Source organism: Pristiophorus japonicus, chromosome 1 (assembly GCF_044704955.1).
Source record: "Pristiophorus japonicus isolate sPriJap1 chromosome 1, sPriJap1.hap1, whole genome shotgun sequence".
Classification (NCBI taxonomy): Eukaryota; Metazoa; Chordata; class Chondrichthyes; family Pristiophoridae; genus Pristiophorus; species Pristiophorus japonicus.
Window position 1 is genome coordinate 199,144,658 of NC_091977.1, and position 72,089 is coordinate 199,216,746.

The following is a 72,089-nucleotide window of genomic DNA, read 5'->3' on the forward strand; positions in this document are numbered from 1 at the left end:
GTCTACAGGGCTGTAGTGATACCGGCCATCCTATATGGCTCAGAGACATGGACCATATACAGTAGATACCTCAAAACGCTGGAGAAATACCACCAACACTGCCTCCGCAAGATCCTGAAAATCCAATGGGAGGATAGACGTACCAATGTCCATGTTCGCAATCAGGCCAACATCCCCAGTATCAAAGCACTGACCACACTCGACCAGCTCCATTGGGCGGGTCACATCGTCCGCATGTCCGACACAAGATTTCCAAAACAAGCACTCTATTCGGAACTCCTACAAGGCAAGCGAGCCCCAGGTGGGCAGAGGAAACGTTTCAAGGACACCCTCAAAGCCTCCTTAATAAAGTGCAACATCACCACCGGCACCTGGGAATCTCTAGCCCAAGACCGCCCTAAGTGCAGGAAGAGCATCCGGGAGGGTGCTGAGCACCTCGAGTCTCACCGCCGAGAGCATGCAGCAAACGAGCAGGCAGCGGAAGAAGCGCGCGGCAAACCAGACTCCCCACCCACCCTTTCCTTCAACGACTATCTGTCCCACCTGTGACAGAGACTGTCATTCCTGTATTGGACTGTACAATTTTAGAGTGGAAGCAAATCTTCCTCGATTTTGAGGGACTGCTATGATGATAATGATGTATAAACCAGCTGTTAATCTATGATTATTCTTAGAAAAATCTATATTGGTTTATGTTCGAAAAAAGACAGGTTGAACCTCTCTTATCTGGGACTCCCTTATCCAGCACCACCCCTCATCCGGCACCATTGCTGGCCACCAGGTGGGGCATGCGCAGAACGCGGCCGGTCAAAATCCTTCCTCGGTCTCAGAACATACATTGAAAAAAATTCGTACATCTTTCACCTCGATGCCGGGGTTATCGGCTGCCTCCTCCTCGTCGCCCTGCTGGAACTCCTGCAGCCACAGTCCTCGGGCCGGCCGCTCCTCCCCACAGCGCTCCCTCCGGGGAGTCAACCTGGCGGGCCGTGTCCTCGGGCCGTCTGCTCCTCCGCTCAGTGCTTCCTCCGGGGGGTTGGGCCGTGCCGACTCTTCGGGCCCGCTGACACTTCTGGGCCCACTCGGGCCGTGTCGACTCTTCGGGCCCGCTCGGGGCACCGACCTCCTCCCCTACCGCCCCCCCCCTCGGGCCGATGACCTCCCTTCATCCGGCGAAATCCCACATTTGGCACAGGCCAGGTGCCAAGGGTGCCGGATAAGGGAGGTTCAACTTGTAGTAACTCATGATTTCTTACCAAATCGCATAATTTTTAATGCAAGTTGTTGTTTTAACAGTTTGTCGCATGAATTATAAAACGGTGAGGTTGGCATTACTGAGCCATACACAAGAATTTTGAGATTTGATATGGGGTAGGGGTATACAAGTACCCCCATTCTATCAATGAATACAAAATGTGACGAGGTGGAGCGATATCACTGAATGTTTAGCTTGTGTGACATCACTTAATTATTCAGACGCATTGCTGCTTATGATAATATATTCAGACAGGTTGCAAGTTCTTTTGCGTCTGTCTGTGTTAGGCCAATCAGGACAAGCGCCGACCCAAACCTGCGGTCCTATTGGTGCGCTTGGCCTCGCAAGATCCCGAATATGAGCCGAACTTCCAATACGGAGGAACGTGACGTCGACGTTCGGCTCTCTCGGCCAATCAGACGGAAGGAAAGATCGGGCGATGGTCGCTCGCCATTTTAGCCACTTGGAGCACAGTCAGACTGCTTCTGTCGAGGGGAGACAGCGAAGGGGTGGGAGTTGGGGAGTTAAGACGTTTTTAAACTGTTTTCTGTGATTTTTTTAAACGCCCAGGTGAGTAAATCGTTGATTTTTGTTTTGGAAATGTAGTTTTAACGGATCTGTTTTGTTTTAAGGCAGCGCTGCAGGCAGCAGGCCCGGTGTAGGTCCTGATGAAAGACTTGAGCCGGTTACTGTGATGTAATCGGCAGCAGTTTGTTTCCAGTGAATTAACCCCCGGGTCCCGGGAATATCTCCCACCCCCCGGGTCCCGGGAATATCTCCCACCCCCCGGGTCCCGGGAATATCTCCCACCCCCACCTCGGTGCCGCGATCACCCGCCGCCCATGGCAACCGCGCAAGTGCATCTCTTCCCTGCACGATCCGCATCCCCGGCCAGGAAGGGGCGGCGGCTTCACTCTGTACGCCTAGTGCTTTGATGCTGATCCCGTTTGCGAGTTGTCGTCCTGTATCATCTTTGTATTTAAATTCAAATCGAGTTTATTCCCATTTTTTCTATTAAATATTAAAACGTGTTTTCAAAACCCGTATTGCTGAATACTGTATCTTTTTCACCGTAGCTACGTTGCACAAATATGTTGGCTGCTGCTCTGTTGCCTGTTTATTTTTAACACCCGCAAAATGCAATTACATTTGTTTTAATGATTTTAAACCTGGTGTGAATCCGCCATCCAAGCTAGATATTATTTCTTGGGTGTCTAAATGGTCATTTGCTTTCTTGGTTTGCTTTGCGCCCTTGAATTTTTTTTTAAAGAATTGTTTCGAGTGGGCAAAACAAGGTTATTACCAAACAAAACCAAATAATTCTGGGTATTGTAGCTTTCAATAAAATGCCACTTTAAAAATGATTTTTATTTTAGAAAAGCTGCCATTTGAAACTAGTTCAAAGATATAAGGATACATCAGATTTCATTAAATCACGTTTCTTGGCGCACCCCTGCTCCAACCAACATAGAGTAGGCAATTGAGTCTCCCTCAGGCCTCTTTCAACACCATTCTGTAACTGACGTGCTTTGCTACACCCTGAGAAAAGAACTTAATCTGTATCTCTATTTGCATCATAACTTGGAGCTTGCAGTGTAAAGAATAAAGGACTTGATCTATACCTGTATAAGCTTTACTGATCAATATAGGAACATATTGACCCCATTAATGATTGGAATAACTTGCATGACTTTCATTAAATTCTCATGTCATGTATTAATGCTGGCCTGTGATTAGCAAAAATGTTTCTTTATAATTTCCTTCAATACAGTTCTCTCATTCTATGTGATGCTGCATCAAGTGTATGGTTGGCGCTAGGATTTCAGCAGAATATTACCCAGAATATCAAGTAACCCTGCTCTGGTTTCACTTTCCTTCTAATTTTTGTTTTCTTTATCTGTCCCTGCCTTTATTGCCACATACATATGGATAAATGGCCCAATCAGGGATTCAGTGCTATACTGTTTAATTACTGCAGTTGTAAATAAAATTTGGATTATTTTCACTTGCATTCATACTACTTTCTCCAAATATTTGTGTGAGTGAGGTATCAAACATGTCTCTTGGGGGATTCCTGAAATGGAAGATTGGAATTTCTACTTTTGCTGTTGGCTGGTGCATAAAGAGTGCCTATGTTTTCCCTGCCAATAAAAATTGGTACTACTGCCAATTTTTAAAAAAGTGAATGAAAGCTGTCGTGAAAGGTTTTTCTGTTTTTAAAATTACCTGTACAATGTGCATAATTTAAAAAATAAATTTTAATACTTGACACAAATTCCTCATTTACAACTCAAGGTTAGATTTTCAGTATCTTTTAAATTAAACTTTGTTGAGGAGCATTGCTCAAGTACATCAAATTCCACATTCCTCGATGCTGTTGGTATAATAACTTGGTGTAACTGGATCATTTTCTTGGGTTTTAGGAAATACTGCCTGAAGTGTATGTATATTATATTTTTATAACACCACAGCATAAGATTTGTGCCAAAATTGATTTTGTAAACTACCATGCCCTTCAATAATGTTCTCTATATATCTTGCTGTTAAATTCATAGTGAATACATTGCTTATTTTCTTGAACACATTTCAAATGACCATGGCAGTTGTTTATCCATAGTTCATTTGGCCCATGAAGTTTGCTGATGTATTTCTCCATGATTCCCATAGTATTCCTTTTTCAAACAATTATCTAATTTCCTTTTTAAAATAATGTATGGATTCTAGTTCAGCAACTGACATGGCAGAGAATTTCATATTCTAACCACCCTTTGTGTAAAGAGATTTTTTTCTAACATCCTTTAATCCTTTAGTGATTATCTGACATTTGTGCCCTTGCGACTGTCTCTCCAATCAGTGAAAACAATCTAATTTGTTTAGAATTTTGAAGACTTCAACTTTGCTTCAATGGAAAAAAAGCTCTGACTTCTTTCACAACTGTAACCTTGCTTCCCCAATAATATCCTGATTGATCTGTGCTGCAAATTTTCCATGCTCTTGTATCCTTCATGTAATGAGTTAGAATGGAGGAGATGGGGTACATATGAATCAAAAGTGAAGAAAGTGGCTAGGAAACTATGAACGAGAAATGACGGAGTTAAGAAAATAATCCTGAATGGTTCACCTTTTGCTAGATTCTTGCAATCAAATTGTTCCAACCAAAAAAATTGCATTCCCCTAAGCTCGCCAACTACACACTCGACATAAAAATTTTCCAACAAAAACATAAATACACATTTCACGATAACCTGATTGAACTTGCCTAAGCAATTAATCTTTGTTTTAATATTTACTTGTATGCCTGGGGCTGCTATTTGTATTTTACCCAATGCTATTGGGAGTTACAATTTCCAGGAAGCTGCAGTTTGAATTCTCGAGTGCGAGTGCAAGGGTGCTTTTCCCCACATTAACAAGATTTTAGGATTACTGTACAAACTGAAACTTGTATAAGGCATATTTACTGGCCCGAAAATTGCGGGCGGATGCCTCCGGCCAGAATTTTTTTAACGAAAATACCTGGTGGTCCCGGAAGAATGTAAAATTGTGCTCCGAGGTCTAGTTGCGCAGTCTGGTGTACGGGCCCATGTCTTCCAGGAGCGTATACGTATCCTGGGGTTACGTGGGCCTGGACCACCAATCACAATGTATTCTCAGTGTAATGGGAGCTCATTACTTATCAATGAGAATACCCCTAAAGTCAAATAACACTGACAATTTTTTTTTAAAACACTTCTTTTTAAAGTTAATAGAAATTGGATTAAATTAAATGTCTTGGAGAAAAAAATATTTTTGAAATTAAAAATAAACTTGCCTTCATCGACAGGGTTTTTAATAGAAAAATAAGTAATATTTAATTTTTCTATTTTAAAACTCTTACACTGGTAAAAGTAGGTTATATGTTTACTTTTTGAAAACAGGCATACAATGTTGTGAAGAACAGTGGAAGGCCAGAGGATTGGGAAATTTTTAGAAACCAGCAAAGGATGACTCAAAAATTATAAAGATAGAGAGAAGATAGTAAACCAGCAAGAAAAATAAAAACAGACAGTACGAGTTTCTACAAGTATATAAAAAGGAAACAAAGTAGCTAAAGTAAACATTGATCCCTTCGAGGATGAGACTGGGAAATTAATAATGGCGGAGACTTTGAACAAATATTTTGTATCAGTCTTCACGGTAGAAGACACAAAAGCATCCCAGTAATTGATAATCAAGGGGCTATTGGAGGGGGGGGGGAACAAAACTATCACTAGAGAAAAAGTACTAGGCAAACTAATGGGACTAAAGATGGACAAGTCCCCTGGACCTGATGGCCTGCATCCTAGGTGGTCTTAAAAGAAATGGTTGCAATCTACCAAAATTCGTTAGATTCTGGAGAGGTCCCAGCAGACTGGAAAACCGCAAACTTAACGCCCCTATTTAAGAAAGGAGGGAGATGGAAAGCAGGAAACTATAGACAAGTTAGCCTAACATCTGTCATTGGGAAAATGCTGGAGTCCATTATTAAGGAAGTGGTAGCAGGACATTTAGAAAATCATAATGCAGTCAAGTAAAGCCAGCATGATTTTATGAAAGGGAAATCATGTTTGACAAATTTGCTGGAGTTCTTTGAGGATATAGCAAGCAGGGTGGATAAAGGGGAACCAATCGATGTTATGTATTTGGATTTCCAGAAAGCTTTTGACGAGGGGATTAAATGTAGTATCTCCAAATTTGCTGTACCTGCATGCCAACCTTCAATGACTGATGTACCATGACACCCAGGTCTCTTTGCACCTGCCCTTTTCCTAATCTGTCACCATTCAGATAATAGTCTGTCTCTCTGTTTTTACCACCAAAGTGGATAACCTCACATTTATCCACATTATACTTCATCTGCCATGCATTTGCCCACTCACCTAACCTATCCAAGTCGCTCTGCAGCCTCATAGAATCCTCCTTGCAGCTCACACTGCCACCCAACTTAGTGTCATCCGCAAATTTGGAGATACTACATTTAATCCCTTCGTCTAAATCATTAATGTACAGTGTAAACAGCTGGGGCCCCAGCACAGAACCTTGCGGTACCCCACTAGTCACTGCCTGCCATTCTGAAAAGTCCCCATTTACTCCTACTCTTTGCTTCCTGTCTGACAACCAGTTCTCAATCCATATCAGCACGCTAGCCCCAATCCCATGTGCTTTAACTTTGCACATTAATCTCTTGTGTGGGACCTTGTCGAAAGCCTTCTGCAAGTCCAAATATACCACATCAACTGGTTCTCCCTTGTCCACTCTACTGGAAACATCCTCAAAAAATTCCAGAAGATTTGTCAAGCATGATTTCCCTTTCACAAATCCATGCTGACTTGGACCTATCATATTACCTCTTTCCAAATGCACTGCGATGACATCCTTAATAATTGATTCCATCATTTTACCCACTACCGATGTCAGGCTGACCGGTCTGTAATTCCCTGTTTTCTCTCTCCCTCCTTTTTTAAAAAGTGGGGTTACATTGGCTACCCTCCACTCCATAGGAACTGATCCAGAGTCAATGGAATGTTGGAAAATGACTGTCAATGCATCCACTATTTCCAAGGCCACCTCCTTAAGTACTCTGGGATGCAGTCCATCAGGCCCTGGGGATTTATCGGCCTTCAATCCCATCAATTTCCCCAACACAATTTCCCGGCTAATAAGGATTTCCCTCAGTTCCTCCTCCTTACTAGACCCTCCGACCCCTTTTATATCCGGAAGGTTGTTTGTGTCCTCCTCAGTGAATACCGAACCAAAGTACTTGTTCAATTGGTCCGCCATTTCTTTGTTCCCCGTTATGACTTCCCCTGATTCTGACTGCAGGGGACCTACGTTTGTCTTTACTAACCTTTTTCTCTTTACATATCTATAGAAACTTTTGCAATCCGTCTTAATGTTCCCTGCAAGCTTCTTCTCGTACTCCATTTTCCCTGCCCTAATCAAACCCTTTGTCCTCCTCTGCTGAGTTCTAAATTTCTCCCAGTCCCCGGGTTCTCTGCTATTTCTGGCCAATTTGTATGCCACTTCCTTGGCTTTAATGCTATCCCTGATTTCCCTTGATAGCCACGGTTGAGCCACCTTCCCTTTTTTATTTTTATGACAGACAGGAATGTACAATTGTTGTAGTTCATTCATGCGGTCTCTACATGTCTGCCATTGCCCATCCACAGTCAACCCCTTCAGTATCATTCGCCAATCTATCCTAGCCAATTCACGCCTCATACCTTCAAAGTTACCCTTCTTTAAGTTCTGGACCATGGTCTCTGAATTAACTGTTTCATTCTCCATCCTAATGCAGAATTCCACCATATTATGGTCACTCTTCCCCAAGGGGCCTCGCACAACGAGATTGCTAATTAATCCTCTCTCATTACACAACACCCAGTCTAAGATGGCCTCCCCCCTAGTTGGTTCCTCGACATATTGGTCTAAAAAAACCATCCCTTATGCACTCCAGGAAATCCTCCTCCACCGTATTGCTTCCAGTTTGGTTAACCCAATCTATGTGTATATTAAAGTCACCCATTATAACTGCTGCACCTTTATTGCACGCACCCCTAATTTCCTGTTTGATGCCCTCCCCAACATCACTACTACTGTTTGGAGGTCTGTACACAACTCCCACTAACGTTTTTTGTCCTTTGGTATTCTGCAGCTCTACCCATATAGATTCCACATCATCCAAGCTAATGTCCTTCCGAACTATTGCCTTAATTTGCTCCTTAACCAGCAATGCTACCCCACCTCCTTTTCCTTTTATTCTATCTTTCCTGAATGTTGAATACCCCTGGATGTTGAGTTCCCATCCCTGATCATCCTGGAGCCACGTCTCCGTAATCCCAATCACATCATATTTGTTAACATCTATTTGCACAGTTAATTCATCCACTTTATTGCGGATACTCCTTGCATTAAGACACAAAGCCTTCAGGCTTGTTCTTTTAACACTCTTTGTCCTTTTAGAATTTTGCTGTACAGTGGCCCTTTTTGTTCTTTGCCTTGGGTTTCTCTGCCCTCCACTTTTCCTCATCTCCTTTCTGTCTTTTGCTTTTGCCTCCTTTTTGTTTCCCTCTGTCTCCCTGCATTGGTTCCCATCCCCCTGCCATATCAGTTTAAATCCTCCCCAACAGCACTAGCAAACACTCCCCCTAGGACAGATGCATTACATATACCTATCAAGTACTGTTGCGCAGCCGCAAACTTTATAAATAACCAAAGGCATAAGCAGCCAAAATTTCTTTCAATATTTCAGCTTTAAAGACACTACACGAATAAATGTTTAGGATTTATTTTTCTCTTCCTCCCAGGGCTACTGTTTCTACTAGGGTAGGTTGTTTATGCAAGTTATTTTGTATTTATTAAACCAACCGTGAAGGGGAGTATAGAGCTGCATGCAGTGCATAAGCAAAACACTCGTCTCGAGAAATTATCTTAAAACTGATGAGTCTAGGGCACTCTCTTACAAACTTCTTTCTAACATTTTTCACTGTAGGTGTGCATTCTCCCCTAAACAGCATAACCTCAATTCCACTATGAATACTGCCAGAGATTTGCTAATAATACATTCTATTATTGTAAAGTACAGTTTTGTGCTACTTGTACAATGTTTTGAATGGGTATGTTATGATGCTGGTGCTATGTTGAAAACAGAATTTTCCTGGAGCAATGAAAACTAAGCAAGTCTGGCATAGATGTTGCTTTTAATGAACACTGCCCATATTTGAGCATAAATAAGTGCGTTCTGAGCTTCAGTAATGCTGATGTTGCTCGTAAACAAGTAATACATTATTTATGCATTGTACATGACGTGCTTTCTGGTGAAGAATCTTGGGTTGTCACTCAGACCTACTGTGATGTGCCAATAAAGGTCTGGTTCTGACGTGCTGATTTCAGAATTTGAAATATCCTGTTCAGAATTTGATGTTTTCCCATCTTGACTTTTTTATGGCCTGGGCTACAGTTTTAATGCACAATTTGTTGTTTTGTAAATCAGTACTTTTTATAGATTATCTTTAAGTATTTTCACATCCAATTTTATTTTAGAACATTTCTAACAAATGATGGGTCATTGAATACAATCTGATTTGTGTTCACTGCCCTATGCTCCTGTCTGCCCACTTACAAAGAGCTTCATTGTACAAGGTGTTTAAAACTGGCTCCACAAATGCCTATATATAGCAAATTTGTAAACTTCTGTGACACAGATCCTTAAAGTACAATCAATTCTCCTCGTTTTGCTATGCAGTGGTTCAACAAATCTAATTTTACGATTTATAGAATGACTTAGAATTTACAGCACGGAAACAGGCCATTCGGCCCAATTGGTCTGTGCCAGTGTTTGTGCTGCATACTAGCCTCCTCCCATCCTCCTACTTCTAATCCTATCTGCATATCCTTCTAGTCCTTACACCCTCATGTACTTATCTAGTTTCCCCTTAAAGACATCCATGTTATTTGCCTCAACTACTCCATATGATGAAAGGTTCCACATTCTAACCACTCTTTGGGTAAAGAGGTTTTTCCCTGAATTCTTTATTAGATTTATTAGTGATTATCTTATATTTATGGCCCCTAGTTTTGTATTCCCCACAAGTGGAAACATCAAATGTCACAGTCTACCTGTGCATGTGCAATTTAATGGAGGCCAGCTCTATAGAAGGTTGTTTTCCAGAGACCTCAGAGTACAAGGAAGTGTAAAAGTATCCTGTCTGTCCCATCAACCAAGCTCCCAGTAGGGACTTGCCCTACGTGAAGTTATGGTCCACATTTATGTCATACTGTTATGTGGAACATTGTATTAGATCACACTTGTGCCAACAGGCTGCCACCTACATACAGTCAGTGATAGGCACTAAACAGAATTAAAACTAGTATAATAGAAATATAGAAATTTACAGCGCAGAAGGAGGCCATTTCGGCCCATCGTGTCCACGCCGGCCGACAAAGAGCCGCACGGCCCTTGGTCAGCAGCCCTAAAGGTTACATATAAACCTATGAACAATGACGGAAAGGCAAAGAGCATCCAGCCCAACCAGTCCGCCTCACACAACTGCGACACCCCTTATACTGAAACATTCTACACTCCACCCCAACTGGAGCCATGTGATCTGGGAGAGGCAAAAACCAGATTTAAAAACCCAGGCCAATTTTGGGAGAAAAAATTCTGGGAAAATTCCTCTCCGACTCGTCCACGAGATCATCCTGGTCGTATTCGATTCCCTGCAGTACTTATTATATCTGCGCCTTCCAATAAAAGGTCATCCAGTCTAATTCCAATTACCAGTTCTGGGATCCGTAACCCTGCAGGTTACACCACTTTTAAGTGCCCATCCAACCATCTCTTAAAAGTGGTGAGGGTTTCTGCATCCACCACTCTTCCAGGCAGCAAATTCCAGATCCCCATAACCCTCTAATGGACGATGAAATGTGTAGTTGGCTTGGAAGGGCAAATGGACACTCGGTTTAAAATGTGGCATCTTGGAGATTAAAATCAAACATGGTCACTTCCCAGTTGCTCTTTTTAGTTTAAATGCTCAATATTCAGGAAAACCACATGGAGTTAGTCATCCACTTACTCATTGCTTATGCAATACTGCAGTCGTATGTTTCATTGAAGTTCTTTACTTCACAGCATGCTGTGAGATAGATGTGTAATATGCAAGAAAATATTGCACACAACTAGACTGTGGGTAAGTTATATGTAATTATATGTGGATATGTATGGTCTCCTTCACTAATGGAATAAATGTATTCAACCCTTTCATTAAAATAAATTGACTAGTGCACTGCTTGCGTGCTATGTGTGGTTTAGTTCATTTACTTTAAACTCTTAAGATGTAACTTTGCCCTTTTTATGTGATGCAACATTCAGTAATTATCTTAGTACCTGCTGCTAGTCAGTGAAAAAGTCACTAAAACATGGATTGTTTGGTTTTCATTTACTCATCATCATAGGCAGTCCCTCGGAATTGAGAGAAACTTGCTTCCACTCTTTAAAAACGAGTCCTTAGGTGGTTGAACAGTCCAATACGAGAACCACAGTCCCAGTCAGATAGTCGTTGAGGGAAAGGGTGGGTGGGACAGGTTTGCCACACGCTCTTTCCGCTGCCTGCGCTTGATTTCTACATGCTCTCAGCGATGAGACTGCACGGCACCCTCCCGGATGCATTTTCTCCACTTGGGGCGGTCTTTGGCCAGGGACTCCCAGGTGTCAGTGGGGATGTTGCACTTTTTCAGGGAGGCTTTCAGGGTGTTCTTGAGCCAGAGGAAATCAGCCTCTCGGCTTCTACCCTGTTGAGCCCTGTAAGAATTTTATATGTTTCAATGAGATCACCTCTCCTAAATTCCAGAGAATATATGCCCAATTGACTCTCCTCATAGGACAACCCTCTCATCCCAGGAATCAATTTAGTGAATGTCCATTGCACCTCCTCGAAGGCAGGTATATCCTTCCATGTTTCCTGGTGACACATTCGGAGCAAGATTGGTGGAGGTATGTTGGTCCAGGTAGCTTTTGACCAATGGAGCAAATGGATTTAATAGCCTTCCAAAAACTATAGAAATGTCACCATATTGTGCATCTATTGACAATTAAGCTAACTCTGGGTACCAACAGTGCAATAGTATTTTTACAGTTTTTTTTTTAGGTTTACGAATTCTTTTCTTCCACCCTCCCAAACAGGTTAAATTAAAGAAAAAGAAAAATGCTGTCCAGGTTGTTCCGAATGCATGGACTTTTTGTTGCCTCCCATCCTTGGGAGGTGATTGTGGGAACGGTTACGATCACTATCTGCATGATGTCCATGAATATGTTTACTGGCAATAATCAGATTTGTGGATGGAATTTTGAATGTCCAAAGATTGAGGAGGTAAGAGCACTACCACAAATATTAGTATCCATTTTCCTGGGCTTCGTTAAACTCTTCAAATTTATAACTTTTTTAGAGCAATTTTTAAATTCTGCTTTTGCAAAGGGTGGGTTCCTACATGCAATAAAAACCAATAGAGTTGACACACATTATTTGAGTTTAAAGTCTTGAAGCACTCATTTCCTTTATGAATGATCTTTAAGTTTATGTAATCATCATCAGCCGTCCCTCGGAATTGAGGAAGACTTGCTTCCACTCCTGAAATGAGTTCTTTGGTGGCTGAACAGTCCAATACGAGAGCCATAGACTCACAGGTGGGACAGATAGTCGTTGAGGGATGGGGGGGAGGGGGGGTGGGACTGGTTTGCCGCACGCTCTTTCCGCTGTCTGCGCTTGATTTCTGCATGCTCTCGGCGTTGAGACTTGAAGTGCTCAGTGCCCTCTCGGATGTACTTCCTCCACTTAGGGTGGTCTTGGGCCAGGGACTCCCAGGTGTCTGGAGATGTTGCACTTTATCAGGGAGGCTTTGAGGGTGTCCTTGTAGCGTTTCCGCTGCCCACCTTTGGCTCGTTTGCCGTGGAGGAGAAGGCAAGTGCAGTTACATAATAAAACGCTGCTATTTTAAAAACAAAAAGCATCTTTGAAGCTGTTAACCCATCATTTTTTTTTCTAAAATTACTATTAAACATTGAATAAGATGCTTGAAATTTCAAGCATATTCCCAAAATAACAACTCATTGAAACTATTTACAGTAACATTTTTCAAACTTTATTGCCATAACTACAAAGTCCTTTACAAATAGATCAATGTGTTATCTATATTTCAGTTGTACTTTGTTTTAAGAACAAAAATGGGGGTTATGGGCCCAAGTTTCCGCCCTCTGTAAAAACGGCACACCTCCATAAGGTGCGCCAACTTTCTGGAATAAAAAGGGCGCTGAAAACTTAGCTTGTGATTCTGTGAGCTCCTCAGGACGTCTTCAGCCTCGGCGTGGCATAGCACAAGGAGTCGGGAGCGGAGCCTGGTCCCGGCGCTGAAAACAGTGCCGGGTTCTCTGCACGTGCGCCCGAAGAACGCCATCCCTAGCCCAGGCTGAATGGGCATCCCGGGCATTGAAGATCGGGACTCTGGCTTCCCTCTCGTTCAGCCTGACTCCTGCCCCTCCCCGCCCCCCTCTTCCCCCTCCCCTCTCCATTCGGCCTCCCTCACTCCCCAGAAACACAGAGAACTGACGAGAGAGAGACACTGGGGCGGCCCATCCCAGCATGCGGTTGGAGGGCTCCCGGTGCTGCAGTAGGTATGTAGAAACTTAATTTTTTATTGAATTTTTTTTAAACATTTTTATAATTTTTTTGATTTATTGATTTTATTTATTATTTATTATTGATGATGGCTCTTTTTGTAAAAGTGAAGTGTTTAATGTTTGTAAACTTCCCTCCCTCCCTCCCCCCCCCCCCCCCCAATCTCTCATTCCCTACGCCTGATTTATAAGTGTAAGCAAGGTTTTTCTAAGCGTACAAAAATCTACACTTACTCCATTCTAAGTTAGCTTGGAGTAAGTTTTCGCTGCCTAAATTTGCAAAACTTGCTGGACATGCCCCTTTTGGGAGAAAAAAAATCTGTTCTAAAATGAAACTATTCTAACTCACTAGAACTGGAGCAAACTAAATGCTGAGAATTGCAAGTTCTAAGATGTTCCATTCTAAACTAGTTCCTCCAAAAAAATAGGAGCAACTCAGGCCGAAACGTGAACCCTATGATTCTATGATATCCACCTCACTAATCAAGCTTTTGGACTAGTGATCCAGAATATCTTTCTCTTCGGTTCGGCATCCATTTTTATTTATGCTTGTGAAGCATCTTGGGTTGTTTTTCTATGGCCAAGGCATTATATAAGCAAGTTGTTGTATTTATTCTACGGTGGTGAGGCATAGTACCACTCCGAAAACAATGCATGTAGGCCTGACTTAGAGATATGGGTTTCTGCTCAAAGAAATTTACAACATGGAAGGAGGCCATTTCAGCCCATCGTGTCCGTGCCAACCGACCAAGAGCAATCCAACCTAATCCCACTTTCCAGCTCTTGGTCTGTAGCCCTGTAGTTTACGGCACTTTTAAGTGCACATCCAAGTATTTTTTTAATGTGGTGAGGATTTCTGCCTTTACCTCCCTTTCAGGCAGTGGGTTCCAAACCCCCACCACCCTCTGGGTGAAGAAATTTGGGGATGCCCCTGGTTGTTGAACCACCCCCACCCCCCCTGGCGCGCCAAGGGAAACGAGTCCTTCTATCCAGGCCCCTCATAATTTTATACACATCAATCTTGTCTTCCCTCAGCCTCCTCTGTTCCAAAGAAAATAAACCCAGCATCTCCAATCTTTCCTCATAGCCAAAATTCTCCAGCCCGGGCAACATTCTTGTAAATCTCCTCTGTACCCTTACCAGTGCAATCACATCTTTCCTGTAATATGGTGACCAGAACTGCACGCAGTACTCCAGCTGCAGTCTAAGCAGTGTTCTATACAGTTTAGGCATAACCTCCTTGCTCTTGTATTCCATGCCTCGACTATTAAAGGCAAGTATTCCATATGCCGCCTTAACCACCTTATCCACCTGGCCTGCTACCTTCAGGGATCTGTGGACCTGCACTCCAAGGTCCCTTTGTTCCTCTACACTTTTCAGTGTCATACCATTTAATGTGTATTCCCTTACCTTGTTAGACCTCCCCCAAATTACTTCTCTCTTATCCAGATTGAATTCCATTTGCCACTGATCTGCCCCCTCCCCCGACCAGTGCATTGATATCTTCCTGCAGTCTGCAGTTTTCTTCTTCATTATCAACCACACAGCCTATTTTAGTGTCATCTTCAAACTTCTTAATCATACCTGCAACATTCAAGTCCAGATCATTGATATATACCACAAAAAGCAAGGGACCCAGCACTGAGCCCTGCGGAACCCCACTGGATACTGCCTTCCACTCTCAAAAACACCCATCAACCATTATGCTTTGTTTCCTGCCTCTCAGCCAATTTTGGATCCAACTTGCCACTTTGCCCTGGATCCCATGGGCATTTATTTTCAGAAGAAATAGGAACAGGAGTGGGCCATGCGGCCCCTCGAGCCTACTCTGCTATTTAATATGATCATGGATGATCTGATCATGGACTCCGGTCCACTTCCCTGCCTGCTCTCTATAACCCCTTATTCCTTTTATTGTTTAAGAAACTGTCTATCTCTGTCTTAAATTTATTCAATGTCCCAGCTTCCACAGCTCTCTGAGGCAGTGAATTCCATAGATCCACAACCCTCAGAAGAAATTCCTCTTCATCTCAGTTTTAAATGGGCGGCCCCTTATTCTAAGATTATGCTCCCTAGTTCTAATCTCCCCTATCAGTGGAAACATCCTCTCCGCATCCACCTTGTCAAGCCCCCTCATAATCTTTTACGTTTTGATAAGATCACCTCTCATTCTACTCAATTCCAATGAGTAGAGGCTCAACCTTTCCTCATAAGTCAACCCCCTCATCTCTGGAATCAACCTTCTCTGAACTGCCTCCAAAGCAAGTATATCCTTTCGTAAATATGGAAACCAAAACTGCACGCAGTATCACTTGCTGTACCTGCATACTAACCTTTTGTGTTTCATGCACTTGTATCTTTTTGTGACCAGTCTGCCATGTGGGACTTTATGAAAAGCTTTGCTAAACTCCATGTACACTGCATCATACACACTACCCTCATCGATCCTCCTGGTTACCTCCTCTCAAGTTAGTCAGTTATGGAGGATCTTTGACGATGAGGGAAGTGGAGAGGTGCAGGTTTAGGGAGGAAATTCCAGAGCCTAGCACAGACAACTGAGCACACAGCCGCCAATGGTGGGGTGATGCAGAAGAGGCCAGAGTCAGAGGAATAAAGTGTTATTGGAGGGTTGCAGGGGAGGAGGAGGTTAGAGTGCATATTTTACATTTGAGGTGTTGCCAGAGTAGGAGTCAACATAGGTCAGTGAGCATAAAGGAGTGGGACTTGCTGCAAGATAGGATACAGGTAACAGGGTTTTGGGTGAGCTGAATTTTATGGATGGTAAAGCATGAATGGTTGGCCAAGAGAGTGCTGGAATAATCCAGTGTGGAGGTAACCAAAGCATGGATGAGGTTTTTTGAGCAGCAGATGAGCTGAGGTGGGCCAATGATGGGAAATGTTATGGAGGTCAAAGTTGGCAAGGATATTGGGCCAAACAGAACCCAAGGCAATGGCCGGGGAGGGTGGTGGAATCCGTGGCAATGCTTTGGAGATTGTGGCGGCGGCTGAAGACGATGGCTTCAGTCTTCCCAATGTTTAACTGAAGAAAATTGTTGCATATTGGACAAGAAGTCTGACCACACAGTGGCTGTGGAGGGGTCACGAGACGTGGTAGGTGTTGTTGGAGTATATGTGGAAGCTTATCTCATGATGTTGCCTAGAGGCAGCAAGGAGATGAGGGACCCAAGGATAGATTCGTGGGGTATTCCAGAGATACTAGTGTGGGGTAGGTAGAGAAGCCATTGCAAGAGATGCTCTTGCTACAGTTGGCTAGGTAAAGAATATAGCCATGCAGCAGCAGTCCCACTGACCTTGACAACTGAGAAGTGATGTTGGAGGAGGGCGGTGTGATCGACCTGTCAAAGGCTACAAAGAGTACTGTTTGTGACTTTAATTAGAGTTTTGTTGCGGTGGCAGGGGAGGAAACCTGATTGGAGATATTTAAACCTGGAGTTGGGGAAAGGTGAACATGGATTTGGGAGGTGACAACACATTGAAGGATTTTGGAGAGGAAAGGTTGGAGGTTGGAGCATTAGATTGAGGACAGAGCTGCAAGAATAGTTTTTCTGAGAAATGAGGTGGCAGGTGGTGATGGAGGGGGACCGTCCCCAAGGAGAGGGAACCAGTTAAAATGTCAGCTAGTATGAGGACCATGAGGGAAGTTGGGAGGTCAGCAGTTTAGTGGGAATAGGGTGAAGAGAGCAGGAGATGAGACTCACAGACAAGCTGAGCTCAGAGAGGACATGAGGGGTGATCCAATAAGACAGAAGGCCAAAGCTTGTTCAAGTTAAATGTATAGACTGCAGTGGGATTTCTGTGCAGTACTGACTTTGTGGGGCCCATGTGCAGTCCAGAAAGGTACTTTCACCTGCTCTCTGCAGGCATAGGTGTTGCTGGCATTTCTGGGAGAGCCCCAGACACCAAGATGGGTGGGGCAGCTGTAAGAAACCCTCTTGGCCCCTGCCCCCCCTTCTCTGCTGGAATTTGCTGTGGTAGCTCTCAAGGGTAGTTACCCAGTACAGACTGGTTTCACCCCAATTTCTGGACCCTCTGCTTCTATTGTCTGAGTTCCCCAAGAAGGAACAGACGTTCTGGGCTTAAGTTTCTATATAGAGATGTTATAAAACATTATTTTGTTAGTACATTTAAATTGTTAACTGTTGTGGACTTGGGTGTTTTTCCTATCCTAAATGGTTGTCTGAATCTCAAAAATACAATTAAAGTTTACTTAAGCACCATTCTTAGTGTTTTTTTTTAAATATATTGCATTGGCTAGTCTGCCTCTCATCGGGATCAAATTTTAAAAATGCTTCTAGGTGACTGAAATTTTATGCAAAGCTTGTTTAAAACCATGCAACTATGGAGACACATGAGATTTTTGGAGTAAATGTAGATTATTTTTTTATGTTGATAGAATTTCACTGATGTTGTGATTTGATTGTTTTCACAGGAGATATTGAGCAGCGATATCATAATCCTGACCATTACACGCTGCTTAGCAATCTTGTATATATACTTCCAATTCCAGAACCTCCGACAGCTTGGTTCTAAGTATATGCTAGGTATGGCCTTAAGCACCTTTGTTACATTTATGGTCAGTGACTTCATTGAGTGCATGCCCCTTGAATCTAAACTAAAATTGAAACTTGCCTATTGCATATTAAATATGTATACCTATTTGTACAATATGTTCTGTGCAACTGAATTTTAGCTTAATTTGTTCTTTTAGGGATTGCCGGTCTCTTCACCATCTTCTCCAGCTTTGTTTTTAGCACAGTTGTAATTCACTTTCTGGATAAAGAACTAACTGGCCTCAAGTGAGTACAAAGATCTTTAACTCTCTATTTTACTTTGCATGAACATTTTGGATATGGTATGTGTTCACATTACTGCCTTCATAGTACTTTTTGGGCCAGCGTTTGCACTTGTATAATGTAAATACATTTTTAAGACATAAAGGGGCTGAAATTGCCCCTTTCTATAAGGCCCGTGGCCGCCTGAAAGCAGCGGCCACGAGTTGGTGCGGAGGGGCCACCAATTTGGATATTGCCCTCTTAGTTTTGGAACGCTGTAGGGGACGACCCCACTCATTTTCCTGTCGTGCTTGTGCCAACCCTTTTCCGAAATTGCCCCTTTCTGGAATTGCCCTGCAGGAGCGCCGCCACCATCGGTCAGTGCCACTGACAGCTTTTTCTATCGGTACCCTTTCTGTGGCTTGGCGGCATGACCGCCCTTAAAGGAGAGGTGGCGCTGCCAGCGACTCCATTTTATTTTTTATTGTCAGCCGACTGCCAGGTCGGGCCAACAATTCCCCTCCCTGGTCGCCGTGTTTGCCACTAAAGTGGCTGCAGAGGTCGCAGCGGCCCTCCCCTTTAACTGAAGGGGAGGGATGTTGTGACGTGCCAGCGCGATGACCACTTGGAGCGTCAGCCACTCCACTAGTGGCGGCTACTCCGACCCGACCGCACTTCTGCTCCGATGGTGAGACCACTTCTACCCCGCTGCAAAAAACCCCCACAGACCTGAATTTCTCCATATTGTCTGCCCCATGCATTTGGGCGGACGGAACCCTTCACTCAAAATCTATTGGTGTGCCCTGTTTCAGACGGAGGGCAATTGAAACGGGGTGATTTTTTTTTGTTGTTGCATATTTAAAATCTGTTTGAAAGAAAGCAGGTTTGTATTTTAGTTTCCTTCACCAGCGAAGGGGATAGGCAGGTGGACTGCTGTTAAAGGCACTTATGAGCTGCCTTCTGGATGTGCAACAGTGACTTGGATGGCTTTCTTCCTGTGAGGAAGTAGCCACTGCTCTTTGCCTTGACACCAGTGGAAAGAAGGGTAGAACTTGGAAAATTGCTATGGGGGTAACTGATAACAAAAACCCCATTCCCAGACACTGGTGGCACAGTAAATTAGGGAAAAATTAACACTTTAAAAAGAAAGTACTTTTTAAAAAAAAAATTAAAAAAAATTAGTACAGATAATTAAGACCATGTAGCTCATCCTTAATCTTATTTAAAACCTCCATCACAGCATATAACTGCTAAATCCAAAAACAGTAAAAGGCAGGATTATTGTTAAATCTTTAATAGAAGCATATACAATATATGTTGATATTAAGTGACCAATAACTACAGTTGCATAGAAACATAGAAAATAGGTGCAGGAGTAGGCCATTTGACCCTTCGAGCCTGCACCACCATTCAATAAGATCATGGGTGATCATTCACCTCCGTACCCCTTTCCTGCTTTCTCTCCATACCCCTTGATCCCTTTAGCCGGAAGGGCCTTATTTAACTCCCCCTTGAATATATCCAATGAACTGGCATCAACAACACTCTGCGGCAGGGAATTCCACAGGCAGATACATAGAAAACAAGAACTTGCATTTATAGTGTTGTTCGTAACCTCAGGAGGTCCCAAAGCGCTTCGCAGCCAATTAAGTACTTTTGAAATGTAGCCACTGTTGTAACGTATGAAATGTGACAGCCAATTTGTGCACATCAGGTCCCACAAACGCCAGTTAAACTGTTTGTGATGTTGGTTGAGGGATAAATGTCGGCTTAGACACTGGGAGAATTGCTCTGCTCTTCAAATAGTGCCACTGTATCTTTTATGTCTACCTGAGGGGCCAGACAGGACCTCGATTAATGTCTCCTCCAGTGCAGCATTCCCTCAATACTGTACTGACTAACACTTTGGCTCACTGGTAGCATTCTCCTCTCTGAATCAGAAGATACCCAATTATTTTATTTTGGTATGAGTTTCACAGGAACACTTGTACCATGATTAATTCTAAATTCATATTTTTTCACAGTGAAGCCTTGCCTTTCTTCCTGCTGCTGATTGATCTGTCCAAAGCCAGTGCTCTGGCCAAATTTGCACTGAGCTCCAACTGCCAGGTACTGTACTATATTTATATCAGGCTGTGATTCTTTGCAAATGGTATTGCACAAAAGATCAATTTTAAAATAACTTTGCTAAATCCAGACTGAAGACTGGAATGTAATTACATGTTTCACTATTTAATTGACCATTGCATTAAAGGTGTATAGTTGCAAACTACCTGCCTGTAGGCTTAAGTTGATATACAGGTTGTACACCTCCAGTCCGGGACTCTTTAGTCCGGAAACATCCCTGGTCCGGCGTCATTCTCGGCGACGGTGGCGTCACGTGCTGTTTGTGGAGGTAAGTGGGCTGGGGAAGGGAAGGGCAGGCGGCTGACTGAGGCACGAGGATTGAAAAAAAATTGAGATTCTGAGCAACGAAATGCTGTGCAGTAGGCTTCTGCGCAACGCATGTGCAGAACCCGGCCGGGTCATTGTCAGCAGCAGTTGCCTCCAGAAAAAGAGTGCCAAACCAGCACCGTGCAAGAGGGAAGTCCGGGATTTCAGTGTGGTGTTTTCCCGCGCTTCCTGGCTGCAGAGCTGCTGATTTGTGTGGGTGGTTTCCTGGCTCTCCGTGTGGAGAGGGAGTGAGGCTGGAGTTTTGCAGCCGGAGTGTGGCAGAAGTTGTCAGGATCCAGTAAGTCTAGGGTCGGCATGACCTCATGGTCTGGAACATTCTCTGGTCCGACACCAGTCAGGTCCCAAGTGTGCTGGACTGAAGAGGTACAACCTCTAATAGTATACCCAAATGTTCAGGTAGTTATTCTATCTTTCAGTTATATGTGTAAATTGAAGAGAAATATTTTTCTAATTTATAATCTGAATAGTGGATGAAGTAAACCAGAGCAATTTTAATCATTCCCTTGAGCTAAATTTGGTTTGAAATGTTTTCCATCTGTTTGAGAAATTGTTTTGTATACTAATTGGCACCAGTGAGCAATGGAATTAATTGTAATCATTTCTTTTTCAACCGATCATATTTAATATTCTGCTCTAAGAATAAATTAATTATGTCCTATTCTGTAAATGCAAAATTAAACCGTTATCTATTCTCTTGTTGAAGTTTGGGAGTGTTTGAGGCCTGCAGTAGTTCTTTGCTATCACTGTAAACTGGTTCTAAATGTACATATTTTGATTGACAGGATGAAGTAAGGGAAAATATTGCACGTGGAATGGCCATTCTGGGTCCCACTTTCACTCTTGATGCCCTTGTAGAATGTCTTGTGATTGGTGTTGGTACTATGTCCGGTAGGTACATGAAATATGAAATATCTCTTTTTGTGCATAGTGTGTGCATACACGTGTTTAAGTTTCATAGGAAGTTGCTACAAATTTAGAGTTCAATGGGGATGTGGTGAGGTACATTTTAAGCCTTGAGTTGCTTCATTTTTATGATAGAATGTGGGTTTGAAACTAGTTTTGAGTGAGTTACTGATCGACAGGCTGTGAGTGGGCAAAAATTTGGCACATAATGTTGGAAAGTGTGAGATTATGCACTTTGGCAGAAAAAAAATCGAAGAGCAAGTTATTATTTAAATGGAGAAAAATTGCAAAGTGCTGCAGTACAGTGGGACCTGGAGGTCCTGGTGCATGAAACACACAAGGTTAGTATGCAGGTACAGGAAGTGATCAGGAAGACTAATGGAATCTTGGCCTTTATTGCAAAAGGGATGGAGTATAAAAGCAGGGACGTCTTGCTACAGTTATACAGGGTATTGGTGAGGTCACACCTGGAATACTGTGTACAGTTTTGGTTTCCAAATTTAAGAAAGGATATACTTGCTTTGGAGGCAATTCAGAGAAGGTTCACTTGGTTGATTGTGGAGATGAGGGGGTTGACTTATGAGGAAGGTTGAGCAGGTTGGGCCTCCACTCATTGGAATTCCGAAGAATAAGAAGTGATCTTATTGAAGCAGATAAGATTATGAGGGGGCTTGATGAGGTGGATGCAGGTACAGCAGGTGGTGAAGGCAAATGGTATGTTGTCCTTTATAGCTAGGGAATTTGATTATAGGGGCAGGGAGGTCTTACTGCAGTTGGACAGGGCCTTGGTGAGGCCTCACCTGGAATATTGTGTTCAGTTTTGGTCTCCTAATCTGAGGAAGGACGTTCTTGCTAGTAAGGGAGTGCAGCGAAGGTTCACCAGACTGATTCCTGGGATGGCAGGACTGACCTATGAAGAGACTGGATCAACTGGGCCTGTATTCACTGGAGTTTAGAAGGATGAGAGGGGATCTCAGAAACAAAATTCTGACGGGACTGGACAGGTTAGATGCAGGAAGAATATTCCTGATGTTGAAGTCCAGAACCAGGGGACACAGTCTAAGGGTAAGGGGTAAGCCATTTAGAACTGAGATGAGGAGAAACTTCTTCACTGAGTTGTTAACCTGTGGAATTCCCTATCGCAGAGAGTTGTTGATGCCAGTTCATTGGATATATTCGAGAGAGATATGGTCCTTATGGCTTAAGGGATCAAGGTGTATAGAGAGAAAGCAGGAAAGGGGTACTGAGGTTAACGATCAGCCATGATATTGAATGGTGGTGCAGGCTGTAAGGGCTGAATGGCCTACTCCTGCACCAATTTTTCTATGTTTCCACTGATGGGGGAGATTAGAACCAGGAGGCATAATCTTAGAATAAGGGACTGCCCATTTAAAACTGATGAGGAGGAATTTCTTCTCTCAAAGGGTTGTAAATCTATGGAATTCTCTGCCCCAAAGAGCTGTGGAGGCTGGGTCAATGAATATATAATTAAGGCGGAGATAGACAGATTTTTGAGCGATACGAGACTATGGGGAGAGGGTAGGGAAGTGGACCTGACTCCATGATTGGATCAGCCATGATCGAGTGGCCGTATGGCCTCCTCTGTTCCTAATTATGTTCTGTTCTTAACATGACCCATGAGGAAACACCTAGTGGAGGCTAGGAAGGCTAGCTTGAAGGCAGTTACGTGCATACCATTTAGCAGTGTTTTTAGAGCAGTGCTGACACTCTTAAAAGAAAATTTGTGGAAGGAGAGAACATTACTTAAAAATTAGAAAAAGTCCTTTAACTATTTTTTTCCTTCCTTCAGGGGTGCGACAGCTAGAAATCATGTGCTGCTTTGGCTGTATGTCTGTTTTGGCAAACTACTTTGTCTTCATGACATTCTTCCCAGCTTGTGTCTCCCTGGTATTGGAGGTAAGCATGAAATTAGGAATTTCCCAATACTGTGTTAGCAGGAATTTAATGCCTGTTGACATGTATTCATTGAGAGCTGCATAGTTTGATTTATCTTCAAAGAAAGCTGGAAACCCTATAGTAGCTTACAAGTGAGGTATGAAGTGGCACACCATGATGACAAATGATCTATGTTTGCTTTTCAGGAAACAATTTTGTCATTCAAGATAATTAAACCTCAAATTTCTCCCATAGCTTTCCCGAGAAAGTCGCGAGGGTCGTCCAATTTGGCAGCTTGGCCATTTTGCACGAGTCTTGGAGGAAGAGGAAGATAACAAGCCAAATCCTGTAACACAGCGAGTGAAAGTCATAATGGTCAGTATTGAAAGGCATTTTCTGTATAAAGTGTAGTGATGAACATAGTTCACTAATTGTCAAGTTCGACACAACTGAACTTGTTGTATTTTGCAACAATTCCAGGTTTCTGGAAATATTATTGCACAATTGTGCATACAAGCCAAAACTGTCTAAGGAAATAGCCCAACCAATAATCCAGTTATCTGAATACTTTTAATGTTAGACTGCCAAGTTAAGCTATTGAGTTTTGTGTTAATTGTTCAGTGAGATTATTGAACTGTAGTAACTTGTGGATGGATAAATGAATTGTTACAGAATTGTTTTTGTTTGGGCTCCAGTCTCTAGGATTAGTTCTGGTTCATGCTCATAGTCGCTGGATAGCAGAACCACCTTCACAGGATAACACCTTAGAAATGCCTAAATCTGGAACAGGACTGGATGAAAGTATGCCGAAACGAATTGATCCAAGTGTACCACTGTGGCAATTCTATCTTTCCAGGTAATTGAATATTAACTTCAAGCAATTGTCAGCTGATGAGCTTAAAATATTCTTTAATGTCATGCTTAAAGTGGTGTGCTTCTCACGGATACAAATAGGGAAGTTATTTGTGCGTGAATTGTGTCCAATATATTGGCCATCTGTTAGTTTCAGGAGAGGCCCCCAAGTTGTCTAAATACAGTTTGCTGGAGTGCTGGTTCTGCTGTTCAGTCACTACATGCTACAATTTGAAGTCCGATCAGTCCTTCTTCCTAATGTCTGAAGCAATCCAGTATTGTGAAAGGAGGAGGGGGGAGGGGGGGGGGGGTGAGGCTGTAAATATCCTTTTTGCTAACTATGGGGAAGAAACATCACGATAAAGCAAATACTTTCCAATGTGCTCTCAAAAGAGGAATTTCCTCTTTAGGCAGGCTGCCCTCTAAAGGTTCTGCGGAACTGACGCACACATTCCAGTTACCTACATTTGACAATCTAGCATAACATTCTTTAGAACGTCCCTTATTTGAAGTCCTAAGCTATCCAACAGAAGAGTACCCAGGGAAAGTTTTTATTTTCAGATTGGTATTGACGTCAGGAAAAAGTAGAAAAAAAGTTAATACTAAAGGCACTATATCTACGCAAAGCATTCACAACAAAATAGATGAATTAATAACACAGCAAATCCATTTATTGCTATCTAATAGCCATCACGGAGATGTGGTGGCAGAGTGACCAAGGTTGAGAATGAAATATTCCAGGATACTTGACTTTTAGAAGAGATAAGCAAAATGTGGAGTGGGGTAGCTCTGATAAACAATGGAATAAATGGAGAGTGAGGACCTTCATCTGAAAATCAAGATGTAGAATCACTTTGGGTGGAGCTAAGAAACAAGGGGCAGAAAACACTGGTGGGAGTAGTTTATAGGCCTCCATGGATTGAGGATTGGTTAACAGACGGAGAGCAGGAATAAACTGGTGATTTTCAGGTTGGCAGGCTGTAACTAGCAAGGATCAGTGCTTGGGCCTCAGCTATTTGCAATCTATATTAATGACTTGGATAAGGGGACTTAAGTACAATTTATCCAGGTTTGCGGATGATGCAAAGCTAGGTGGGAAAGTAAGTTGTAAGGAGGACGCAAAGAGCCTGCAAAGGGATATAGGCTGGTTCTGTGAGTGGGCAAGAATGTGGCAGATGGAATTGAGAGCCCAAGTTTGCCCCCAGGGTTGGAATGGTGCATCTCCGTGTGGTGCGCCGACATTTTAGAACCGAAATGGCGCCTATTATTTACCTTGGTATTCTACCCTCCGTCTGGTCGATCCAGGCCCTTGGCGCAGTGCTGAAAACAGTGCCGGGACCTCTGCACATGCACGCTAAAGTGTGCGCGCATGTGCAGTAGCTCCAGGCGCCTGAGGTTGTGTGGGAGGGGCCCGAAGCACGGCGCCCCTAGCCCTGGCCGAATGGGCTGCCAGGGCGAAGATCGGACTTGGGCCTCCTTCCCTCCCGTTTAGTTCACGCGCTCTCTTTTCCCCCCCCCCCCCCCCCCTCCACCTCCCTGTTTAGCTCCCGTTCCCGTTCTTCCCACCCCACGTCGGCGGGACAGGCTCTGCCCGAAGTCTTCGGCAGCCCGGCTTCTTCTTCCTCCTCCGGCGGCGCCTGCCCGCACCGGCGGCCTATTCAACCTCCCTCTTTCTCCCCCTCCTCCCCACCCCCCGCTGCCCATCTCTCGTTCTCTACACCTGATTTATAAGTGTAGGCAAGGTTTTTCTGAGCGTACAAAAATCTACACTTACTCCAAACTAACTTAGAATGGAGTAAGTTTTCGCTGCCTAAAATTGCAAAACGGGTGTAAGCGGCTGGACATGCCCCCTTTTTTAAAAAAATCTGTTCTACAATGAAACTATTTTAACTCACTAGAACTGGAGCAAACTAAATGTCAAAAATTGCAATTTCTAAGATGCTCTATTCTAAACTAGTTGCTCCAAAAATTGGAGCAACTCAGGCTGAAACTTGAGCCCATAATGTGGAGAAATATGAAGTTACCACTTTAGTAGATGTAGAAAAGCAATATATTTTTTTTAATGGTGAGCAGTGAGGAAATGTTGGTATTCAGAGGGACCTGGGTGTCCTTGTACATGAAAATTAACATGCAGGTTCAGCAAGTAAATGGTATGTTTACCTTTTATTACAAAGGATTGGAGTATGTGTAAAGAACTTTTGCTGCAATTATATAAGGCCTTGGTGAAACCATATCTGGAGTACTGTGTACAGTTTTGTTCTCCTTACCTAAGGAAGGATATACTTGCCTTCGAGGGAGTGTAATAAAGGCTCACTAAAATGATTCCTGGGAGGAAAACTTGAGTAGACTAGGCCTATATTCCCTAGAGTTTAGAAGAATGAGAGGTGATCTCATTGAAATGTATAAAATTCTTATGGGGCTTGACAGAGTAAATGCTTGGGAGGATGTTTCCCCTGGCTGGGGAGTCTAGAACTAGGGGTCACAATCTTGGAATAAGGGGTTTGTCATTTATATACTGAGATGAGGAGAAACTTCACTCAGGGTTGTGAATCTTTGGAATTTTCTACCTGAGAGGGCTGTGGATGCTCAGTCGGTGGGTATATTGAAAAGCGAGGTATAGATTTTAGGATATGGAGGGAACCAAGGGATATGGGGATATTGCGGGAAGGCAGAGTTGAGGTAGAAGGTCAGTCATGATGTTGAATGGCGGAACAGGCTCAAAAGACCAAATGGCCTACTCCTGCTCCTATTGTGTTCTATATTCAATATAGGACACCTGAAGCACTAACTGGAGTACATTTATGCAGTTGTCTTGGTTTTACACATTTTACTTAGTGTAAAATTGGGTATTTCTAACTGTTTGGGCACAAACATTTGTGTTATGAAATAGTACAGGGGAAATAGTTCCCATTTTAAAACCATAAAAGCTCCAAATTTATAAATATTGTAAATCGACGGGCAGGAACAAATTAGCTGGTCCATTCAACCTGTACCATGATCGCTGCGGCACCTGGAACATCGTGATTGGGCACTCACGCCCACTATCAGTCATGTAATCTCCTGAGAGAGGTCAAAAACTAGCCCAGGAGACCACATAGACCATGCATATAACACCTGATATTTTAGCTACTTTTATAAGACCTGATCTTCCCCAGGAACTGGTTCAGTGCTCTCATGAAGGCATGCAGATAGTCTGCATTCACCATGTGAGCCAGGAACATGTTCCATAGGTCTACTAACCTCTGGGAAAAGAAGAAAAATGTAACACCTAACCTAGCCCTACCCTTGCATAGCTTATGCGTGTGCCCTCTGGTCTTCCCCAACCTATCTAATTGAAATAGCCTCTCAAAGTAAGCACAATTGAGGCCTTTAATGATTTTGTATATCTGCTATCAAATCACCCTGACGTCTACTAAAGGCTAGAAATTCCATTTTTGGTCATAACGATATTTTTTTCGCCAAAAATACCGCTACGAGGCCCAACAAACTGCGAATGTTCTGCAACTTTTCTCCCAGACCGAGGCGTGTTGAGCCTAGGGAGGAGGGGAAAACACATACACAAAAATTGCAAAAAATAAAAACTAACCAATCGCTGCAAAAGAATTAAAGAAATAAAAACTTTAATTAAACTTTTGCAGGTCTTCATACCTGCCACTGTTCCAAGGGCTGCAATGCAGCTTTTTCCCCAGGCAATTTTTTTGTCCGCTATGAACCAAATTTTTGGCGAAAGCGCTATTTCGAATCTTGCACGCTGGCGGTCTGCTCCTCAGCGATACTTAAAAACCGTCAGCACAAGACTTCTCAAGATCCCAGTTTGCCGTTTTTCACCAAAAACGCCAAATATTGCTGAAAAATCAGGTGCAAGATTGGGGAATTTCCAGCCCCTAGTCTTTTAAGCATTTCTGTATAACTAAGGTCTATTTAAGCTAAGGATCACATTTGAGTCCTTTTTGACTTTTTGCAAAGCTTTTATATTGCCCACCATGTGTACTGGACGCAATATTCTAAATGTGTTCTAACCAGGAGATTGTACAAGGACAAGACTGTGTACTTATTTTATAAAGTTCATAGCGTAAAGCCTAATCGTAAAATTTATCAATTGCGAGTTAATGCATTTTATGTTTGTTTCATCCTACACAGGATGATCAGTATGGATGTTGAACAAGTAATCACTCTTGGCCTAGCACTCTTCCTTGCTATCAAATACATCTTCTTCGAGCAAACCGAGACTGAATCCACTCTCTCATTGAAGAATCCTATGACATCTTCTATGGTGGTGCAGAAAAAGAATACTGATTGCTGCAGGAATAATATTGGAACTACTAGATTCCAGTCAAATTGTCTAGCAGATAAGGAAGCAACCAGTAAAGAAAATACAGGTAGAAGTTACAGATGCTTGTTATATTTGCTGTGCACTTTAATGAAACTTTAGCTATAACGTTGCACTGTGGGACTGGAGTTGCATATAAGCTAGACTGGGCAAGGATGACAGGTTTCCTTCCCTAGAGTACATTAGTGAATCAGTTGGGTTTTTACAATAATCTGACCCGTTTTCTATTTTCATATATTTTTTTTAACTGGTTTCAATTTCTCAAACTGCCATGGTGGCATTTGAACTCTTGTTCTTTGGATTATTAGTCCAGGAATATAACCATTACACTTACCATATCAATTTCATATATTTGAATGTGCCTCAGGCAAATTGTTATTGGGTGTATATAGCCCACTGATACTAATACACTAGAAAATTTATACTACAGCAAATTTGCTTTTAGCATTACATGATACTCAGTTCATCAGCTCAAATATGCTGCTTCCACTACCCTGACCAGTGACCAATTTGTAACCACCAGTATGTCACTCTAGCATCATCGTAATTACTCTCCCCAGACTATACTATTGCTGAAATCCTAGTAGCAACACAGCCAGCGGTGATCAACAGTAACATTGGGTGTAAAATGTAAAAAAATGTTCCACTCCTCAGTACTGTTACTCCCCTTGATGGTAAAGAAGTATTAATAAAAAGGAAAGACTGGCTTCGTGAGCAGCAATTAGTGAAATTAAAAAAAATTAGAAATTTGCATTTTCTGAATATAAAAATACTGGGGCAGAAATCCCGGCCTCCCTGGGTCCGTACAAAGTGTGTAGGGATCAGAGAAAGCATCGCAAAAGCCAGTTTTCGGCGCGCAATGTGCATGTGCCAAAAAAACAGTTTCTCCAATCTATCAAGCTCTGGCTCGACAGATCCTCCGTATCCCCATAATCAGGACGTTCGCATGTGCAAGATTGCGGTATTTACCCATCTCTTGCCCAGCAAATGTCCTGAAAACACTTGTGCCTGGTAAAGGCAGGTGCATAGCCTACTTTTACCAGTGCAAGAGTTTTAAAACATACAAAAACATTAAAATGTGTTTTTGAAATGTTATTTTTATGTTTAAAAACCCTGCCCATTAAGGTAAGTTTATTTTTAACCTTAATTACAAAACTTTAAAAAATTTGTTAAAATATATTTTTTCTAAGACATTTATTAACTTTAATTTCAATTTTAATTGAATTGTGTTTTTTTTTTTATTTAGTGTTTTTTTTCTCATTAATAGCCATGAGAACTCGTAGATAGAGTTCTCATTGCTATTAATGAGAATGCTGTGGAATACTTTACCTGATTGGTTGTGTAGTCACACATGACTGCAGCTTCTGCGCTGGAACCTGGAGGACGGGAGTGCGCTCTGCAGCACGGGAAGAGAAGGTTTCCCTACCGGAATCCCAAGCACCTCTGGGACCACCAGGTCAATTCTTAAAATTCTCCTGTCGGAGACGTTCATTCGAAAGAAGCCTCCAACCGGAATTTCATGGCCACTAAATTATAGGCTTTTTGTTGCAAGGGTGAGAGTTCACTGTTTATTGGCAGAACTTTTATCTACCTTGTTCCCTTCTAGCCCCTACTCCATCCGTACATTAGCTTTCTCTTTAAACCCCCACCAACTTGCTACATATATCCCCATCTTTGAAAACCTGTCTTTGTCCACCTCCCCATATTCCCTAAGATTTGAATCTGACCCTAATGGAAGCAACTTGGGATGTTTTAAAGGTTTTCTATAAATGTAATTGTTATTAAAGTATTACTTTTATACATCAGGCTTTACAAATATTGTCCTTGTATACATATTATTGGTAATACTTTTCTAAATGAGACAAATTATTGGTATTACCGTTGCTTGTACTTCCATATAAACTAATCAGATCATTTTTCTCATAGATGAAGTCATTAAGCCTATTGCGTGTTTCATCCCTAAATCAGTCGATCATGTGTCTAAAGCAAATTTTGTGTTGGGAGACTTCACTCCTCCAAGCTCTTCATCTTCAGGAACACCTGAAGAGCTAGATACTGAGTTTCCGCTAGAGCCACGACCAATTGAAGCATGCTTGTCTATACTCAAAAGCCCAGAGGTAAAATATCTCTAACTTAATTAGTCATGATCTCGACTCTTTTTAAAATTATCTCAAAGAAATATGAATTTGTGTTCTGTATCTGATAAATCCTGTCCAGTGACAAACTAAACAGTAGTTAAATGTTGAAATGATTGTAATGGAGTTTGATACAGGCATAATCAATGAAGATTCAGTGACTTTGTGTAGGTAACGTATTAGATGCTGAATAATGGGCATGCCAATTCCCAATCCTACATGTCTTGTACATTCATATTAAACACAGCAATTCTCGAGTTCAGTTTCTGTTGGTGCTGCTATAATGAAAGATGGTTTTGGAATTTGAATATTTAGTTACTGGGTAATGGTGCTTGTGAACAGCTGAGCAGAGTCTACAATTACATTGGATGGCCAATTGCATTTATTACTAAATGTCTCAATGCGAGGAGCATTCGTAATAAGGTGGATGAATTAACTGCGCAGATAGCTGTTAACAGATATGATGTAATTGGGATTACGGAGACATGGCTCCAGGGTGACCAAGGCTGGGAACTCAACATCCAAGGGTATTCAATATTCAGGAAAGATAGACTGAAAGTAAAAGGAGGTGGAATAGCGTTGCTGGTTAAAGAGGAGATTAACGCAATAGTAAGGAAGGACATTAGCGTGGATGAGGTGGAATCTGTTTGGGTAGAGCTGCGGAACACCAAAGGGCAGAAAACACTTGTGGGAGTTGTGCACAGATCACCAAACAGTAGTAGTGAGGATGGGGATGGCATCAAACAGGAAATGAGGGATGCGTGCAATAAAAGTACAGCAGTTATCATGGGTGACTTTAATCTACATATCGATTGGGCTAACCAAACTGGTAGCAATATGGTGGAGCAGGATTTCCTGGAGTGTATAAGGGATGGTTTGTTTTCTAGACCAATATGTCGAGGAACCAACGAGAGAGCTGGCCATCCTAGACTGGGTGTTGTGTAATATGAGAGGATTAATTAGCAATCTTGTGCAAGGCTTCTTGGGGAAGAGTGACCATAATATGGTGTAATTCTTCATTTAAGATGGAGAGTGACACAATAAGTTCAGGACCCTAGTCTCTGAATTAAAAGAAAGGTAACCGATGGTATGAGACGTGAATTGGCTAGGATAGACTGGCGAATGATACTTAAAGGGTTGACAGTGGATAGGCAATGGCAGGCATTTAAAGATCACATGGATGAACTTCAACAATTGTACATCCCTGTCTGGCGTAAAAATAAAACTGGGAAGGTGGCTCAACCATGGCTTACAAAGGAAATTAGGGATAGTGTTAAATCCAAGGAAGAGTCATATAAATTGGCAAAAAAAAAGCAGTAAACCTGAGGACTGGGAGAAATTTAGAATTCAGCAGAAGAGGACAAAGGGTTTAATTAGGAGGGGGAAAATAGAATGAGTAAGCTTGCAGGGAACATAAAAACTGACTGCAAAAGCTTCTACAGATACGTGAAGAGAAAAAGATTAGTGAAGACAAATGTAGATCCCTTACAGTGTGAATCAGGAAACAAAGAAATGGCAGACCAATTGAACAAATACTTTGGTTCTGTCTTCACGAAGGAAGACACAAATAACCTTCCGGAAATACAAGGGGACAGAGGGTCTAGCGAGAAGGAGGATCTGAAGGAAATCCTTATTAGTCAGCAAATTGTTAGGGAAATTGATGGGATTGAAGGCTGATAAATCCCCAGGGCCTGCTAGTCTGCATCCCAGAGTACTTAAGGAAGTGGCCCTTGAAATAGTGGATGCGTTGCTGGTCATTTTCCAATATTCTGTAGACTCCTTTTTAAAAAAAGGAAAAGAGAAAAAAAACAGGGAATTATAGATCAGTCAGCCTGACATCGGTGAAAGGGAAAATGTTGGAATCAATTATTAAAGATATAATAGCAGTGCATTTGGAAAGCAGTGACTGGATCGGTCCAAGTCAGCATGGATTTATGAAAGGGAAATCATGCTTGACAAATCTAGAATTTTTTGAGGATGTAACTGGTAGAGTGGACAAGGGAGAACCAGTGGATGTGGTGTATTTAGACTTTCAAAAGGCTTTTGACAAGGTCCCACACGAGATTAGTGTGCAAAATTAAAGCACATGGTATTGGGGGTAATGTACTGACATGGATAGAGAACTGGTTGGCAGACAGGAAGCAAAGAGTAGGAATAAACAGATCCTTTTCAGAATGGCAGGCAGTGACTAGTGGGATACCGCAAGGTTCAGTGCTGGGACCCCAGCTATTTACAATATACATTAATGATTTAGACGAAGGAATTGAATGTAATATATCCAAGTTTGCTGATGACACTAAACTGGGTGGCAGTGTGAGCTGTGATGAGGATGCTAAGAGGCTGCAAGGTGACTTGGACAGGTTAGGTGAGTGGGCAAATACATGGCAGATGCGGTATAATGTAGATAAATGTAAGGTTATCCACTTTGGTGGTTAAAAACAGGAAGACAGATTATTATCTGATTGATGTCAGATTAGTAAAAGGGGAGGTGCAACGAGACCTGGGTGTCATGGTACATCAGTCATTGAAAGTTGGCATGCAGGTACAGCAGGCAATGAAGAAGGAAAATGGCATGTTGGCCTTCATAGTGAGAGGATTTGAGTATAGAGCAGGGAGGTCTTACTACAGTTGTACAGGGCCTTGGTGAGGCCACACCTTGAATATTGTGTACAGTTTTGGTCTCCTAATCTGAGGAAGGACATTCTTGCTATTGAGGGAGTGTAGTGAAGGTTCACCAGACTGATTCCTGGGATGACAGGACTGACATATGAAGAAAGACAGGATCGACTAGGCTTGTATGCAATGTAATTTAGAAGAATGAGAGGGGCTCTCGTAGAAACATATATAAAATTCTGATAGGGAGGGAAAATGTTCCTGCTGTTGGGGAAGTCCAGAACCAGGGGTCACAGTCTAAGGATAAGGGGTAAACCATTTAGGACTGAGATGAGGAGAAACTTCTTCACTCAGTTGTGGGCATGTGGAATTCTCTACCACAGAAAGTTGGTGAGGCTAGTTCGTTAGATATATTCAAAAGGGAGTTAGATGTGTCCCTTACGGCTAAAGGAATCAAGGGGTGTGGAGAGAAAGCAGGAATGTGGTACTGAAGTGCCTGATCAGTCATGATATTGAATGGTGCAGGCTCGAAGGGCCAAATGGCCTACTCCTGCACCTATTTTCTATGTTTCTATACTAATTAATGGTGTGTGGATATACCCTGAATTGATCAAAGATTTGAAATAACCAACTCTTAAATTAATGGTTGAAAAGGGCAGTATCCAATTTAAAAACCAGGGCATACAAAGTGGCCAAAACCAGTGGGAGGACAGAAGATTGGGAAGCTTTTAAAAGCCAACAAAGAATGACTCAAAAATGATTAAGAAAGGGAAGATAGACTATGAAAGTAAACTAGCATGAAATATAAAACCAGATAGAAAGAGTTTCTATAAGTATATATTTAAAAAAAAAAAGGGAAGAGTGGCTAAAGTAAATGTTGGTCCCTTGGAGGATGAGAGTGGGGAATTAGTAATTGGGAACATGGAGATGGCAGAAACTCTGAACAAATATTTTGTATCAGTCTTTATGGTAGAGGACACTGACAATATTCCAACAGTGGATAGTCAAGGGGCTATGGGGGGGCGGGGGGAGGAAGGAACTTAACGCAATCACTAAGGAGGTGGTACTCAGTAAGATAATGGGACTAAAGGTGGATAAATCCCCTGGACCTGATGGCTTGCATCCTAGGGTCTTAAGAGAAGTAGTGGCAAGGATAGTGGAAGCATTGGTTGTAATTAACCAAAATTCCCTGGATTCTGGGGAGGTCCCAGCAGATTAGAAAACTGCAAATGTAAAACCCCTCTTTAAGGAGGCAGACAAAAAGCAGGAAAGTATAGACCAGTTAGCCTAACCTCTATTGTTGGGAAAATGTTGGAGTCCATTATTAAAGAAGCAGTAGCAGGACATTTGGAAAAGCGTAAATCGGTCAGGCAGTCGGCATGGCTTTATGAAGGGGAAGTCATATTTGACACATATAGAAACATAGAAAATAGGTGCAGGAGTAGGCCATTCGGCCCTTCTAGCCTGCACCGCCATTCAATGAGTTCATGGCTGAACATGCAACTTCAGTACCCCATTCCTGCTTTCTCGCCATACCCCTTGATCCCCCGAGTAGTAAGGACTTCATCTAACTCCTTTTTGAATATATTTAGTGAATTGGCCTCAACAACTTTCTATGGTAGAGAATTCCACAGGTTCACCACTCTCTGGGTGAAAAAGTTTCTCCTCATCTCTGTCCTAAATGGTTTGCCCCTTATCCTTAGACTGTGACCCCTGGTTCTGGACTTGCCCAACATTGGGAACATTCTTCCTGCATCTAACCTGTCTGAACCCATCAGAATTTTAAACGTTTCTATGAGGTCCCCTCTCATTCTTCTGAACTCCAGTGAATACAAGCCCAGTTGATCCAGTTTTTCTTGATAGGTCAGTCCCGCCATCCCGGGAATCAGTCTGGTGAACCTTCGCTGCACTCCCTCAATAGCAAGAATGTCCTTCCTCAAGTTAGGAGACCAAAACTGTACACAATACTCCAGGTGTGGCCTCACCAAGGCCCTGTACAACTGTAGCAACACCTCCCTGCCCCTGTACTCAAATCCCCTCGCTATGAAGGCCAACATGCCATTTGCTTTCTTAACCGCCTGCTGTACCTGCATGCCAACCTTCAATGACTGATGTACCATGACACCCAGGTCTCGTTGCACCTCCCCTTTTCCTAATCTGTCACCATTCAGATAATAGTCTGTCTCTCTGTTTTTACCACCAAAGTGGATAACCTCACATTTATCCACATTATACTTCAACTGCCATTCATTTGCCCACTAACCTATCCAAGTCACTCTGCAGCCTCATAACATCCTCCTCGCAGCTCACACTGCCACCCAACTTAGTGTCATCCGCAAATTTGGAGATACTACATTTAATCTCCTCGTCTAAATCATTAATGTACAGTGTAAACAGCTGGGGCCCCAGCACAGAACCTTGCGGTACCCCACTAGTCACTGCCTGCCATTCTGAAAAGTACCCATTTACTCCTACTCTTTGCTTCCTGTCTGACAACCAGTTCTCAATCCATGTCAGCACACTATCCCCAATCCCATGTGCTTTAACTTTGCACATTAATCTCTTGTGTGGGACCTTTCGAAAGCCTTCTGAAAGTCCAAATATACCACATCAACTGGTTCTCCCTTGTCCACTCTACTGGAAACATCCTCAAAAAATTCCAGAAGATTTGTCGAGCATGATTTCCCTTTCACAAATCCATGCTGACTTGGACCTATCATGTCACCTCTTTCCAAATGTGCTGCTATGACATCCTTAATAATTGATTCCATCATTTTACCCACTACTGAGGTCAGGCTGACCGGTCTATAATTCCCTGTTTTCTCTCCCTCCTTTTTTAAAAAGTGGGGTTACATTGGCTACCCTCCACTCGATAGGAACTGATCCAGAGTCTATGGAATGTTGGAAAATGACTGTCAATGCAGCTGCTATTTCCAAGGCCACCTCCTTAAGTACTCTGGGATGCAGTCCATCAGGCCCTGGGGATTTATCGACCTTCAATCCCATCAATTTCCCCAACACAATTTCCCGACGAATAAGGATTTCCCTCAGTTCCTCCTCCTTATTAGACCCTCTGACCCCTTTTATATCCGGAAGGTTGTTTGTGTCCTCCTTAGTGAATACCGAACCAAAGTACTTGTTCAATTGGTCTGCCATTTCTTTGTTCCCAGTTATGACTTCCCCTGATTCTGACTGCAGGGGACCTACGTTTGTCTTTACTAACCTTTTTCTGTTTACATATCTATAGAAACTTTTGCAATCCGTCTTAATGTTCCCTGCAAGCTTCTTCTCGTACTCCATTTTTCCTGCCCTAATCAAACCCTTTGTCCTCCTCTGCTGAGTTCTAAATTTCTCCCAGTCCCTGGGTTCGCTGCTATTTCTGGCCAATTTGTATGCCACTTCCTTGGCTTTAATACTATCCCTGATTTCCCTTGATAGCCACGGTTGAGCCACCTTCCCTTTTTTTATTTTTACGCCAGACAGGAATGTACAATTGTTGTAGTTCATCCTTGCGGTCTCTAAGGCCCCAAGTTTCCCCACACGGCAAAACAGGCGCCCCTCCGAGCTGGGCGCCCGTTTTTCGCGCCGAAAACGGCGCCTGAAAAAAAACAGGCTATTCTCGAGCGCTTTGCAGCTCGATGTCAGCTTGGCGCGGCGCCCAGGGGGCGGAGCCTACCACTCGCGCCGATTTTGTAAGTAGGAGGAGGCGGGTACCATTTAAATGAGTTTTTTTCGTGCCGGCAATCCTGCGCGTTGGAGCGTTCGCGCACGTGCAGTGTGAAGGAAACATTGGCACTCGGCCATTTTTGTAGTTCTTTGTAGCTGTTCAATTTTGAACATTTTTTAATAAAACCACATTGCCCTTCCATGATCAGCACTGAGGCTTCTTGCAGCAGTGAGAAGGCTGCAGGAAGCCTCAAGTTGAGGCAGCCGTTTCCCGACGGGCCCGACCGACGGCAGGGGGGCCTATCCCCCCCCCCAGCCATCGGGAATGGCTGCCTCAACTTGTGAGGCTTCCTGCAGCCTTCTCCCTGCCTGAAGCACTTTCACACAGGTAGGAACATGGTTTATTTAATCTTTTCTTTGCTTATAAATTTTTATTCAGGTTGGAATTATTTGTATAATATTTGTATAAGTATAACTAAGGATTTATTGTAGAATGTAATGACTTCCCTTCCCCCCCCCCCCCCCCCCCAAACCTCGTTCCGGACGCCTAATTTGTAACCTGCGCCTGATTTTTTAATGTGTAGACAAGGTTTTTTCAGGCCTACAAAAATCTTCACATGCTCCATTCTAAGTTAGTTTGGAGTACGTTTTCACTGGAAACTTTCAAATCAGGCGTCAGTGGCCGGACACGCCCCCTTTAGAAAAAAAAATTCTGTTCCAAAGTGAAACTGTTCTACATGACTAGAACTGCAGAAAACTTAAATGTGGAGAATTGCGATTTCTAAGATACTCCGTTCTCCACCAGTTGCTCCTTTTAAAAAAAATTTTTAAAAATCAGGAGCAAATCATGTGGAAACTTGGGGCCTATATGTCTGCCATTGCCCATCCACAGTCAACCCCTTAAAGTATCATTCGCCAATCTATCCTAGCCAATTCACACCTCATACCTTCAAAGTTACCCTTCTTTAAGTTCTGGACCATGGTCTCTGAATTAACTGTTTCATTCTCCATCCTAATGCAGAATTCCACCATATTATGGTCACTCTTCCCCAAGGGGCCTCGCACAACGAGATTGCTAATTAATCCTCTCTCATTACACAACACCCAGTCTAAGATGGCCTCCCCCCCCCCCCCTAGAAAACCATCCCTTATGCACTCCAGGAAATCCTCCTCCACCGTATTGCTTCCAGTTTGGTTAACCCAATCTATGTGGATATTAAAGTCACCCATTATAACTGCTGCACTTTTATTGCATGCACCCCTAATTTCCTGTTTGATGCCCTCCCCAACATCACTACTACTGTTTGGAGGTCTGTACACAACTCCCACTAACGTTTTTTGCCCTTTGGTGTTCTGCAGCTCTACCCATATAGAGTCCACATCATCCAAGCTAATGTCCTTCCTAACTATTGCATTAATCTCCTCTTTAACCAGCAATGCTACCCCACCTCCTTTTCCTTTTATTCTATCCTTCCTGAATGTTGAATACACCTGGATATTGAGTTCCCAGCCCTGATCATCCTGGAGCCACGTCTCTGTAATCCCAATTACTTCATATTTGTTAACATCTATTTGCACAGTTAATTCATCCACCTTATTGCGGATACTCCTTGCATTAAGACACAAAGCCTTCAGGCTTGTTTTTTTAACACCCTTTGTCCTTTTAGAATTTTGCTGTACAGTGGCCCTTTTTGTTCTTTGCCTTGTGTTTCCCTGCCCTCCACTTTTCCTCATCTCCTTTCTGTCTTTTGCTTTTGTCTCCTTTTTGTTTCCCTGCATTGGTTCCCATCCCCCTGCCATATTAGTTTAACTCCTCCCCAACAGCACTAGCAAACACTCCCCCTAGGACATTGGTTCCGGTCCTGCCCAGGTGCAGACCGTCCAGTTTGTACTGGTCCCACCTCCCCCAGAACCGGTTCCAATGCCCCAGGAATTTGAATCCCTCCCTGCTGCACCACTGCTCAAGCCACGTATTCATCTGCGCTATCCTTCGATTCCTACTCTGACTAGCACGTGGCACTGGTAGCAATCCCCAGATTTGCTGGAATTCTTTGAGAATATAACGAACAGGGTGGATAAAGGGAAACCAGTGGATGTGGTGTATTTGGACTTCCAGAAGGCATTTGACAAGGTGCCACATAAAAGGTTACTGCACAAGATAAAAGTTCATGGGGTTGGGGGTAATATATTAGTTAGCCAATCCTCTATCCATGCTAACAGAAAACAGAGTCGGGATAAATGGTTCCTTCTCTGGTTGGCAATCAGTAACTAGTGGGGGGCCGTAGAGATCGGTGCTGGGACCTCAACTATTTACAATCGATTAACAACTTTGAAGAAAGGACTGAGTGTAACGTAGCCAAATTTGCTGACGATACAAAGATGGGAGGAAAAGCAACGTGAGGAGAACACAAAATATGCAAAAGTACATACAGGCTAAGTGAGTGGGCAAAAATTTGGCAGATGGAATATAATGTTGGAAAATGTGAGGTCATGTACTTGGCAGAGAAAATCAAAGGGCAAGTTAATATTTAAATGGTGAAAGATTGCAAAGTGCTGCAGTACAGCGGGACCTGGGGGTACTTGTGCATGAAACACAAAAGGTTAGTATGCAGGTACAGCAAGTGATCAGGAAGGCCAATGGAATCTTGGCCTTTATTGCAAAGGGGATGGATTATAAAAGCAGGGAAGTCTTGCTACAATTATACAGGGTACTGGTGAGGCCACACCTGGAATACTGCGTGCAGTTTTGGTTTCCATATTTACGAAAGGATATACTTACTTTGGAGCAGTTCAAAGAAGGTTCACTAGGTTGATTCCGGAGATGAGGGGGTTGACTTGTGAGGAAAGGTTGAGTAGGTTGGGCCTCTACACATTGGAGTTCAGAAGAATGAGAGGTGATCTTCTCGAAATGTATAAGATTATGAGGGGGCTTGACAAGTTGGATGCAGAGAGGATGTTTCCAATGATGGGGGCGACTAGAACTTGGGGGCATAATCTTAGAATAAGGGGCTGCCCATTTAAAACTGAGATGAGGAGGAATTTCTTCTGAGGGTTGTAAATCTGTGGAAGCTGGGACATTGAATAAATTTAAGACAGAGATAGACATTTCCTTAACCGATAAGTGATTAAGGGGTTATGGGGAGCAGGCAGGGAAGTGGACCTGAGTTCATGATCGGATCAGCCATGATTGTATTAAATGGCGGGGCAGGCTCGAGGGGCCGTATGGCCTGTTCCTGCTCCTATTTCTTATGTTATATTATGTTCAATATTAAATTGTGTAGTTATAGTAATCCAGTAATTTGATAATGGTCCTCATCAGTTTTAATTTCTTCTCATCTAATTCTACATAAATGTTGTAGTTTTATTAGAGCCCTGAGGATTTAGCTTGTTGTAAGATACCAGTGGCTGAATTGATTTTAAAGTTTTGTTAAACCCTAACTTGGTGGTTTTTTTTTTTTACTTCTGTACAATAGAAAGGAGCAAGATATCTTACTGATGCTGAGATAATTTGTCTGGTGAATGCCAAACACATTCCTGCTTACAAACTGGAGAACATGATGGAAACTCCAGAGCGTGGTGTATTCATACGTAGACAGCTACTAGCTCCAAAACTCCCAAAATCCACTGCACTACAGCTGCTTCCCTATAGGGATTATGATTACTCACTGGTAAGTCAGAGATGTCCGTATTAGAGATTTAATATCAGCAAGAATAAGACGGATTGCAAACCCATTGAACCATGGAGGTGTGTTTGAGTGAGCGAGTAGGGAAAATATGGGACATTCTATTAGTTTTGCTCCAAATAAGGTGAGACTTAAGTTTGTTTAAAAGCTAAGCAGTTTAAAGGGAAAGCTATTATTACCAATGAAAGCATAGATATGAATAGATTGTCAGTGTAATTGAGTTTCTGTTTTAAATATTTTCCATTATTGTATTTTTATTCTGTTGGCTAGTTTTAGTGGTGAGTTTTTACTGTTTTTTAAAAAAAATAATAAATTGTTATTTTTCTTTATGAAAATTTCCACTAAACTTGATGCTGAAGAACACAACACTGAGATTGCTGTGTGCTACTTTTCCCTATGTTTTTTGTGATTTCCCCCAGTCCTTGATGACTCAACCCCACAACTGAAGAACATTGATATAGGAGGAATGTGGACACTACATGCCACTGGGACTCATGTAATGGCATCTCTGTAAAGACTTCCTTTTTTCTCTCTTCAGATCTTAAACCCCTGGATTAGGGGATTAAATTTACATCAAAATACTCTATGGCATCTTCCAGGTGTACTTTTTTTTTTCTTGATGCTTCGTAATAAGTGGTAGCTGAATGTAAATTTTTTTCTCCCCTCCTTTTTACTAATTTTCTCCCTCTTGTACCCTCTACCTTCCCCTCAATGGTTGACCTCTTCTGCTGGGGTACAGTTAAATGTGTGCAAGATGCCTTTCCCACCCCTGGTATCTCACTTGAGTGCCTGTGTTTCATGTGCGAGGCCAGACAGTGAGTGCTGGGTGCTGTTTTAACTTTTGAGAAACAGCAGTGACGTTTGATCATGACCTCGCCTTGATTTTTTTTTATATGTACAATTTCATCAGAGGTCATTGCATTCTGGAGTCAGAACCCTTGGTTAGTTTATTTTTACCAAGGACCCTGAGACTAATTTTACCACCACTGACAGTGCTTTGCCTGAGAACATTAACTCTGCAAAGACTGGAGATCAAACATGGGACATTCTTGATTTACATGACTCAGCCATTCATAGCCTTAATCAGCTGAGCTTTTAAATCTATGATTTATAGTTGCTGTGGGATTTGGAGACTTAATTCTACTTTTAATGCATGTGAATTTATTTTGTCTAATTTGAACCTTTAGGTCATGGGAACTTGCTGTGAGAATGTCATTGGCTACATGCCTATTCCTGTGGGAGTTGCTGGACCACTTTGTCTGAATGGGAAGGAGTTCCAAGTGCCTATGGCAACTACCGAAGGCTGTCTTGTGGCAAGCACGAACAGAGGTTGCAGGGCAATATGTGTAAGTAGATGTAAATTGTCAACTTTATTGCACAACTGCATAGTTGAGTACTTTCTTGTATCAAAAGTATACTGCAATCTGTTTGTTTAAAATGTGTTTCCTGTCGCACTTTAATTTCATAATAGTGATACTTTTTTGTTCTGAACATTAACTTTCAATTTAAGCTTGGTGGTGGAGCACGGAGTCGTATATTGGCAGATGGAATGACTAGAGGGCCAGTTGTGAGGCTGCCTTCTGCATGTGAGGCTGCAGAAGTGAAAGCATGGCTGGAGAGCCCTGATGGTTTCCAGATTATAAAGGAGATATTTGACAGCACTAGCAGGTGAGGTTTGGTGTATCCTTCCAAATTAGAGTGAGACTCTTGAGCTGCAGACTCTTCTATGATTGTCATTGTTGCTCTTTGGCCACCATGAGGGAGTACTTTGGGTCAGTTCTCCCCCTCTTTATTATTTTCCTTTCCGTTCCCTTCCTTCCCTCTCCTGCTATCCCCACCAACTGTCTTTGTTTCATTGTGGCCATCTAGCAGGATTTACATTTCTGTATGTAGTGCTTCCATTAGCTGATGAAATGTACAGACTGATGGAGAGTTGTAGAATTAATTTGCCAAGTTTGTGTTTCAATTGTAAACTGCATTGTACATTATCATGGAAAGTTATGTTTAGTATTTATAATTTAATGGTCTGCAAGAGTGAATTTCTACTGCAACTTCAGCATCACTAGTATACGACTAGAACATGGTCCTAACTTCAACCTGGAGGAAGTTGCCTAAGGCTGTGTTTACACCACAAGTGTAACACCGGTGCAGAGTAGTTGTGTTTGCATTGATGCTAGAATCATGCAAGTCTAGCCTGGACCTGACTCCAGATTAAAGCAACTTCTGACTCTGAAGGGAAAATTATGATGTAAATGCAGCCTCACTGCTTGAAATTGACACCACATGAAGTACAGTTCCAGCACAGCATGAAACCTGGTTTTAAAAAGTGCCTGGAGGGTGTGGTACTCTGAAAACTGAGCACTTTTCAATCCTGCCTGGGGACGATTTTAAATGATTGGGGAGCATAGTGCATTCTAAACATTTATCCCCCCAAATTCTGGGGTCGTCTTTACCAGTGGAAATATAGTGGAGTGGACACCGTGCGCTCATCAAAAAGCCTGTTTGGTGAGCTAGGGTCGTTAACGTAATTGGGATGGATGGTCTATATTTTCAAGGGTGCTTCAGAGGTGCCCACTCCCAACAGCTAGGAGAAAAATTGAGTGGTGCATTGTTGCTCCATGGATGGAAGTGAGGTCCAGGAAGGGCTGAAGAGGAATGGCATTAAAACATTGTTTTAATGTATTGATATTTTTGCAGAGGTAATCGATTCCCCTCTGCGATCGGTTTACCTTTCCCAGTGCAGTCCTTGGGCCTTTACTAACTCCACAACAGACCTTGCAACATTTCGGCAAGCAAGTGTTCAGTTAGGCCTAACTTGTATAATCGGCAGAAGTCCCAGAATAGCCCAAGAACTTGGCTTGGCTCTGGGACATGGAAGGAATGGGTAGAAGACTCTACCTAATGGGAACCCTCTGCCCACTCCAACCACCAGAATTTTAGCCCCATAAATTGTTCGAAGAATTGTAGATAAAACCAGACTGTATTAAGATACTGGGTGGATAGAACTGATGCTGCAGATTCTGGTCTCTGTAAATCCATTATATGTTTTACATAAAATTACAGGTGGTATTCATTTTTTATGTTAACACTTTTTCTAATTCCAATATTCAGATTTGCCCGGCTTCAGAAGCTGCAAATTGCTCTTGCTGGACATAACCTTTATATCCGCTTTCAATCCAAGACTGGAGATGCTATGGGCATGAACATGATCTCAAAGGCAAGTACAAGTTTCCAATAAAAATATAAACATAAAATGCTGGAAATACTCAGCAGGTCAGGTAGCATCTCGGGAGAGAGAAAGAGTTAATGTTTCAGGTTTGTGACCTTTTGTCAGAATTGAAAAATGTTACAGATGTAACAGGTTTGAAGCGAGTATTTCCAGCATTTTCTGTTTATTTCAGATTTCCAGTACCTGGAATATTTTACCTTTTCTAATAAAAATGGCTGACTGTGATGAGCATTTTGATATTTCAGTGAGCCAGCACTGCAGTTGGCAGACTTGGCTGCTGGTTAGCTAAGTTCCTGAACATTGGCATAGCCGCTCCCTGAAAAAGAGAAAATTCTGAAAATATTTCTCAAGTAGAGCAATTTGTAGTGTTGAATAGTTTGAGGGATTAAGCAAGTATTGAAGCCAAAATGGAGGAGTACAGGTATAAAAATATTTCAAAAATGTTTTGATTTGCTGTCCACCATTTACAAATCCCACAATTATCACGAGCAGCCATTTGGCAGAATAGAGCTAACGATTTGCCAGTACCGTAGGAGTCAATTTCAAAGGTGCCACTAATAAGCACGCTGCCTATTTCGAGCAGTTCAATAGGTTCTTCAATAAATTTGCACCTCGTTAATACCCTGTATTTACCGATTTATTCATATAAAGCACTAAAGGCATGCATACTCTTTAACTGCTGCATTTGTGAAATCGGCCCTTTGCCTAAGTAATTTGATTCCAGCTGAGAATTAAATAAGATCCTAAAAGGCTTCAAAATAAGTGTGTGAAGGTGGCGAGAGGAAGAAAGAAAAGCATAATTGAATGGGTGGTAAATTCACAGGCTGCCAATTAATCCATAGCACCTCGGTATTCCTTCATTTCAGCCTTGAAAAGAGTTCCATGGCGGTTGTTGAGAATATGTTAGCAAGCTTCAGTGTGATAGAGCAACAGTGCGGTGGTGTGATGGATTAGTGTGTACAGAAGTGCTGTATTGTGGATAGCAGGAACTGGAAATGCAGTGCAAACCTGTATGTGTTGGCCCTTTTCTGTGTGAGTTGGATGGATGGATAGATAGAGATTATTTTGTAAATGTTCCAGAATTTGACATCTTGAGTCTGATTTTCTCTTTTTTTTAGGGCACCGAGAAGTCGCTCTCCAGGTTGCAGGAGGAGTTCCCATCTATGCGTGTACTTGCAGTTAGCGGCAACTTCTGCACTGACAAAAAGCCTGCTGCAATTAACTGGATTGAGGGAAGGGGGAAGTCTGTAGTCTGTGAAGCAGTCATTCCAGCCAAAGTTGTGAAAGAGGTACATTAGTATGTGTTTTGGATTAATGTTTCTTCAGCAAGAAATATGCACCAATTAGTATTTAAGCTTCCAACTAAGAGTTTTTCAAAACATTTGATTTCAGATAATCTATAATTAATGCAGATCTCCGCATCTTGTTTACATTTTGTTTTCTTTAGGTATTAAAAACCTCTACAGAGTCTCTTGTAGAAGTGAATATCAGCAAAAACCTGGTGGGCTCAGCTATGGCTGGAAGTCTTGGTGGTTACAATGCACATGCTGCAAATATTGTTACTGCTATTTACATTGCATGTGGGCAGGTAGGTGCAGAGATCCTCTAAAGTTTAATTTTTATTTTGTTGCGTTAAAAGTTTGCATTGTCTCAACTGACTGAACGCAGCAATTTTCCTGTACAGGCTGTACTTGTATTAAAATCACAATTCCTTCAGTGAGACCTCACTGGAAATATACTGGGACAATAGCCATCTGAGGAGTACTTGTAGAAAACTAAATGAGAAATCCTTCTGTAGTCATGTCTTTACTCAAACATGTTGCATAGTAAAGGATTAATAAATTTGGGGTGATGGTGGCTTGGAAAACTGGTTTTACAGCTTTACCATAAAGTGACTTGATAGTATAATTTACTAATGCCAATTTAGGTTTGTTTGTTGTTTTCTTGGGGGGACCATCTCAGATAATTTTGCAATGACTGTTCTACTGGGGTGGTTTTGTTTAAATTGCTCATGTAAAACTGTCTGTAATCCTACCAATGAGGAATTGTGGAAAATTATACTGTACAATTGGATACTATCATTTGCTATTTATCTTGACATCCTACTGTTATCGGTGGCAGAAAGGTAAAGTAAATGAGGCAGCAGTGATGAGATCCACTTTTTGCTGGAGCTTTTCAAGACTGTATAACCATTGCCACTAAAGGCTTTCATCTTTCTGGCTGCTGGTGTATTAAGCACTGCTCACCTTAACTGGCCAATCCTGACAATTTGGCAACCTGACACAACAAACTCTTAATTTTACAATAACCCCATTCACAAATTTGCACTGCAGTTTTACTGCTGTAGAAACCTACAATATAAGCAGTTCTTGTAGCAGTTCTAAAATATAAATAGGCCATCAATGATTACCATTCACCAGCTTGGCTCTTAAAACTTCCTTCACGTCCGGCCATCTAATTTGTACAGAGGACTAGGACATTGCCACTGAGTATAACCCCTTGAGGTTTGTGAAGCTTGCTGTGTGCATATTTAAGGTGTTGATGAAAAATATAACCAGGGAACGTTAAACTGAGGCCCCGTCTACTCTCTTGGGTGGACCTAAAATATCCCATGGCACTATTTCGAAGAAAAGCAGGGGGGCTATCCGTGGTATCCTGGCCAATATTTATCCCTCAATCAACGTCACTAAAACAGATTATGTAGTCATTATCACATTGCTGTTTGTGGGAGCTTGCTGTGTGCAAATTGGCTGCTGCGTTTCCCACATTACAACAGTGACTGCACTTCAAAAGTACTTTGGCTGTAAAGTGCATTGGGATGTCCTGAGGTGGTGAAAGGCACTATATAAATGCAAGTCTTTTTTTATTAGTTTCTCATGACTCAGAAACTCTCCTAATCTGCGAACATTTATCTTTCTCCCCAGTTTTCTGTTGTAATTTGCTAATACCTACATATTGTACAAACAGGTGTTGATGCTATGTTTTCTTAATTCAAATATGTATCAGGATCCAGCCCAGAATGTTGGTAGTTCAAATTGTATTACATTAATGGAATCAGCTGGCATCAGTAATGAAGACTTGTACATCAGCTGCACCATGCCATCCATAGAGGTTGGTACTATTGGAGGAGGGACCAATTTGCCACCACAGCAAACCTGTCTGCAGGTGAGAATTCATGCAGATATTTTGCCTTTGTATACGATTAAATTTCCTAATAAAGATTTGTATTTTTTGTCATTGGTTAAGCCAAGGTATATTTTTTAAACCGGAAAAATAAGGTGTAGATTGAAACAAAATTTAGTTCCCAAAACATCGTACTAGTTATGGCAATAGACCAAATGGAAAATGCAGCATCTTGTTTTTAACTTCCTTAATATTATACAAAGAAAAATTTTTTATCTATGTAACACATTTCACATCCTGAAGACCTTCCAAAGCGCAGTGTAATCACTGGCAAACTCAGCAGCCAACTGCTCACAGCAAGGTCCCACAATAAGAGTACAGTAAATAACCAATTAATAACCTGGTAACCTGTTCTGATGGTGAGGGATAAATATTGGATCAAGATACGAGGAAAACTCCCCTGCTCTTTGAATTAGTGGCATGTTATCTTGTCCACCTAACCAGGCCTTGGATTAGCATCTCATCTAAAAGATGGCAGCACTGATTGCATTATGTGCACAAGTCCTGGAGTAGGACTTGAATCCATGACTTTCTGATTCTGATGAGTGCAGTGATAAGGCAGACACATTGTAACAGAACCTGTTATCTGAACACCTTGTGGACCTGAAGGTTGACCATGTCTCTGAAGTGTTATGCTTATGATCACTTTTCCCTGCACCATTAGCACAACCTAGAGACCAAGATTCATGGCTATACTCCCTGGTCTATCCTGAGTTAGAGGGAAATCTATCAAATCCTCATGAAGTTCTGCTGTACTGCATTCAGATGGTCTTATCATACATATGGTACTGAGTCAAGTCAATTTCCTTCTCCCCATATTGTCATGGCATTCCAAATCTCTACTATTTGTGTAGTCAGTCCTATTTATGCTGTGTTTTGAGTGTAAATATTAGATTCTGCTCTACCTTGAGTGAAGACATTTTAATTGCATTTTGTTTTGGGAGGGGAGAGTTGTATCTCTAATTTCAGGAATTGTGAAATTAGCGTAACTCATTGCTATGGAACTCTATTTGCTCAAGTGTAGTAGGCAATCGGGCTTGTGCTGGCCCAAACTCAACTTCAAATTATATGGAGATTTAATGTTAACTGTTATTGATGCAGCTAAGCCCCTGTTTAATAGTGGTAGCCTACTGGAAGATTTTGTTTACAAGAAGCACATAGACTTTATAAATATTTTTTTCTCCTTCGAAAGATGCTTGGTGTTCAGGGGGCATGTAAAGAGTGTCCTGGTGAAAATGCACGTCAGCTGGCAGAAATTGTTTGTGGTACAGTCATGGCGGGTGAGCTGTCTCTCATGGCAGCATTGGCAGCTGGGCATCTAGTGAAGAGCCACATGATACACAACAGGTAAATTGGTTTTTCATGCATTAAGATTTTGTTGCATGTAATTGATCACAATTTGAAAACTGAAAAATAAAATGTCTATGTATACATTTGGAACACAATCAGAACCATCGGCACCGAAGGCGGCCATTCAGCCCATTGTGCTGGTCTCGAACTGATACCCGTGTGGTACTAAGTGCATGTATTTCTTTTGTGTTTCATTTTTTTTAAAACCTTAACACAAGATTGAATTACATTGAGTAGCGCTTTTTTTTTAAGCCCCCCACTGGAGGTGGTTACATGTCTTGGGATCCAGTTCCGGGGGTGAAGTCCGCCTTCTGGCCACTTGCCTGAAGTGGCTCCTAATGCATGTGCTTTAACGGGGAGTGTGACCACGGGAGATTGTAGCCAAGCTCAATCTGGCAGGGATAATTGGGTCTCTGACTGACTTCATTTTGTTCTCCAGTGGGATGCTGAGGCCATTTGTAGTGCCCACACTATCTGCTTAGCTGAGATTAGTAAATTCAGCATAGACCAAGGATAGAATTTCAGACCTTAAGGTCTGGAAAACTCAGTACCTCACCATAGGATATGCTTACTCAACCATCTTGGGAAGTTTGGTGTAATTTCAAACGAACAAAATAGAATTCCTACTTTTATAATACTGTATTATCCCTGGCCTCTATTAGATCATTAGATTCATCCAGATAATGATTGAGACATGCAGACCAGGAAAACCCCAGGTTCATCAATGCTGATCTAGCTCATCTCAGCAGGGCAGCTGTAGGTCTTTACAGATCGCATCAGCAATGCTGAAGGGAAAAGTCTGCCAGGGTTCCTGCTCCTAGTCACAATCCAACTCCATGCTGGAAGTGCACATGTTGAATGAGGACATAATCACACAAGTACAATTAATTCCCTATTGTTGAATAGCTCACTGACACTTGGGAAGACTGAAACATAAATAATGGCTGCTTGGGAAAGATACCAAAGGATGACTAGCATGGTGGTATTACCTTTTTAAAGAGGAGAAAAAGACTCTTGGTTCAAGTAACTAGATGTAAGCCACACCGCCTCCCCTCCTTATGGATGTAATGTTAGTTGGGCACACGGCACGCAAAGATGTTCAGTGTTGTTGTTGGTATTGTGCTTGCATGATCAACTGTGCATTAATCTGGTTTCTGCAGGTCAAAACTCAATCTCCAGGAGCTCCCTGGCACCTGTACGAAGAAAGCAGCTTGATTGCAATCGAATATTACAACTCAAAGGGATTTCACTGTAAAGACTGGCACTTGTACACTGGAAAGATGTTTAGGATTTTTCTCTCTCAAATTAAAAGGACAGTTTGGTGGTTGTTCATGATCGATTTTTAGGATTGCGGGTCGGTTATTGTTTCAGCTAGTATAACTGGAAAATAAAGACAGCTTTGAATGCACAAGGGTTACTCCCAAAGCGAGCACAGCATTTCCATGGCGTTGCGATCTGAAATCATAAGACTGAGTAGCTCGTGGAATGTAAACTGGGAAGAAACTGCAAAATAAAAGGACCTTGTGAATGTTGTTATACTTATTCTTGTGGTCTTGAGAGCTTTCTCTGTCTCTTTATATAGTTTTCTGCTGCACTTGGTTATGTATTTTTGATGTTGAGTTGGTTTCAAAACTTGCAATAACCAGTGTCTTAGGATTACTGGAAAGAATTTGGTAATTTGACTTGGTGATTTAAAAAAAAATAGATCCCTGGCTGCAGGCACCTACTTCTGTTTTCTTTTAAGTTCTGTAGTACAGTAAACAATTTTCATGAGTCGGATAGACATCGCAGTTTGTGTTGAAAAATGCAATTGTTCACTTAGTGCAGTGCCATACATTGCTTTATGCAGAGTCTTCTCAGGAGAAATTCAGAAAAAGGGAACAGTTATGCGGCCAAGATATTAAGTACATAATGGCGCTTAAATTTCCGAGGCATTAAAGTCAGAATGCAGTAAATTGTAAGAGTTTAACATTTCGTTCAATCTACCCCTAACTCTCCAAATGTATTTGTTCAGTACAGACTGGATTCAGCTGTCATTGATGGCTTTTGCCAAAAACAAATTTACTGTTTCAAGCATGGTCAGTGTAGAAGTTTCAATGAAGGTGAAACTAATCACTTAGAAATTGGTGTCAGAATTCCAGTGATAATGTGAACAAACTTTTTTCCTACTCTTGACAATAACACTGCTTGTTGAGCAAACACTGATCTTTAACCAACTATCTTAATGTCAGTCACTACCTGAAGTATACTGCTGGCCATAGCAGCTGGATGTTTGGAAACTCCATTGAATACCAAAAATGATATTCTGCCATTAATTGGCCTGGAATTTCCTGAGCACTGTGTATATGGCACAAAAAATCAAGGCAATCTGGGTGTGACTTATTCTTAGTTTTTACACTACGTTCGAATCACTGATATTTTACATGGGACAGAACTAAGCTAATTCACAGAATCCATGTTAAAGTGCAGTTCATTTATTTCCTGAATTTACACCCACTCTAAATGGGTTGTAAATTTATGCCTAAAAGTTTAGGCACAGACCCAGAGTTCTATTTTGCTTTTTTTGTGGCATTTAAAATATAAATCCGAATGCATCTTTATAGTATCAATGATTTGCATTTAAAAACATTGAAAAACTTTTACAATGCATTTCTATAAACAAACTGAGCCTAATGTGCATGTTTGTTTTGCTGAATTTTCATGCATAAAAGAGGCTCTTGAAGGAATCTGGCATATGGTTGGAGCCTTCCTCAGGGCCCTAATTGTTTATACTGGTTTTTTTCATTCCAGTATGTGGTAATTGAGGACATTTCAGCATAACTCACTAGGAAGTCAGTGTACATTTTGGCGTAACTTGCCACCTTCACCGTTTCAGGAAATTCTGACCCTATATTAACTTGAATCCCAGTATACAAGAACTATGCTACCATGTGCTTGAAATATTTGTAATAAAATTGCTTCCTAGTGCATGTTCTTTCAACTTTTGACATTGCTTTTGTCCATTGTTATCCATGCATCCATAATTGGGTGCTTTCATTTTCAATATGGTGATTTCGTGGAACTAAGTGCAAATCATTCCATCTTGCAATCTACCCATATATAGAAAAATGTCAAAAATGAGATGTCACTCAACCATTGTGAATCAATCCCCTTAGACTATGGACTCATTTTAAAGTGGCATTTTATAGTTAAAACTAATCTTTCAGGTTAAATTGTTTTAATCTGTTTATGTGCAAGGAGAGGTGAACACACTTCCCCTTATGTAGGTCTTGCTAGATCATCCACCTTCTGCCAAGAAGATTATATTTAATGATCTTACAAATTCTTTTATTGCAGTGATCTTAAGTGTCACTTAATTCTTGTGCCAACTTTCCTACAAGATGTTTCAAATTGTTTGGGGGGGGGGTTGTTCACTCAAATCTTCCAGCTACAGTTGGGGGTTTCTTTTCATTTTCTGCAATGTTACTACTGAGAGTGCTTGATAATTAATGGTGGGCCATTTGATAGTGGGTGCTGAGCAGGGCTGTCCACTGACTAGCCATATGTAGCTATGTCAACACCATATTAACCAGCCAAATGCATTTTTTAGTAGAAAAATGTATCCCATACATACAGTATTTACTTAAACATCTATTGCCATTGATTAACCAAGGAAGTAAAGTTCTCGACGATCAAAAAATCCTCACTCTGCTTTAGCTCTTACCATTTTACCAACAAATGCACAAAACAATTAAAGTACACACACCATGTAAATGAGTATGGAGATCACATGTCTCTACTAAGGACAGCACTGCCTTAGAACACAAGAGGTCAAATCAATTGAAAAGTCCAGCTTGCTCTGCTCTCTGCAAAATGCATATGGTTGAAAACATGCATCAAATCTAATTGTTTTCTCCAACAGGAAAAGAAAGTTACCTATTCTCATTGCAAATTTCCTCTAAGCTGCTCTTTGAATAGCTTCTGGTAGTCTCATGTTGTACACTACCCATTAGAACAATGTTTTTAGACTCTGTCCTGAGGCTGTTCATAATGCTTGAAACTAAATCCAAATTGTGTCTCCTGTGATGTTTTATTTAAATTGTACAAAAACACTGGTTTTTTTTGCTAATGAAAAGCTGATTGGAAGCAACTACCAGTATGTAAAAGCATTTACAAATGTGCACAGATGTTCATTAAATACATTTTTGTAAAAAGTTGGAGGGGTTTCAATTTCTTAAATTTTGTATAGGATATGTTCTCTGCTATTGATCAATAATCAATCTAAACTTTGTATTTAGTAATAAAATATTTAGTCTTTAGTTTTTTCTAAGCAGTACATTGCAAGGTAATGCTAAATGGGTGAGCGTGTATATATTTTCTGGTGTAGGTTGAGAAATATTAAAATTAAATTGCAACAGATGAAGGTTCTTGCATATATGATCAAGATTGTTGATGAAGCTGTACTATCAGTTACAGTAAAGATAGGTAAATGTTTCATGTATTTCCTGGTCCTTCCCTGGCATATGAAGCGCTCACTTGAAGGTGTGATCTCAGCAGCAGTATCAATTTAAAAACACCAATAATCCGGTGTGGGAAAGTGAGATTTCTCCACCGCCCTCTGCTAATTTAGTACCATTTCAGGATATCACACTTGACTTGATTTTAGTCAGTCCTCAGCTGCTACATTCCACAGATAGTTTGTCAATTTCTTTAGTTTTCACTCTCAAATTGCCACACAGTTGGGCCAATTTAGATTTTTCGTTCTGCCACCGTTCCAAAATATTTCCAATCGTGTTATTTGAGTGCAGCCATCTTTGGGCACACGGGGTGGGCAGACAGACCTTATGCCTGAAAGCTGAGAATGACTGGGAAAACAGGAGCAGACTAAAGTACAGACTCACTAATTAAAAACTTGGACAAGTAGAGAAATTCGAGGCCAAGACAATAGGAAGTCAAGTACAGTAAGGAAGTGAGAGTAGAAAGGCTGAGAAAGTACATAAAATAAAGAATTTTATAAACCCCATATAAAGTGAAATAGAGGAAGGCTAATTAGAGATTGAAAAGGAAGCCTTTGAGAATGACCAGCGGGAGGATCAGCCAGAGACCAAACCACCAATCGACCTGGGAGTGAGAAGTAAAGAAATCAAAGTGTGACATCGCAGTGAAGTCATTGGTCAGTGTTTCTCTTTCTTGGGCATTGGTTTAAGAGCTGGGATTAAAAACTAAACACAACTTTAATTAAATAAAATATATTCGAGATGGCAGGGGAGGTGATGTGTTGCTGCTGCATGGGGGAGCTGGTGGACACCATTGAGGTCCACACCGACCACATCTGCATTAAGTGTTGGTTGCTCGAGGAGCTGTGGATACTGACGCAGTTACCGGGACACTGTGTTCCAGGAGGTAGTCACGCCTTGGATTAATTAATTCAAATTTGGTCTATGGTGAGGGACAAGAGAGTGTGACTATGAGCGAATCAGATATGTGGACCTAGGACTTTGTGATGGAGGGGCCTCAACCTTTGCTCTTTGCCCAACAGCGTCGAAGCTCTTAGTCCCTGTGTGGACGAGAGCAGGGACTGCAGGGAGGATGAGAAAACTGACCACAGCACCGTGGTACAGGGGGCCATTGAAGTTGGGAAAGTAAAAAGAAATGTGGTTAGGAACAGTAGTTAGGGGGAATAGATACTGTCACTGCAGCCGAGAGCGTGAGACCCGAAGGCTACGTTTGCCCAGTGCCAGGGTTAAGGACATCTCTGGGCAGGAGAGGAATTTGGACTTGGAGGCTAAAGATGCAGTTGTGGTCCACATAGGTACCAAAGAGGTTCTGCTGAGGGAGTATGAGCAGCTAGGGGCTAAATTAAAAAGCAGAACCACAGGTAATAATCTCTGGATTACTACCTGAGCCATGAGCAAATTTGCATAGGGTAAATAGAGTCAGAGAAATGAACACCTGGCTCAAAGATTGGTTTCAAGTCATGGGGCACTGGGCTAGGAAGGAGCTATTCCTTTGGGACAGAATTCATTTGAACCAGGCTAGGGCAAGCATCCTGCTGAATCGAATAACTAGGGCTGATGGGGCTTTAAACAAAATAGTGGTTGGGGGGAGGGAGATCTGGTGAGCGGAAATTTAAAAAGACAAAGGGAAAGGAGAACAAAAGTGCAGAGGAGCGATAGGGATAATGATAACCAGAATGTGACAGGAAGGGACAGAGCATATACACCAGACAAAATTAAAAGCTCTATATTTGAACGCACAAAGCATTCATAACAAGATAGATGAGTTAATGGCACAAATAGAAATAAATGGTTGTGATCTGATTAGAGATGTGGTTGCAAGGTGACCAAGGCTGGGAATTGAATATTCAATGGTACATGACATTTAGGATAGGCAGAAAGGAAAAGGAGGTGGAGTAGCTTGTTAAAGGATGAAATCAGTGCAGTAGTGAGAAATGCCAAGCGCTGTGGGCATTCTGCATCTCAGGGTCATCAAGGTAGGTTAGCTGAGAGGCACTGACTGTATAGGGCTCTCTTAGCTGGGTCTTTAAGTGCCCCAGCATTGACTTTTTTTTGCGGCACTGCTTCTGCCCCCTCCGTTTTGGGGCTATGTTGATGTCAATGATGGATCGGATTAGGCGGTGATCCGTCCAGCAGTTGTCCGCTCCCATCATGGTGTGGGTGATGCAAACATCCTTACGATCCCTGGCTCGAACAATGACATAGTCGAGCAGGTGCCAGTGTTTGGAGCGAGGGTGTTGCCATGATGCCTTGTATTTGTCCCTCTGGCAGAACAAGGTGTTAGTGATGACAAGTTCATAAGAACATAAGAATTAGGAACAGGAGTAGGCCATCTAGCCCCTCGAGCCTGCTCCGCCATTCAAAAAGATTCATGTTCTAGATATTGACAGGAGCAGGGTACCACTGGAGTTGGCTTTCCCTACCCACCTTTGCCAATTTCGCCTCCCTAGAGGGCTGTGTTTTTGCCAACCCTGAAGTTGAAGTCACCGAGGATCAGTTTGTCATCCGCAGGGACGCAGGATTGGGATTTTGAGGTTGGAGTAAAAACCCTCTGGTCTCATCTGTCGTGTTGGGGCGTACGCACTGATGACTGGCGCATTGATGCCGGGATAGGGTGAGTCGAAGAGTCATGAGATGTTTGTTAACCCCGCAGGGCGAGTCTTTGAGGCGGTCGATCAGCCCGTTTTTGATGGCGAAACCGACTGTGTTTTTCCTCTGGTTTCCCTTTCCAGAAGAAGGTATAACCTCCATCTTGTTCTTTGAGCTGGCCTTCCCCTGCCCGCCGGGTCTCGCTTAGGGCGGCGATGTCGATATCAAAGCATCTAAGTTCCTGGGCATCTATGGCATTCCGGCCTGTCGCTGTTGGAGTTGTCCGTGAGGGTCCTGACGTTCCCGGTCCAGAACTTCATGTTAAAAGGAGTGGAAGATGCCTGTGCGTGAGTTCTTTTAACGTGGGGTGGCCGTTGCACACCAGCTACCACACGGTCTTAGCTGAGCAAGGTCTTGGTCCAGTGGCAAGGGGGTCCCAGACGACTGGAGACCAGGCACTGCTGTATGAGCCTAGTTGCCTACGGCGAGATGTTGGCCGAGAGTAGCGCCCTTGATGGTAGGTGGTACGAGGCTTGGTTGGGGTCAAGCATTGGGAGGGACAGTGGCCCACTGGAGTTCAGAATGGAAGGTCAGGTTGGTCACAGCCATATGCTCACCATGTGCTGGAGGAGGAGAAGAGGCCAGGTCACCAGTGGGGAAGGAGAGCTCCAGCCGTCACTGAAGGAGGAGGGCAGGCCAACTGCCGTCCTAGGAGAGGAGGACCCAGTCGCCGTTGAGGAGGTCACCTGTGGGGAAGGAGAGGTCCAGCTATCGTCAAGGAGGAGAGGCCCATCCGCCACTGGAGGGGCCCAGTCGCCGTTGGGCTGGAGGCGCAATTGCCTGGTTGGAGGCTCACCTGGCGCTCGGGGATCAGGCGAGGTAGATGAGTCGACGCCGAGGAGGAGATCGCCAAAGGGGGGAAGAGAGGTCCAGGTTGCCACCGCAGGAGGCCCGGTCGCCGTCACCGATGGGTGCGGTGGTGGGAAGCCTGAGGTAGACCTGAACTTGTGGGATTCGCAGGGCTGGGTTTGAAGTAAGGATTTAAGTGAATGCACCCCATATTAGGGTCGATTAGGGCTAGGGGAAGTTTAGACAGTGGGAAGAGGGAGGTTGAGGGTGGAAAGTTGCCGGATGGCAGAAGATGGGAGTTGTTTGGCAGGGGAGCTCCCGCCCCGGTGGCCACCTTAGCGTGTTTAACGCAGACGCATTATGCCCACAGTGCTAGGTCTGCCCTCCAGGTCTCCATAACCAGTGCCTGCGAAGAGACGTCGGTCACTCAACCAGGAAACACCAGGACTGGTTTGATGAGAATGACCAGGAGATCTAAGAGCTAATACATCGCAACTGCAGGGCATTTCTGAGCCTTAAACAACAATCCAACGCGGGAGCAGCAAGGCAGCATTACAGACGGCTTAAGGCCGAGGTCCAACAAAAAACCCAGGACCTAAAGAACAGATGGTGGATGGAGAAAGCACAGGAGATACAGCAACTGGCCGACAGCCATCATGTGCAAGGATTCTTCATTGCAGCCAAGGCCACCTACGGTCCAAACACCCAAGGCCCCACCCCACTGCTGGCCAAAAACAGGGAAACACTTATCAAGGACAGCGAGACAGTCAAGGTCCACTGGAAGGAGCACTTCGAAGATCTCCTCAAATGAGACTCTACCTTTGACTCGAGTGTTCTCAACTCCATTCTGCAGCATGCTACCCGCCACCACCTCAGTAAGACCCCAACACTGCACGAGGTAGAAAAAGCCCTAAGTCAGCTTAAAAACAATAAGGCTATGGGAGCGGATGGAATCCCCGCTGAGGCACTGAGGGTATGGCAGGGAGGCACTGTTGGCGCGAATACATGACCTCATCTCTCTCATCTGGAAGGAGGAGGGCATTCCGGGAGATCTTAGAGATGCAGTGATCGTGACAATCTTTTAAAAAGGGGACAAGTCCAACTGCAGCAACTACAGAGGAATCTCCCTGTTATCAGCCACTGGGAAAGTTGTCGCTCGAGTCCTCCTCAACCGTCTTCTCCCTGTGGCTGAGGAGCTCCTCCCAGAGTCGCAGTGCAGATTTCGTCCTCTACGGGGCACAATGGACATGATTTTTACAGCGCAGGAAAAATGCAGGGAACAGCACCAGCCTTTCGAGATGGCCTTCTTCGACCTTACAAAGGCCTTTGACACTGTCAACAACGAGAGTCAATAGAACGTCTTCCTCCGTTTTGGATGCCGCCAAAAGTTCGTCACCATCCTCAGCCTGATCCACGACGAGATGCAGGTCGTGATCCTTACCAATGGATCCATTACAGACCCAATCCATGTCTGGACCGGGGTCAAACAGGGCTGCGTCATCACCCCAACCCTCTTCTCAATCTTCCTCGCTGCCATGCTCCACCTCACAGTCAACTTGCTCCCCGTTGGAGTGGAAATAAACCAGAACCAGTGGGAACATGTTCAATCTTCATCGTCTCCAGGCCAGGTCCAAGACCACCCCAACCTCTGTCGTCGAGCTACAGTACGTGGACGACGCCTGCATCTACGCACATATAGAGGCTAAACTCTAAGTCATAGTCAACGTATTTACTGAGGCATACGAAAGCATAGGCCTTACACTAAACATCTGTAAGACAAAGATCCTCTACCAGCCTGTCCTCGCCATACAGCACTGCCCCCCCCCAGTCATTAAGATCCACGGTGCGGCCCTGGACAATGTGGACCATTTCCCATATCTCGAGAGCCTCTTATCAACAAGAGCAGACATTGACGCTGAGATTCAACACCACCTCCAGTGCAGCCTTCGGCCACCTGAGGAAAAGAGTGTTTGAAGACCAGGCCCTCAAATCTGCCACCAACTGATGGTCGACAGAGCTGTAATAATACCCGCCCTCCTGTATGGTTCAGAGACATGGACCATGTACAGTAGACACCTCAAGTCGCTGGAGAAATACCATCAACAATGACTTCACAAGATCCTACAAATCCCGTGGGAGGACAGACGCACCAACATTAGCGTCCTCGTCCAGGCCAACATCCCCAGCATTGAAACACTGATCACACTTGATCAGCTCTGCCAGGTAGGCCACATTGTTCGCATGCCAGACACGAGACTCCCAAAGCAAGCGCTCTACTCGGAACTCCTTCACGGCAAACGAGGCAAAGGTGGGCAGAGGAAACGCTACAAGGACACTCTTAAAGCCTCCCTGATAAAGTGCAACATCCCCACTGACACCTGGGAGTCCCTGGCCAAAGACCACCCGAAGTGAGCACCTCGAGTCTCCTTGCCGACAGCATGCAGAAACTGTCCTACAGTGTGACTACTGTTTGGGGGCCCGAGAGACTACTTCCCCCAGTGATTTGTTTCCCTTATTATTCCTTATCTCCACCCAAACTGATTCTACATCTTGATCTTCTGAACTAGTATCATTTCTCACTCATCATAGGCAGTCCCTCAGAATCAAGGAAGACTTGCTTCCACTCTAAAAATGAGTACTTAGGTGGCTGAACAGTCCAATACGAGAACCACAGTCTCTGTCACAGATGGGACAGATAGTCGCTGAGGGAAAGGGTGGGTGGGACCTTCTGCATGCTGTCGGCGATGAGATTATAAATCAAGAAATAATGGAGGCTTGTAAGAAAGATATGCCAATAATCATGGGTGATTTTAATCTTCATATTGATTGGACAAATCAAATTGGCAAAAGTAGCCTTAGGAAGAGTTCATCAAGTATATGCGGGATGGTTTCTTGGAACAATATGTTATGGAGCCAACTAGGCAGCAGACTATTTTAGATCTGGTAATATGCAACGAGTCTGGATTAATTAATGATCTTGTAGTGAAGGATCCTCTTGGGAAGAGTGATCATAGCATGGTAGAATGTCAAATTCAGTTAAAGGGTGAGAAAGCTAGGTCTCAAACTAATGTCCTGAACGTAAATAAAGGTAATTACAAAGGTATGAAGACAGAGTTGGTTAAAGTAGACTGGGAAAATATATTAAAGGCAAGACTGTAGAAAATCCGTGGCAAACATTTAAGGAGATATTTCATAACTCTTAAAGATATATTCCAGTGAGAAGGATGAACCACCCTAAGGAACTGAGGAAGTAAAGGATGGTATCAAATTGAAAACAATGGCATACAACGTTGCGAAGAACAGTGGCAGGCCAGAGGGTTGGAAAATGTTTAGAAACCAGCAAAGGATGACTAAAAAAATTATTAAAAGATAGCAAATGAGAGTAAACTAGCAAGAAATATAAAAACAGACATTAAGAGATTCTATAGGTATATAAAAAGGAAGCAAGTAGCTAAAGTAAACAGTGGTCCCTTAGAGGATGAGACTGGGGAATTAATAATGGGAAACAGGGAAATGGCAGAGACTTTGAACAAATATTTTGTATCGGTCTCAGTAGAAGACACTAAAAACATCCCAATAATTGATAATTAAGGAGCTATTGAGGGGGTGGGGGGGGGGGGGGGGGTGGAGAGAGACTTAACAATCACTAGAGATAAAGTACTAGGCAAACTAATGGGACTAAAGGTGGACAAATCTCCTGGACCTGATGGCCGACACCCTGGGGTCTTAAAAGAAGTGGCGGCAGAGAAAGTGGGTGCATTGGTTGTAATCTACCAAAGTTCCCTGGACTCTGGAGAGGTCCCAGCGGAGTGGAAAACCGCAAATGTAACACCCCTATTTAAGAAACGGACTATTTGTACTGCACTTTTTTTGGACAGACAGGCGTCTGTCCAGCCCCGCACCCCACCTGTATTGCACTTTTTTGACTGACGGGCGACAAGCCCCCCCCTTCCCGGCCGAATCATTCCATCCACGTGGTGCCAGAAGCAGAACCTGATGCTCAGACTCCCTCCTCTTTGTTCTCCTTCCCCCCCTCCCCACCAGCCTGTGCCCAATGGCGGCGGGAGTGTGCCGATGGTGGCAGGCTGCTGCTCCTCCGCGAGCCTGCTTCTCCGATGGAGCTGCCTGCTGAGCTGCAAGCCCCGGGGCCTCCCATTGAGCCGCGAGCCTCTGACTGGGCCCAGAATCATGTATTTGCATTGCTAGAAGGCATTCAATAAGGTGCCACATAGAAGGTAACTGCACAAAATAAGAGCACACGGCTTGGGGGTAATATATTGGCGTGGATAGATGATTGGCTAACGAACAAAAAACAGAGAGTCGGGATAAATGGGTAATTTTCAGGTTGGCAAATTAACTAGTGAGGTACCACAGGGATCAATGCTGAGGCCTCACCTATTACAATTTATATTAATGACTTAGATGAAGTGACCGATGTAATGTAGCCAAATTTGCTGATGATATGTGGGAAAGCAAGTTGTGAGGAGGGCGCAAAGAATAAATAGGCTCAGTGAGTGGGTAAACATTTGGCAGATGGAGTATAATGTGGGAAAAATAAAAAAGAAAGTTACTATTTAAATGGGGAGAGATTACAAAATCCTGCAGTACAGAGGGATCTGGGGGTCCTTGTACATGAAACTCAAAGTGAGTATGCAGGTACAGCAAGTAATTAGGAAGGCAAATGGAATGTTGGCCTTTATTGCAAGGGGGATGGAGTATAAAAGCAGAGAAGTCCTGCTACAACTGTACAGCACGCTGGTAAGACCACAACTGGAGTACTGTGTACAGTTTTTTTGGGTCTCCTTATTTGAGGAAGGATATAGCTGCATTGGAGGCAGTTCAGAGAAGGTTCACGAGGTTGATTCCTGAGATGAAGGGATTGTCATATGAAGAAAGACTGAGCAGGTTGGGCTTATACTCATTGGAGTTTAGGAGAGAAGTGATCTTATTGAAACATAAAACATAGAAAATAGATGCAAGAGTAGGCCATTCGGCCCTTCGAACCTGCACCACCATTCAATAAGATCATGGGTGAACATTCCCTCAGTACCCCTTTCCTGCTTTCTCTCCATACCCTTTGATCCCCTTAGCCGTAAGGGCCATATCTAACTCCCTCTTGAATATATCCAATGAACTGGCAACAACAACTCTCTGCGGCAGGGAATTTTACAGGTTAACAACTCTCTGAGTGAAGAAGTTTCTCCTCATCTCAGTCCAAAATGGCCTACCCGTTATCCTAAGACTATGTCCCCTGGTTCTGGACTTCCCCAACATCGGGAGCATTCTACCTGCATCTAACCTGTCCCATCCCGTCAGAATCTTATATGTTTCTATGAGATCCCTCTCATCCTTCTAAACTCCAATGTATAAAGGCCCAGTTCATCCAGTCACTCCACATATGTCAGTCTAGCCATCCCAGGAATCAGTCTGGTGAACCTTCGCTGCACTCCCTTCAATAGCAAGAACGCTTTTCCTCAGATTAGGAGACCAAAACTGAACACAATATTCCAGGTGAGGCCTCACCAAGGCCCTGTACAACTGCAGTAAGACCTCCCTGCTCCTATACTCAAATCCCCTAGCTATGAAGGCCAACATACCATTTGCCTTCTTCACCGCCTGCATGCCAGCTTTCAATGACTGATGAACCATGACACCCAGGTCTCGTTGCACCTCCCCTTTTCCTAATCTGCCACCATTTAGATAATATTCTGCCTTTGCGTTTTTGCCCCCAAAAAGTAGATAACCTCACATTTATCCACATTATGCTGCATCTGCCATGCATTTACCCACTCACCTAACCTGTCCAAGTCACCCTGCAGCCTCTTAGCGTCCCCCTCACAGCTCATACCGCCACCTAGTTTAGTGTCATCTGCAAACTTGGAGATATTACACTCAATTCCTTCATCTAAATCATTGATGTATATTATAAAGAGCTGGGGTCCCAGCACTGAGCACTCCACTAGTCACTGCCTGCCATTCTGAAAAGGACCCATTTATCCCGACTCTCTGCTTCCTGTCTGCCAACCAGTTCTCTATCCACGTCAGTATATTACCCCCAATACCATGTGCTTTGATTTTGCACACCAATCTCTTGTGTGGGACCTTATCAAAAGCCTTTTGAAAGTACAAATACACCTCATCCACTGGTTCTCCCTTGTCCACTCTACTAGTTACATCCTCAAAAAAAGATTGCAAGGAGTAGATTCAGAAAGGATGTTTCCCCTCATCAGGGAATCTAGAACTAGGGGGCATAGTTTCAGAATAAGGGGTCACCGATTTAAAACAGAAATGAGGAGGAATTTCTTCTGAGGGTCGTGAATCTTTGGAATTCTCTACCCCAGGGAGCTGTGGAGGCTGGGTCATTGAATGTATTTAAGGTGGAGATAGACAGATTTTTGAATGATAAGGGTTATAGGGAGCGGGCAGGGAAGTGGAGTTGAGGCCGGGATCAGATCAGCCATGACCTTATTGAATGGTGTTGCACGCTCGAGGGGCCAAATGGCCTACTCTTGCTCCTATTTCTTATGTTTTTATGAAGGGATGTCAGATACAAAGTGAATACGTTGCCTCAGTATTCACAGAAGTGATGTACATAAGAACATAAAAATAGGATACCATTCAGCCCCTCGCGCCTTGTCCGCCATTCAATATCATGGCTAATCTTCTACCTCAACTCCACTTGCCTGCACTGTCCCCATATCCCTCAATTCCCTTAATATTCAAGACTGAGGCTTCACAGCCCTCTGGGGTAAGAGAATTCCAAAGATTCACCACCCTCGAGTTAAGAAATTTCTCCTCATCTCAGTCCTAAATGGCCAACCCTTTATTCTGAGACTGTGACCCCTGGTTCTAGACTCCCCAGCCAGAGGAAGCACCTACCCTGTCATTCTCTGTAAGAATTTTGTATGTTTCAATGAGATCACCTCTCATTCTTCTAAACTCCAGAATATAGGCCTAGTCTACTCAATCTCTCCTCATAGGATTATCTTTCCCCCATCCTCATCCCAGGAATCAGTCTGGTGAACCTTCATTGCACTCCCTGTATGGAAAGTATATCCCTCCTTAGGTAAGGAGACCAAAACTGTACACAATACTCCAGATGCGGTCTCACCAGGGCCTATATAATTGTAGTAAGATGTCTTTACTCTTCTACTCAAATCCTCTTGTAATAAAGGCCAACATACCTTTTGCTTTCTTAATTGCTTGCTGTACCTGCGAGTTAACTTCTAGTGCTTTGAGTACAAGGACACCCAGGTCCCTCTGAACACCAACATTTCCCAATCTCTCACCATTTAATAAATACTCTGCTTTTCTACTTTTCATACCAAAGTGGATAACTTCACATTTTTCCACAATATATTATTACATTTGCCATATTCTTGCCCATTCACTTAGCCTGTCTATAATCCCCTTGAAGCATCCTCCTTACATTCCCACCTAGCTATGTATCATCAGCAAACTTGGATATATTACATTTCATCCCCTCATCCAAATCATTGATATAGATTGTGAATAGCTGGGGCCCAAGCACCGATCCTTGCAGTTGTAGAGGACTCAGGGTACAACTTCACCACCTCTCTCGACCGGTGCATTGCCTGTGTAGTCAGCCTGTTTGTTAGACATCCAGTCCTCAATAAGAAAGACAGATTTGCATTTATATTGCCACAATTCAAGTTAGAAAGTGTTAAAATCAGTTAAACATCAGTAGTGGGGATGTTTGTCAAGTCAGGAACACATCAGGCCAGGTATACAATGTTTAGTAACAGCAGTTCAAGGGTTACATAGTCAAAGACATTGAGCCATATTTCACTAATGTATCCTACCAAGTAATACAAATTTATTGAAATGCAATACAAAAGAACAGTAAGCTACATCAATACATTGTCCATTTTGTATAATGCTTTGACAAAAAACTGTGCCACCAAGTTAGTTAACATTTTAATACCTCTCTGATTTGCGACTTCCTCTTTGTCCAACTCTTAAGTGTAGCAACTCTCCTTCTCAATAGCTCCCATAGGTCTCGACATTCTTGATCCAAGAATACTGCAACGGACTTTTTTAGTCTCATTATACTTCAAAATGCAAGCATATGGGAACTGGGCATCTGAATTGCTCCCCGGTTTACTGAATAACCTGAGACAGTAAACAGTATAAGATGAACTAAGAAGTATTTTACCTCTGGCATATGTAGTAGAAATACATGCGATGTCACCATATGCTTCTGATGATCTTGTACCAGCAGAATAAAACTGACAGTCTGCTTAAAATTGGGCTTAAAAGCTACTTATCAGCTTGAAGATTAAACAGAAGCAAGAGTCAATCAGCAGATTAGATAAACCACAGTATTTCACAAAATTAAACCATCTGTTCCAAACAATACAAGTTTCAAAATCATTGTAGTTCTCCAACAATTTCCAGCTGAAAAGTTGAGAAGTAAATGTCAAGAATCCATCATTAACCCAACAAAACAGAAAACTGAAGAACCAGGGACACCAGTCCAGATACAAGTCTTAACTTTGTGCTTTGATGTCCCAAGCTCACACTGATGATTTAAAAAAAGGTGTCCTTCACAATTAAATCTCAAATAAACAATGGGCTAGACTTTCCACTTTTCTGTCTATTGCACAAAAAATGGGTGATGTTCGATGTCCCAGCCTTACCAATCGCTGGCTCATCGCCCATTTTTCGTATGGTGATTTTCCACTCGGCGATAGGTCAGCGATGTCAAATGGGTGATGCAAAATGTCAGCGATATGACGCGCCCAACGAATGGGCAGCGATGTGGAAGACAATGTTTTGCCTAGCAAAGGCCTTCTGCGCATGCGATTTAAAAAATTTTTTCCGGTTGACAGCTTTTCGCGCGTTTCGGGAGGTCAGTGGTCATCCACACATGCGCAGAAGGCCGATTGTGGTGGGGGAGAGAAAGCAAGGAGAGCGCTAGAATTGGAGTGAGGGGAGCAAAAGGAGATATATTTGAAAACTTTTATTTGAGAACGTATATTCAAAAACATTAATTTTAAAACGTAAATTCAAAATATTAAAACTTATAAAGATCAAATGCGTCAGCATCGTCGTCTGATGTGGAGGAGGCTCGCAAAAGGGCCAAGTCCTTCTCAGATGAATCAAACGAGGTCCTCGTTTATGAGGTGTACACAAAGTGGGGCGAGTTAACCCGGGGTGGCAGTGAGAAACCCCCACCCCGGGTGTATAGGAAAATATGAGCCGAGATTTCTGACGTCGTCTCGGCAGCATCTAACGAGGTGAGGCGGTCCGACCAATGCCGCAAGCGTTGGAACAGCCTGGTACAGAGTAAGTACAGATTTTACATTATATATTATTGTAATTTTAATATTAAATTGCCTCCATTGAAGTATATTTTGTACACAGCGGGACACTTTTGTACATTAGCTCCTGACATTGCCGACCTCAATGGAGATTGTATTAGAGAGATATGTTTGTGTCAATCATCACCTCGTATCCCCGATATGTGTTATAACTGTGAAAATGTCTTTCCATGATAGTAATCATACCATACAGCTTATGCCATGCACTTCGCCAATTTTGCAGAGAAAGATATCGAACAACCGAGCCCAGCAGATGCACACAGGAGGGGACGCAGCTGCCTTACAACCACCGAGTGATATTCAGGAACGTGCTGCGGCTCTGGTGGGGAGCCACAGTCGAGCGGCCACCTCCCGTGGATCTGCCGAGCCCTCTGATGTGTCACGTGAGTAATGTGTCAAGCAGTGTTAAAATAATGTAAGGTCATTTCATGACAATATACCAATCCTCTTAATCAATCTATCTATCCCAGACTGATCCTACCTCCACAACTCTGTATTACTCAATTCCACATAGATGTACTACCATATGTACTAACATATAATGCATTGTTATGTAACATCTCCTGGTCTCATTTATTGTAGTAGTGATGCTCCTCCTTCGTATGCCAGCGCAGCGCAAGAATGTGTACCCCCTGCTCTAATAAACTCAATAAGCTCAATTGTGTTTTGCAGTGCCCACAACACAAATGTGCAGATCAGAACCGCAACCTGCACCGTAACAGGTGGTCCTTAGCATGGGTGGGGAGGAGGAGGAGGAGGAACTGGAAGCATCCCTCAGCATGAGGTAGAATCACCTGTGGGACCTGTGGGCCATTACGTCAGCATCTTCGACGGAAGAAGCAGCGGGTCCAAGCGGCGTGCAACTGTCGATGCCAAGGCGAGCATTAGTGCCCTCGCAGACCCCACGGTTAAAAAATGGTGTTACATTAGCTACCCTCCAGTCCATAGGAACTGATCTAGAGTTGGAAATCACCAATGCATCCACTATTTCTAGGGCCACTTCCTGAAGTACTCTGGGATGCAGACTATCAGGCCCCGGGGATTTATCGGCCTTCGGTCCCATCAATTTCCCTAACATAATTTCCTGCCTAATAAGGCTATCCTTCAGTTCCTCCTTCTCACTAGACCCTCAGTCCCCTAACACTTCCGGAAGGTTATGTGCGTCTTCCTTCGTGAAGACAGAACCAAAGTATATGTTCAATTGGTCTGCCATTTCTTTGTTCCCCATTATAAATTCACCTGAATCTGACTGCAAGGGACCCATGTTTGTCTTCACTAATCTTTTTCTCTTCACATATCTATCGAAGCTTTTGCAGTCAGTCTTTATGTTCTCAGCAAGCTTCCTCTCATACTCTATTTTCCCCCTTCTAATTAAACCCTTTTGTCCTCCTCTGTTGAATTCTAAATTTCTCCCAGTCCTCAGTTTTGCTGCTTTTTCTGGCCAATTTATGTGCCTCTTCCTTGGGTTTAATACTATCCTTAATTTCCCTTGTTAGCCACGGTTGGGCCACCTTCCCCATTTTATTTTTACTCCAGACAGGGGTGTACAATTGTTGAAGTTCATCCATGTGATCTTTAAATGTTTGCCATTGCCTATCCACCGTCAACTTTAAGTATCATTTGCCAGTCTATGCTAGTCAATTCACATCTCATACCAGCGAACTTACCTTTCCTTAAGTTCAGGACCCTAGTCTCTGAATTAACTGTGTCACTCTCCATCTTAATAAACAATTCTACCATATTATGGTCACTCTTCCCCAAGGGGCCTCGCACAAGATTGCTAATTAGTCCTTTCTCATTACATATCACCGAGTCTAGGATGGCCAGCCCTCGACATTTTAGTCCAGAAAACCATCCCTAATATATTCCAGGAAATCCTCCTCCACCGCATTGCTACCAGTTAGGTTAGCCCAATCAATATGTAGATTAAAGTCACCCATGATAACTGCTGTACCCTTATTGCACGCATCCATTATTTCTTGTTTGATGCGGTCCCCAACCTCACTACTACTGTTTGATGGTCTGTACTGAACTCCCACTAGCGTTTTCTGCCCTTTGGTATTCCGTAGCTCCACCCATACCGATTCCACATCATCCAAGCTAATGTCCTTCCTTACTATTGCATTAATTTCCTCTTTAACCAGCAATGCCACCCCGCCTCCTTTTCCTTTCTGTCTATCCTTCCCAAATGTTGAATACCCCTGGATGTTGAGTTCCCTGCCTTGGTCACCCTGGAGCCATGCCTCCGTGATGCCAATTACATCATAACCGTTAACTGCTATCTGCGCAGTTAATTCGTCCACTTTATCCCAAATACTCCTGGCATTGAGGCAGAGCCTTCAGGCTTGTCTTTCTAACACACTTTGCCCCTTTAGAATTTTGCTGTAATGTGGCCCTTTTTGCTTTAGGTTTCTCTGCCATCCACTTTTACTTTTCTTCTTCCTATCTTTTGCTTCTGCCCCCATTCTACTTCCCTCCGTCTCCCTGCATAGGTTCCCATCCCCCTGCCATATTAGTTTAACTCCTCCCCAACAGCACTAGCAAACACTCCCCCTCGGAAATTGGTTCCGGTCCTGCCCAGGTGCAGAGCATCCAGTTTGAACTGGTCCCACCTCCCTCAGGACAGGTTCTAATGTCGCAGGAATTTGAATCCCTCCCTTGTGCACCACTCCTCAAGCCACCTGAATGGCAGCAGATTCGGAAAAGGGGAGGTGCAACGAGACCTGGGTGTCATGGTGCATCAGTCATTGAAAGATAGCATGCAAGTACAGCAGGGGGTGAAGGCAGCAAATGGTATGTTGGCCTTCATAGCTAGGGGTTTTGAGTATAGGAGCAGGGAGGTCTTACTGCAGTTGGACAGGGTCTTGGTGAGGCCTCACCTGAAATATTGTGTTGTTTTGGTCTCCTAATCTGAAGAAGGATGTTCTTGCGATTGAGGGAAAGCAGCGAAGGTTCACCAGACTGATTCCCGGGATGGCTGGACTGACATGAGGAGAGACTGGATCAACTGGGCTTGTATCCACTGGAGTTTAGATGGATGAGAGGGGATCTCATAGAAACATAAAATTCTGATGGGACGGGACAAGTTAGATGCTGGAAGAATGTTTCCGATGTTGGGAAAGTCCAGAACCAGGGGACACAGTCGAAGGATAAGGGGTAAGCCATTTAGGACTGAGATGAGGAGAAACTTCTTCAGAGAGTTGTGAACCTGTGGAATTCCCTGCCAGAGAGTTGTTGATGCCAGTTGATTGGATATATTCAAGAGGGAGTTAGATATGGCCCTTACAACTAAAGGGATCAAGGGGTATGGAGAGAAAGCAGGAAAGGGGTACTGAGGTAATGATCAGCCATGATCATATTGAATGGTGGTGCAGGCTCGAAGGGACGAATGGCCTACTCCTGCACCTAGTTTCTATGTAAACTTACCTTTGTACGAAAATAAATGAAATTATAATAGAAGTTTAAATTTGACTGGATATATCTGTCAAATACACTTGTATCTCTCAAATCACTAGCACTCTTGTTTTTGCCACCTTCCTCCTTTCCTCCGATATTCAAAATGACGTCCGTAGTGCCGAGCTCTGTGAGGAAAGCCCAGGAAAAGCAACTATTTCCCGGCAATGTTGTCGGCAAGTGATCAGCCCGGCGATGTGTGGACAATCACATCAGCAATCAGCTCGGCGATGTGAGCCGAAAGTAAAGGGGATGATTTTTCGGCGATGATCTGGTCTGAATTTACACTGTCATTTTGGCCGATAAAAGGCCGATATATGGGTGATGTGAAGTGGAAAGTCTAGCCTAATGACTTGAGGTGGCTCTCTTACTTTGTCTTCTTTAAACCAGGAGATGCTAATTCAGTTCCAATGTGCAACTGGTCATCTTTGAATGACAAAGACAACAGCTGGGTCCGAGCTGGAAACCTCCCCAATGATTCAGCACTCCTAAACAATTCACTCATGTCTGCTAACTTGCATTGTTTGACACCTGTCTGATAAGAATTTTCTCAATGAAACATCCATCATTATGCAAGGATGCAGAACATGACTAGCAGAGTTTAAAAGGACTGATGTGTATTTAACCAGATGCATTACAAGCTACAGAAATAATAATTTCCCCAGACAATCACTGGCTGAAGTAAAAAAAAAAATCTCAGGGCATCCGCCTAATTACAATTTCATCCAAAATCTTAAACTCTGAAATTGAAAGATCGTTAGGTCGATTAAAAGTTTCTGTATCAGAAAATTTATGGAGATTTAGCACAATAAGGGTCCAAGGATTTACCCGTGCAAGACTCCACTCCACACTTCCTCCGATGCTCATTATACTTTTCGCTTTCTTCTAAAAAATCAAATTCAAGTTTCGATAATTAAAAACTACCTGAAACGTTAACTCCCTCCACAGATGCTGCCTGACCTAGTGAGTATTTCCAGCATCTGCAGTATTTTATTTTTGTATTAAATAAAACAAATGGGCTATAAATAGAAAAAAAAGTCAAGCTCTCACTTAAAAGAAATTGCATTTCTCTGTACCGGTCACAGGCGCAATGGGCCAAATGGCCTCTTCGTATGCTGTAAGATTTTATGATTATGACAGTGATACACCACTACTGCAGACACATAAAAGTTCTTGCCCTGGCAGGTGAAACATGAACCAGTGGTTGTATATTTTGCTAATAGGAACCACAGACTAAACTCAACAACCTTTTCTGAATTTTTTCTAACAAGCAGCCACAAAGCATGTCAGAGGTCTTTAGAAAATGGGCACAGGGGATCCAGAAACAGAATATATAAAAACTCATTCCAAAACCTAAATCCTATTAATAAATACATTAAAATTATTGAAGTTGTGGTAGCAGAAACTGCTCACCCAATAATTTGCTAAAAGCAGTGTTTTTTAAAAAAAAAATGATTAAAAAAATGCAAGCAACTATTTTGGAATTCCAAAACATCACCTATAATGGACTCGTAGTCACCTGATCAGCAGAGCTATCACAGCCAATCAGCTTATGTTTCATCAGATCTCACCACCGTTTCAGTCCCAGACTGACACTTTAACCCTCTAGAGCCTGCAGCAGAAATGATTGCACTGCACACGATGGAACTACCACTTCTCATTTTACTTCACGCACACAATATAATACTCTTAAATCACAGCAATAAATGGATTTAACAGTCTTAATTGAAAATATTGACACCCTAACTAGGATAATGATAAGACAGAATAGATTAATAAAATTACATTTCCATGAAAGAAGAATTTAGTTAGAAGTTACAAATTGTATGATACTTAGCTGTGACATGCACAATATTTCCGCTACTGCAGACATATTTAACTATTAACTGAGTGTATGATGCTCCTTTTACCTTTTTTTCTTTCTAGTCCCTTCTAACCTACAAATTCTGCTTCCAGATCATTGCCATGAGGTATGCTGAGCAGCCCAATGAAGATTCCCCTGAAAAAAGTTGCTTGCCTCTCTCAGCATTTCCCTGCAGAAGTGTGCCAGAGAATGCAGATCAGAGTGAGAAAAATCAAACCCCAGCCCCTCAGCAACATGGTGCTACGACTGGTGTTCAATCACACCACTCCTACTGCACAGTTCTTTAATTTACATTAAGTTTAGCATTACTTTATGCATAATAAATTAAATGCAGTTGATGAAGAGCCTAGATGACAAGCCATACCTTGGATTGACATGTAGATAAATGCATCATGCAGTGTGGTACTGAGACATGTCGGCTACAAAGATGCAGAGTTACATTCTTTGGCCTATGCCGAGTTAAGCCAATCCAATGGTGAGGTGTTTGGAGAAAGGGTTACAAATTGACTTAATTATAGTCAGCTTCGGCAAAAAGATGATAAAAAAATTCAACCAAAGTTCTGGTTCTGATTGTTATTCAGTAACCCCTGCTGCAATGTATGTGTGAAAAATAGGTAATAAGATGTGATTCAGCTGTGGCGTCAGCCTTGCCTCAGTGGTAGTACTCTTGTCCGAGTCAGAAGGTTGTGGGTTCAAGCCCCACTCCAGATTCTTGAGCACTTAACATAGGCTGACACTTCAGTGCAGTACTGAGGGAGTGTTGCACTGTCAGAAATGCAGTCTTTCAGATGGGAAATTAAACTGAGGCCCCTTCTGTGCTCAGGTAGGTGTAATATGGCACTATTCGAAGAGCAGCAGAGTTCTCCTGGTGTCCTGACCAATATTTATCCCTCAAGAAACACCACAAAAAGATTGTTTTGTCATTTATCTCATTGCTGTTTGTGGGACCTTGCTGTGCACAATTTTGCTGT

General features: G+C 42.8%; 1 protein-coding gene across 2 annotated transcripts; it reads left to right on the plus strand.

Annotated features, from left to right (window-relative positions):
• Nucleotides 1-1,697: 1,697 nt before the first annotated feature.
• Nucleotides 1,698-50,065, plus strand: hmgcra (3-hydroxy-3-methylglutaryl-CoA reductase a). 2 transcript variants are annotated; one of them, XM_070885959.1, is made up of 20 exons: nt 1,698-1,822; nt 11,949-12,135; nt 17,887-17,998; nt 18,166-18,253; nt 20,254-20,338; nt 21,466-21,571; nt 23,397-23,503; nt 23,738-23,857; nt 24,178-24,338; nt 28,475-28,713; nt 30,591-30,781; nt 40,552-40,746; nt 41,949-42,107; nt 42,272-42,429; nt 43,873-43,978; nt 45,109-45,279; nt 45,438-45,578; nt 46,997-47,155; nt 48,366-48,520; nt 49,684-50,065. In XM_070885959.1, exons 2-20 carry the CDS (start codon nt 11,971-11,973, stop codon nt 49,736-49,738), a joined length of 2,673 nt encoding a protein of 890 aa, XP_070742060.1. In that variant the 5' UTR covers nt 1,698-1,822; nt 11,949-11,970; the 3' UTR covers nt 49,739-50,065. The 2 variants fall into 2 exon arrangements, with proteins under 2 accessions (XP_070742060.1, XP_070742069.1); XM_070885968.1 differs by lacking the exon at nt 1,698-1,822 and adding an exon at nt 10,909-10,956.
• Nucleotides 50,066-72,089: the final 22,024 nt, after the last annotated feature.

Coding starts and splice junctions, on each gene's coding strand:
- hmgcra (XM_070885959.1), top strand. CDS start 11,971: ATGCTGTCCAGGTTGTTCCGAATGCATGGACTTTTTGTTGCCTCCCAT. Junction 20,339..21,465: donor CACTGAGCTCCAACTGCCAG/GTACTGTACTAT, acceptor TTTGATTGACAG/GATGAAGTAAGGGAAAATAT. Junction 42,108..42,271: donor GAGGTTGCAGGGCAATATGT/GTAAGTAGATGT, acceptor TTTCAATTTAAG/CTTGGTGGTGGAGCACGGAG.